This window comes from Saimiri boliviensis, chromosome 3, assembly GCF_048565385.1.
Source record: "Saimiri boliviensis isolate mSaiBol1 chromosome 3, mSaiBol1.pri, whole genome shotgun sequence".
NCBI classification, from domain to species: Eukaryota; Metazoa; Chordata; class Mammalia; order Primates; family Cebidae; genus Saimiri; species Saimiri boliviensis.
In genome coordinates, this window is record NC_133451.1 from 91,624,052 (window position 1) to 91,696,109 (window position 72,058).

The 72,058-nt window shown below is 38.9% G+C and overlaps 1 protein-coding gene across 5 annotated transcripts; it reads right to left on the minus strand.

The window, feature by feature from the left end:
* Window positions 1-6,360: 6,360 nt before the first annotated feature.
* On the minus strand, window positions 6,361-56,211 carry EIF4E (eukaryotic translation initiation factor 4E). 5 transcript variants are annotated; one of them, XM_074396489.1, is made up of 8 exons: window positions 56,147-56,154; window positions 45,386-45,410; window positions 35,412-35,518; window positions 22,996-23,091; window positions 21,062-21,125; window positions 20,270-20,383; window positions 17,792-17,931; window positions 6,361-13,731 (listed from the first exon to the last, which is right to left on the minus strand). In XM_074396489.1, exons 2-8 carry the CDS (start codon window positions 45,407-45,409, stop codon window positions 13,617-13,619), a joined length of 660 nt encoding a protein of 219 aa, XP_074252590.1. In that variant the 5' UTR covers window position 45,410; window positions 56,147-56,154; the 3' UTR covers window positions 6,361-13,616. The 5 variants fall into 5 exon arrangements, with proteins under 5 accessions (XP_074252590.1, XP_003929578.1, XP_074252591.1 ...); XM_003929529.4 differs by lacking the exon at window positions 45,386-45,410 and having other exon boundaries at window positions 56,147-56,211; XM_074396490.1 differs by lacking the exons at window positions 45,386-45,410; window positions 56,147-56,154 and adding an exon at window positions 55,947-56,105.
* Between the last annotated feature and the right edge of the window lie 15,847 nt (window positions 56,212-72,058).

Genomic DNA, 72,058 nt, shown 5'->3' on the forward strand with positions numbered 1-72,058 from the left:
TGAAAAAAATTCATTTAGAGGCAGAGGCAGGAAGATTGCTTGAGCCCAGGAGTTAGAGGCTGTCGTGAGCTATGATTGCACCACTGTACTCTAGCCTGGTGACAGAGCAAGACCCTATTTCCAAAAATTCGCGCACACACACACACACACACACAGAATTAAATTAATAATTTAATAATTGCTAGGAAGAAAGGAAGACAAAATTGAGAACGTTTCTTCAGAATGAAGATTTGAAAAGACAAGAAGAGACTAAAACAATGGAAGAATAGCTAAATATATAGATAATAGAATCAAAATAAGCCAAACTCCTGAAAAAGAGATTATTCAGGAATATTAAAAGGAATATTAACCAAAGATATGTTTTCATCACTCACCCAAACATTGCTGCTAAACACCTGCATAAGTGAAATAACGGTCATCTTTGATGTTTTGCACTGCGTCGTATACAAACCACAATGTTACACACCTTTCTTAATATTATTATAATAAAAAGTTATTTGCCAAGGTAAGAAGATAGAATATATTTTACGTTTGCTAGCTTGATTTGAATATTTTGTTTTATTTTTTATTCTCCCTTTGTTTTTCTTTGAGACAGTGTCTCATTCTGTCGCCCAGGCTGGAGTGCAGTGGCGCAATCACAGCTCACTGGAGCCTCAACCTATGGGGCTCATGTGATCTTTCCATATTAGCCTGCTTTGTAGCTGGGACTAGAGGCCTGTGCCACCACACCTGGCTGATTTTTTGCAGAGACAAGGTCTCACCTTGTTGCCCAAGCTGGTCTCAAACTCCTGGGCTCAAGCGATCCTCCTACCTCAGCCTCTTAAAGTGCTAGGATTATAGGTGTAGCCACTGTACAATGGCTACACTCAGCTGTACAATGGCTGTACACTCAATGGCTGTACAATCTCAGCCAATTCAAGTATTTTAAATAGTTAGACATATCATATGTCTATGAAATCCCAGCACTTTGGGAAGTCAAGGCGGGGGGATCATGAGGTCAAGATTGAGACTATCCTGGCCAACATAGTGAAACCCCGTCTCTACTAAAAATACAAAAATTAGCTGGGTGTGGTGGCGTGCGCCTGTAGTCCCAGCTACTCAGGAGGATCTTCATTTGAAATCTTGCCTTGGGCTCTACAGCTGCAAACATTAGTGAGTGGGCCTGACTGCAATTTTTAAATGCCAAGAATAACCAAGCTGTATCTATAAAGTTTTCAAAGAAAAACATTGCAACTGAAGAATGTTAAATTATTTGCACTTATTCAAGTTTCTTTTAACATGTAAGAGAAATGAAAGAACATTTCAGATATTCAAAAGCTGAAAAATATACCATCTATAAATCCTTCTTGGAAAAATTATATAAAGACCAAACAGCACAAACTACAGAGCTCAAGATTAGGAGATTTCAGGGAATACGGCCATATGAATGTGTTCCTGCCATTCACCTCTCTTTACTCCAGCCCAATACCAACTGCTTTCCCAAGTAGGCAGGTATGGAGTATGTAAGCTAACCCTTAGGTCTGCTTAGATCATTTCAAATAAAGGAAAGAGGACTTTGCCCTCCGTGCCAGATGAAGATGTGGGGATCTGTAAAAAGAACAAGAGCCTTGGGATGAGGATTGAAAAGTCACCAATATAAGACTGGCTGGCTCACGCCTGTAATCCCACCACTCAGGTGAGCTGGTTCATGTGCACAATGAATTTGAAAAGCACTGATCTATAGGACTGGTTCTCAATGGACATAGCACCAGTGAGCACTGCTGTACCAGTGAAAACTTATGGGACACTTTGGTTGGAACAGTTACTGGCGAAGTTCTTCTGGCACTACTACGTATCTAAGAGCTGGCATCTCAAATGGCATTCAAATATCTTGCCAGATATTTATGTAATTTTAAAATAATCTATTCATAATAGTGAACATTTGAACTGAACTCAATTTTCCAACATTATCTAGCACCAAGTACTTTTTGTGCACTTTTAATATATTCTGAATTTTCCAGGAAAACCATATGTAAATTGAGAAAAAGATGTATTTTTTGTCCAGAACTTAAGTGTTGCGCCCCATTTCAGAAAATGTTATTTAATAGCCTGCATTTAAAACTTGTCATGTGCACATTGATACTAGGTGGAGGTTCAATTATCAGACTACTTCATTATGTAGTTATGTGGGAACTAAAACAAATATTTTACTTAAAATGACTGCCCTCTTATTTCTCCTATTATCTCTATTATTCTCCAGTTAAGACATTTTTTTCTTCAAAAGTAGATAAGCAAGTTATATACACATGAATTTCACTTCAGGATAATAGTGTGCACTGATTTTACATATGAGGTGCTGGGTCTAACAGGCTTAACCACTGATTTAAAGATTTATGCACCTATTATCATCCCTGTAGATCAGGGGGCCTTAATCTGGGAATATCATACAAGGATCCTCAGCCAAGATTTCTATTGAGTGCAACTTCAGGAGATATATAAAGTCTTCGGTAGTATATAATTTGATGTATATGTATCAAATGATAATTAATCATCAAGGTGTAGCCATTGTGGGGTGAAGAACACGTAACTTTATCAGGATGTATTAGATGAAGAACCATACATTCCACCCTGAGACTGTATAAATTGGGCTGGACTACAAACTTGGGCCTCAAAATGTGGCTGATCCACCACTCAGTTACATTTACAGAATTGCATTTTGTATCATTTTATCAACCTGCAATGAAGACCTCTACAAAAAAAATAAATAAATAAGAGTTACATAGTCACTGCATTACTCACACTGCAGGTGTTTCTTCATGGAGACATAGGGAAGACTAACATCCATTAAATGTTTGCTACACACTAAAAAATACACTACATTCTGTATAGCTGGGAATTCATTTATAAAGTCTCACGACCACCCTCTGATACAGATATTACTCCTTGTTTCACAAATGAGGAAATTAGCTTAAAAAGCTCAATTAATATTGACTAAGTTTATACAGCTAATAGCAGAACTAGAATGTGAACTCGGGTTGTCTGCCTCCCAAACATGCATGCACTTTTCTGGAGAGGGTGGCTATTTTTTCTTTAGTCTTACCGTAAAATATCTATTGGATCTTGTCTTCCATTGGCACAACAGCCTGCCAGATTTCTTTTTTTCTTTTTTTTTTTTTTTTTTTTTTTTTTTTTTGAGATGGAGTTTTGCTCTTGTTGCCCAGGCTGGAGTGCAGTGGCACAACCTTGGCTCACTGCAACCTCTGCCTCCGTGGTTCAAGCGATGCTCCTGCCTTAGCCTCCTCAGTAGCTGCAATTATAGGTGCACACCACGACACCCAGCTAACTTTTTGTATTTTTAGTAGAGACAGGGTTTCATCATGTTGGCCAGGCTGGTCTTGAACTACTGACCTAAGGTGATCCACCTGCCTCGGCCTCCCAAAGTGCAGGGATTACAGGCATGAGCCATCATGCCCGGCCAGCCTGCTAGATTTCTTAGGGCAAACACTGTATCCCATAAATGACAGTTGCCCAAGCATGACATCAGCATCTTTGAGTAAACTACTTCACTTAGAGTGGTCACTTAGAACGGGCTTTATGGAATGCATTTGGCATGCTAAGCTTACTTTTGGTTTAATCTTTTTTCACATTCTCCTTTTTCTTCATTTTAAAATTTACTTCCTGCAATAAGACAATAAACAAATAAATGCAGACCACATGCTGCTTTAGATAATCCAGGAAGTACTAAGATAGTTCTACAGAGTGTAGGACTATCTTTGTAAATTTACTTCCTGCAATAAGACAATGAACAAATAAATGCACACCACATGCTGCTTTAGATAATCCAGGAAGTACTAAGATAGTCCTATGGCTTTATTGGATGATTCAGAAACCACCTAGAATCGTTTTTATAATTCAAAACACCAACTATCATTATGATAACAGTACTTAAGTTTCAGTATATTCTACTTTGAGAGAACCCTGGTTTCCTTGGTTGCTTTCTAAAGAGTAGAAAAACAACACCTAACAGGCAAAACAACAATGAGCACATTTAAGGGCACAGGCAAAATAGGGAGATCAGCTGTCATGTCATTTAGGATAACTGAGACAGGGACAATCAGAAGACAAATAGAAACTGCAGTGGACTGGGAAACACTGCCTGCGTGGAAGGTGAGAGGAAGTAGAGCCATGCAAACCAAGCTTAGTTGACTGTGGACAAAGTCATCAATGGTGTTAGGAGTTTGTAGGAAGTAAAAGGGAAATTGAAAGAGAGTAAGCTGTTTGTTTTTTTCCAACACCACCATCACTACAAAACATTTAAAGCAAGGTGGTCAGCAAATTTATTTCATAAAGAACCAGTTAGTAAGCATCTCAGGCTTTGCAGCCAGATAGTCTCTGTCTACTTTAAGACAACTCTGCCACTGTGGCACAAAAACAGCCATGGACATATGTAAACAAATGGGTAAGACCATGTTTCAATAAAACTTTATTTACAAAATAGATGTGAGCAGTCAGAATGGCTATGATTAAAAAGTCAAAAATAACAGATGCTGGCAAGGTTGTGGAGAAAAATGAACCTTATACACTGTTGGTGGGAGTGTAAATTAGCTCAACCATTGTGGAAGACTGTGTGGCAATTCATCAAAGACCTAAAGAAATAGCATTCAACCCAGCAATCCCATAACTGAGTATACACCCAAAGGAATATAAATTATGCTATTATAAAAAGACATGCATATGTATGTTCATTGCAGCACTGTTCACAATAGCAAAAACATGGAATCAACCTAAATGCCTATTAATGATAGACTGGATACAGAAAATGTGGTATACATACACTACAGAATACTATGCAGCATAGAAAAGTACACGATCACGTCCTTTACAGGGATATGGATGGAGCTTGAGGCCATTATCCTTAGCAAACTAACACAGGAACAGAAAACCAAACACCACATTCTCACTTATAAGTGGGAGCTAAATGATAAGAACACATGGACACATAGAGGGGAACAGGACACAATGAGGCCTTTCAGAGAGTGGAGAATGGGAGGAGGGAGAGGATAAAAAAAAAAAAAAAAAAAAAAAAAAAAACCACAACTAGTGCATACTAGGCTTAATACATGGGTGATGAAATAATCTGTACATGGGGTTCTATGACACAAGTTTACCTACGTAACAAACCTGCATTTGCACCCCTGAACTTAAAAGTTAAAAAAAAAAAAGTGATTGGCACAAAGTGACAGAATGGATAACCCAAGGGCAGTAAAAATGGAAGACGCGAACATTTGAAGACAACCTTCATTAAGTACTACTTACAAAACAGCATGCAGAAGAGGAAAATAGTGGTTTCCTGAAAGGAGAAAAAAATGTGTTTAATATCACTTACCATTCTGACTCAGTTTCAAAACCTGTGTGTGGAGACCTGCAAGACATTGTGAATAGGTAACCATGATAATAAACCTAAAAGGCAGAGCTAGAACACAAAGTCCCAATAGCTTATCTAATAGGCTTAACACCTTGACGTAAACGATACAAAACAAGGTTCAAGTTGGGACAAATCTTATGCCTCACATGTCCTATGGCATATCCTATACATCAAAACATGATGTCGGGCATCATGCACAAATCATTCACCCAACATTGAGTCAAATATTGAAGTCACAAAATAAAGCAGAAAAATAATGCTCTTAAAAGCAAATTAGGCCAGACACAGTGGCTTGGCGCAGTGACTCGTGCCTATAATCCCAGCACTTTGGAAGGCCAAGGCTGGCAAATCACCTGAGATCAGGAGTTCCAAGACCAGCCTGACCAACATAGAGAAACTCTGCCCCTACTAAAAATACAAAATTAGCTAGGCGTGGTGGTGGATGCCTGTAATCCCAGCTATTCGGGAGGCTGAGGCAAGAGAATCACTTGAACCCAAGAGGCGGTGGTTGTGGTGAGCTGAGATAGTGCCATTGCACTCCAGCCTGGGCAACAAGAGCAAAACTCTGTCTCAAACAAACAAACAAACAAAAAAACAATCAAATGCCAAGGGAAACTGGTTACAACCATAAAGATGTGTTTGGGAAATACTCTCATTTAGATAATTGTGAAGTTAAATTTATTATAAGGCATAACAATAAAACTAGGTCCAATATCAGTGCCTTTGATTCAGTTTTATCAATATTTACAGGTAAATAGGTAAAATGAAAGTAGATAATAGTTCATAGCCGATCTTTGGGAAAGAGTACAATCTAGCAAATAAATTATGTGCATAACAATGTTGGCTCATTAGAAGAAAATACATTAAAATCAATCTGAAAAAATATCATGAAGACCAAAACTGTATAACTTGCAAAGCTGCATTATAGAACACAATGACCAAACAGATGATCTGTATACATGGATTAGAATGGGTTGGCATATGAAAAAAAAAAGCTCGTCATCACTGATCCTAAGAAAAATGCAAATCAAAACCACAATGAAATACCACCTCACACCAGTTAGAATGGTGATCATTAAACAGTCAGGAAACAAGAGATGCTGGAGAGGATGTGGAGAAATAGGAATACTTTTACACTGTTGGTGGGAGTTTAAATCAGTTCAACCATTCTGGAGGACAGTGTGGCGATTCCTCAAGAATCTAGAACCAGAAATACCATTTGACCCAGCAATACCATTACTGGGTATATACCCAAAGGATTACAAATCATTCTACTATAAAGACACATGCACGCACATGTTTATTGTGGCACTGTTCACAATAGCAAACACTTGGAACTAACCCAAATGCCCATCAATGATAGATTGGATAAAGAAAATGTAGCACATATACACCACGGAATATTATGCAGCCAGAAAAAAGGATGAGTTCATGTCCTTTGCGGCGACATGGATGAAGCTCGAAACCATCATTCTCAGCAAACTGGCACAAGAACAGAAAACCAAACACCACATGTTCTCACTCGTAAGTGGGAACTGACAGTGAGAACACATGGACACAAGGAAGGGGACATCACACACCAGGGCCTGAAAGGCAGTAGGGAGCAGGGGAGAGATAGCATTAGGAAAAATCCTAATGTAGATGATGGGTTGATGGGTGCAGCAAACCACCATGGCGCGTATGTACCTATATAACAAACCTGCACGTTCTGCATATGTATCCCAGACTTTAGGTATATTTTTAAAAAAAAAGAAAGAAAAAAAGAAAAAGAATGGTTTGAGTGTTGAAGGGGTAGATGGTAAGTGCCATTTGGTATTGCTGAAGAAAATCAATCTGTCTTTTTTATGCTTAGTGTAAAAAGATACAGACACAACTTGACGGTCTGTGAAGGCAAAAATTCAACCAACAGGAGATACATGTGTACAATGGAACACCAGACACTAAAAATAATGCATTCTATCTACATGCACCATGACAAGTAAAAATAAGAAAACAATGCTAACAGAATTTTGTGTCCAAAGAAAAAAGTTACACATGTTGTACATCTGTTTTTTGTTTTTGTTTGAGACAGAATCTGGCTCTGTTGCCCAGGCTGGAAAGCAGTGGTGCAATCTCGGCTCACTGCAGCCTCTGCCACCTGGGTTGAAGTGATTCCTGTGCCTCAGCCTCCTGAGTAGCTGTGATTACAGGCGTGTACCACCATACCTAGCTAATTTTTTTAATTTAGTAAAGATGAGGTTTCATCATGTTGGCCAGGCTGGTCTTAAACTCCTGACCTCAGGTGTTCCAGCCACCTTGGCTTCCCAAAATGCTGGGATTACAGGCATGAGCCACCGTGCCCAGCCACAGTGTACATCTAGCGTATGCCTAAGTTTCTAGACATTTACAAGAAATTTAAGCGGCACCTTGAAAAACAACAGTGGGGGCCGGGCATGGTGGCTCACGCCTGTAATCCCAGCACTTTGGGAGGACAAGGCAGGTGGATCACAAGGTCAGGAATTCAAAACCAGCCTGGCCAACATGGCAAAACTCCGTCTCTACTAAAAATACAAATTAGCTGGGCGTGGTGGTGGGCACCTATAATTCCAGCTACTTGGGAGGCTGAGGCAGGAGAATCACTTGAACCTGGGAGGCAGAAGTTGCAGTCAGCCAAGAGTATGCCATGTACTCCAGCCTGGGTGACAGAGCAAGACTATCTCAAAACAAAAACAAAAAAAGCATTTATTATGTTTGGTCAAACATTAAAGAAAACAATCACAGATCAGTATTTTGGAAAGGTGTCTGGAGAAACCTCTAAAGCCACACCAGTGCAGACACAATTGCATTTAAAATACTACACTATGCTAAAAAAATGTTTGTTAACTGAATGGTGAAAAAACTTTAAAGTACAATCACATACTCAAAAAAGAGCCACAAAATTTTACTTGGACAATCATATAGAGTTCAGTAATATAAAAGTAGCAACGGTCTCGCAAAAGCTATAATTTGCTTATGCTGGTTTGCCAGGGTCCTCCTGGAATGTTATTTGTTTATGATCAATGGAGCTGGAAGAGTATTTAGAACAAACCAGGGCTGGACGTGGCTCACGCCTGTAATCCCAACACGTTCGGAGGCCGAGGCGGGAGGATCACAAGTTCAAGAGATCGAGACCATCCTGGCCAACACGGTGAAACTGTCTCTACTAAAAATACAAAAATTAGCTGGACGTGGTTGCACGTGCCTATAGTCCCAGCTACCTGGGAGGCTGAGGCTGAATTGCTTGAACCTCAGAGGCGGAGGTTGCAGTGAGCCAAGATTGTGCTGCTGCACTCCAGTCTGGTGACAAAGCAAGACTCTGTCTTAAAAAAAAAAAAAAAAAAACCACCAGACTTCATTTTATATTTACCTCTAGACTATAATCCCCAGTAATAAAATCCTAGTTTCAATAAGAAAAACTATTTGTAGAACCTCACAGACAGATGCATGGTTTTTAAGATGGCGTGTTGCCAGCACCCAGGATGGAGTGCAGTGGCGCAATCTTGGCTCACCGCAACCTCCGCCTCCTGGGTTTAAGTGATTCCTGTCTCCCAAGTAGCTGTGATTACAGGTGCATGCCACCATGCCTGGCTAATTTTTGTATTTTTAGTAGAGACAGGGTTTCACCATGTTGGCCAGGCTGGTCTCCAACTGCTGACTTCATGTGATCAACCAACTTCAGCCTCCTAAAGTGCTGGGATTACAGGCATAAGCCACTGCTACCGGCCAGACTCATGCATTTTAATATGTCTGCTTCTAAAACTTCTTTGGAGCAGAGTCCCAGACCATTCTGTTCTTGCTCTATGCTCAGCGCATGAAACATAGTAAATAGAGGTGCTCAATACATATGTATGTGTATACATACATATTTTTTTTTCCAGAAAAGGTAGGGAAGTGAGTTCTATGCACAACTATGAGAAATCACAATGTATGAAATACAGAAAAAGCTGCAAGATTTAAATATTAGTTCCCCTGAATTGGAAAAGACAGCAACATAGGCACATGTGATCACATGCCTACAATTTCACTTTTTGCTTCTACCAGTGGAACAGTCATAATAGCGAACTCTCAAACCATCTAAGGTAGTAGGAAGGCTACCTAATGACTACTTTGGAATTCATTAGTAAAGCAGGACACAACAGTTTAAGATGCCACAGAACAGGACTAAAGTTTTGACATCCAATCCATTAACTGTATGAAGATAAAAACTGCATACCTAACAGACCTGGTTGCTTTAGGGAATGATGGGCAAATGAGATGCCCAGGGCTAAGGGGGAAAGCAACCTGTGAGCAGTTTCTCACACCGTATGTGAGGGACCAGTTTCACCCTTAAATTGCACTCTGCCAGACATACTTTATATATATATGTGTGTGCCGATGTGTGTGTGTCATATATACACACACACATTCGAACTTTTTGTAGAGATGGGGTCTCACTTTGCTGCCCAGGCTGGTGTTGAAGTCCTGGACTTAACCCAGTCCTGCTATCTCGGCCTCCCAAAGTGCTGGGATTACAGGTATAAGCCACTATGCCTAGCCTTTAAGATATATTGTTTTAAAAACATTACTAGAAAAGTGATGACATGTTAATGTCACAGTAATATAAAATTGCTATAGAAGTTTCCAGACACACACAATTTCTACACTGACCTTGAGAGATACGCTGAAGTTTTGTTAATGTCAATCTGGCCTAAACCCTTGAATCCGTGTAAAAAGGATCTGACATTTATTATTTTACTACTCAATAATAAAAGACATACTGTAAGAAACAATTAGAGGTAAAAGGTGCATAGACTTGTCATTAATTTTAAAATTTAACACTTGCTTTGTTACAATGCCTAAAATTATCCTTTTGAAACTTTAGCATTTAAGAATCTCAATTATCAATTTGAACAATTTTGCCTTCTTTTGCCTCTTAGATTAGAATACAGAAGCTTAAAAATGTATATGAAAACATGACCATGCATTGCTTAATGGTGGGGATACGTTTTGAGAAATGGGTCATTAGGGGATTTCATTGTGTACTTACACAAACCTGGATGGTATAACCTACTATAAATGCAGGCTTCATGGAACAGTCTTACAGCTCCTAGGCTAGAAACCTGTACAGCGTATTACCATATTGAATACTCCACATGGTATTTGTGTATCTAAACATAACAAAACATAGAAAAGGTACAGTAAAAAATACAGCGTTATGTTACTGGCCCACCATCCTACATGTGGTCTGTTGCTGACCAAAACTTCCTTATATAGCATGTGACTGTATTTACTTACACTACACGCCTGTAAACTCCTGTACCTTTGCCTCCAAACTTCCCCAACTAACACAGTGAATCTAGGGAAAATTTCCATTTTTTATTAGACTCATTACCAAGGGGAGTAAAACAGAGACATGTTTGTATGCCCAACATATAACAAGCTGAGGTCATTTACTATATTAGGCTATATCCTGTGGAAAAAGTGTTATCTAATTATTATCTCTGGAACCCAATTTCCAGAATTCAAATCCACTCTTTGCAACTTACAAGCAAAAGTTACTTAAATTCTCAGTTACAGCACCTACATCTCAAAAGATTATTGTGCAAGTTAATGTGCATGTAAAGTGACTGGAATACTGCCTGGCACATAAATTATTACTATGTGTTATAATTATTTAATTACATAATACTCATTAAATCCTTCTGTAGAATTGGGATAGTCAACATTAAATTCATTAAATGAAATATGTCACATTCCTACAATAAAAGCATCCACTAAAATCCGATTTCAGTTCTCTATTATGAAAATACATCTATTTATAGTATCTTGTTAAACAGAGAGAAAAAAGTTGGAAAATAACATATAACCTAATTTTACATTTAGAGAAGATGCTAATAAAGTTATAAAAGTTGCTTAGTCACTGTACTATTTAAGTGGCAACTGCCCAAAGTGATTCAGAGTAATCTATCATCCTTTCTTGTCCCCAGAAAAAAGGTTTAAAATAAAATCATGATTCTAAAATGGCAATAACAATAATCAAATGCTACAAACTAGTTACTTCAAACACTTAGAACTGTATACATTTAATGTATTATTCCTCCTTCCCCCCTATGAGCTGATGCTTCTTAAAACTGAACTTCATCTTAGAATTCAGGAAATACATTAATTTCTAATAGATACACTACTTCAGTCCCACCCATTGCCAACATACCACTAACATCATCACTTTTAAGCAAGTTCTTCAAGTGCTCAGAACTATACATATCAACACAGACAGTAAGTCAGCTTAACCAATTACCCAAGTTTAACCAGCAGATATTATGTACAGTATGCTGAGATTATAATAAAAACAAAAGCTTCAGTATTTCCAGAATACTGAACCAGAGATGTTTGTGGCACTGAGAAGAGTACTGTGATAACCTGTGGTACCCTTTAAACTATTTTAAAATTCTACAATGAAATCAGTGCTATTAATTTCATGTTTATTTCATACATGGTGTTTGTCAAGTTTATCAGTTTTAAAATGATTAAGTCATAGTCAACATTCAAAGACAAATTTTCCTCTCAAACTAGTAATTTCCATTCTGCTACCTAGAGCTTGGCTTATCCTTTGGTCTGATAGCCATACTTCATTTCACAGGACTATACAAGTATGTACTATGTACAAAATACTTTCAAGTTTGTTTTCCAATGATACCTACAAAGAGTAGATCAAGTTTTCAAGTTTACAGAATACCATACTACAACAATTTATCACTATAAATGTCTTAATACCTGTTTATTCCATTCGATTTAGATTGCAACACTAACAAAATTCTTAATGCATACATCCCCACCACCTGTCCTTTCCCTATACTATCATTTTGACACTTACATACAAACAACTCAATTCAGCAACCAAGTTTTACAACCACTGTTGCTACTAATCAAATGGTGATGCGTCAGATCCCAATTCTCATGAGTATTAACATATTAAGAGAGTACATTATTTACCTAAGACTGAAGGACTGTGCCTTACTTTATAAAAAAACAAAGATAGCCACATCAATTTAATTCCATATATATGATACTACCTATTCAATTTATTAAAAATTGTAATAAACATAAGCAAACTAGTGCTCCAAACTTATGCTGTTCACATGGAAGACACCACAAAAGAAGACACAATACAGAGACTGCCCTGCAATAAGTACAAATTCCTTCTATAGAGATGGAGAAATAAAAGGACAAATCTAGTTGTCTAAAAGACAATTCACTGTACACATTTTATTTACAGTTTTGTACACTGTCTTAATATGAATGGGACTGCTTTTCTACTTGAGCCATTTTTAACCAAAGCAAAATAACCTAAGTAATACAAAGTGTTAAAATACAGCATAAAGATACAAAAACAGACATACTAATTCTAGTTAGGAATGTAATTATGATGTTACATTTTTTATAATCCACAATTATGTTTAGGAAATCACACAAACATAGATCACTGATTTGAATGAAATGCATAAATTTGTAGCAAAGCTTTGTAGTTACAAAAAAAAACAAAAAAATTACCAAAGAATGCACAAAATTAATGTTTATTCCACCTTTGTGTCATATTCCTGGATCCTTCACCAATGTTACATGAGGAAAAAAAACAAAAGCAAAACAAATGAAAAGCTGAAATCAGAATCACTAATATTATCAAGTAGGGAAACAAATAAATTAAAATCTAGCAGCCATCAGCAAGAGTACAGCAAAGACAATGCTGTAAAAAGAAACAAAGAAAATTGCTAGAAAACTGTATGCATCATAATCTTTCAAACCAGCAAAATATGCTCCTGCATACAACAGAACATCAACAGAATTTTTTTCCTGTAAAGTAGAGAAATGCCAAGTTGTTTTTTGAATATTGTGGATAGGTAAAATGTGTATGTAATTAATGGTAATTCTACTGAACTATTACAGAGTGGGCCAGGAACACACTTATGGATTCTGGGGATGTGCACTGTAATTCTTTGATTGGGATAGTGGACACTCTAGCCAAAAAAATATATATATATATGAACACAGAAGTACAAGACAAAGGCAAATGAGACTTCTCTTATATCTCAGCAACATTTAGATGGAAATCAAATTTAAATGCAGTCCACTCTGCTTTTGGAAGAGGCTTTGGTTCAGCTCCCAAATCTCGATTGCTTGACGCAGTCTCCTATGAGAATATTCAGAAGGTGTCTTCTTAAACAACAAACCTATTTTTAGTGGTGGAGCCGCTCTTAGTAGCTGTGTCTGCGTGGGACTGATAACCAATCACTATCTTTGGAGGAAGTCCTAACCTTTCCTTGTATACCCTCCTAGAAGAAAAAAAAAGAAGTCGCCATTAATTTTTATTCACAAGAAGTAAATAAATTTAAAAATTTAGTGTTATTAGTCTTTGTTATAAAATACAGACTTAAGAGTACAACAGGAAATTATACAGCCTTTTCCTTTTAGCACAATTTAATCTTCCATTTTTGCAATATTCTTGGTTAATTATATTGATTGATTGATTGATTGATTTTTGCTCTTGTTACCCAGACTGGAATGCAATGGCACGATCTCAGCTCACTACAACCTCCACCTCCAGGTTCAAGCGATTCTCCTGCCTCAGCCTCCCGAGTACCTGGAATTACAAGCACCCGCCACCACACCCGGCTAGTATTTTGCATTTTTAGTAGAGTCAGGGTTTCACTATGTTGACCAAGCTGGTCTCAAACTCCTGACCTCAGGCAATACACCCACCTTGGCCTCCCAAAGTGCTGAGATTACAGGTGTGAGCCACTGCGCCCAGCTATTAATTACTTTTAAAATATTTGAGAGCCAATCAGGTATGTTATTACTAAATTATAGTAGCATTACTATATGATTATACTGTTATTTATTCTGGTACTATGATAATTATTACTAAATCAATAGTGAACAAAGCCAGGACAGTCCCTGGGCTCACTGCATTTACAGTCTAATAAAAAAAAAAACACAAATAATCACAAATACCTATGACGGACCTGTATCACATGCATACTTAAACAGAAATCTGTAACACAAACATGTTTGTTTTCATTCTTTCATCTAAAATGTTACATTTCACATCTGAACCCTAGCACATATTGTATATTACTACACAAATTACATTTACCATACCTGTTACAAGGCTGCACAAACAAAAACTAAACACTTAGAGGGAGATTAACTTAAGAACATACATAATTTCTAACTTACTAACTTTCAAATCTAATTTTTAAATAAGATGTGACTCAAGCATACGTTTCCAAGAACAAAATGGCACTTGTCACAAGTGCCAAAGAGTAAATATAGGGGCTGTGATACTGTAAAACAAGGAGATTCTAATCTCATCTACAAAATTAGAGAAGTCTTCCCTTTAAATATCACAAGGTCAAAAGGATAATGTTAAGAGAATGAGCACATCTGAAAGCTGAGAAATAAAAATTAAACTGTGTGGCTATGGCTCATAAGTGAAGTGAATATGAGATAAGGCTGACAAGTTTTCAGAGGAAGAGAGCTTCATAGGTCACCTTAAAAATTTGAATCTTTAAGAAAAAAATAAGGCCGGCACAGTGGCTCATACCTATAATCCCAGCACTTTGGAAGGCCGAGGCAGGCGGATCACAAGGTCAGGAGATTGAGATGGTGAAACCCCAACTCTACTAAAAAAAAAAAAACTTACCTGGGTGTGGTAGCATGTGCCTGTAGTCCCAGCTACTTGGGAGGCTGAGGAAGGAGAATCGCTTGAACCCAGGAGGAAGAGGTTGCAGTGAACTGAGATAGCACCACTGCACTCCAGTCTGGGCAACAGAGTGAGACTCTGTCTCAAAAAAAAAAAAAAAAAGAAAGAAAGAAAAATATAGCAAAAATTCAAAAATAAGCAAAATCAGATATAAATAAAGGAATAGCCAGGCATGGTGACTCACACCTGTAATCCCAGCACTTTGGGAGGTGGAGGTGGGCAGATTAGCTGAGGTTGGGAATTCAATACCAGCCTGACCAACATGAAGAAATCTTGTCTCTACTAAAAATGCAAAATTAGCTGGGCATGGTGGTGCATGCCTTTAATCCCAGCTACTCTAGAGGCTGAGGCAGAAGAATCACTTGAACCAGACAGATGGAGGTCGCAGTGAGCCTAGATTGCATCATTGCACTCCAGCCTGGACCATCAAGAATGAAACTCTGTATCAATCAATCAGTGAATCAATAAAGGAACAAACATATTAATGGAGTTAAATCCTCCAACACAATACTAGGATAGTTTTTTCATACCTTCCAAAAAGATTTATCACCTTCCCGCTAAAATAAAGTATTTAAAAGAAATTTTATGATAAAGTGATAATTATCAAATTTGCATTAAATACAATGCATTCCTTTCAATTACACTTAATTATTAAAAATGCCAGAAAGCAAGACCAATGCAAATTGGAAGGGTTAAAAAAAATCTTTCTTTGAAAATCTGAAGTCTATATAGACTCAAAAGCATTTAATATTGAGAAATATGCAAAACTTCCGTAGGAAAAAAATCTTAATTTCTCTAACTCTTGTTTAAAATAAAGTAAAACCTCCACAATCAGGTTTTGATGCTGGCAGAAACATTAAAATATGATGACAAATCAACTCCTTTCTCTTAATGAACCCTATACAGCATGAAATGTAGAAAATCCCTATACCTTTTGATCTAGAAATAAATTATGTTCACAGAAAAATACATGGCCGAGAGCCTGAAATCCCAGCAATTTGGGAGGCTGAGACAGGCAGATCACTTGAGGCCAGGAGTTCAACACCAGCTTGGCCAACATAGCAAAATCCTTGTCTCTACAAAAAATGCTGTAGTGGCTCAGGCCTGTGACCCCAGCTATTCAGGAGGCTGAGGCAAGAGAGTCACTTAAACCCAAGAGGTGGACGTTGCAGTGAGCCAAGATCGCACTACTGCACTCCAACCTGGGCAACAGTGTAACTGTCTCAAAAAATTAATTTTAAAAAGAAAAATTAATAATATTTGAAAAAAAATCACAACGGGGCAAACCAAACATTTCATGACCACTGACTGACCAGCACTTAGTTTTAACATAAAATTGTGAGTCGAATATTACTAGTATAATTGAGGTAAAAAGAAATCTTAGAAAAAAATGCCAGCTGGTTTAGCATGGTAGCTCACGCCTGTAATCTCAGCACTTTGAAAGGCTGAATGAAGTGGCTTGATCAAATCCAGGAGTTCATGACCAGTCTGGGCAACATGGCAAAATCTCTTCTCTACAAAATGTACAAAAAAAAATTAGCCAGACGTGGTGGTACGCGCCTGTAGTTAGTTCCAACTACTCTGGTGGCTGAGGTGGGAGGATCAACAGGAGGTTTAGGCTACAGTGAGCCATGACTGCACCACTGCATTCCTACCTGAATAACACAGTAAGACCCTGTCTCAAAAAAACAAAACAAAACAAAACAAAAACAACAACAAAAACCACCATTTTTGCACAGAATAAAATTTTCAAAACCGGTCAAAACCCCCCCACATATGTGGGTTTTAAATATGGATAAAAACCAGATATATCATATAAATTTAATGAAAATTCTATGTTTTATGTAATATAAATTTAATGAAAATTCACATGCTTTAAATGCACATATACTATTTGTCAATACTCACTGAATTATTTTTATTACGAGCATACATTAGCTCTTTTCAAAGTAGTACTTTTTTCAAACAGTACTTTCAAAGTAGGAAATAATATTCTCATTTGGTGAATGAATTTTAAAAAAATACTACATGCCAAAGGAGTGCTCTAGTGGTTATATACTGCTAAGAAAAAACAATTTTACAGAAATAAAAAACATATGAACAAGGCTGGGTGCAGTGGCTCACGCCTGTAATATCAGCACTTTGGGAGGCCAAGGTGGATGAATCACTTGAGGCCAGGAGTAAACACCAGCCTGGTCAACATGGCAAAACCTGGTCTCTACTAAATATACAAAAATTAACCGAGCATGGTGGCATGCACCAGTATTCCCAGCTACTTGAGGATGAGACATGAAAACTGCTGGAACCCGAGAGGCGGAGGTTGCAGTGAGCCTAGATCATGCCACTGTACTACACAGCCTGAGGAACAGAGACTCTCTCTCAAAATAAATAAATAAATAAATGAAATAGTGGTGTAAAAAAACAAAATCAAAAACAAAAACCACAAATATATATATGAACAAGACAGTGAGCACCAACAGAGCCATTCAAACTTATAAAAATGTTCATGAAAACAATACAAGGAAAACAGGATTTACAAACCAAAGTATATCTAAAGCTACAAATAAAATAACTTCTGATTCTAGTCATTTTAATACTGTAAAAATAAGTAGACGAAGAGGAAAACTTACCCTATATGTGTAACAGCTTCTCTGTTTTCACATTCAGTAGTCCATATTGCTATCTTATCTCCTTTAGCTCTAACATTAACAACAGCGCCACATACATCGTCACTGTAGTCATCAAAAGATTCTCCAATAAGGCACAGCAGCTTAAAAAAAAAATCCCAAATTACATTTAATAAACAAGCTATTACACTGCAAATGTCTCTTCTATATTCATATAGACACAAAACTAAAGACAGCTTTTAAATCAAGAGTTACCTTTTTAAATGTCTAAATTTTATTTGCATACACAGATCTGTCCTGACTTTTAAATATTCATTCATTTACTTATTACCAAAAACATTAACAGTTGTCCTCACCTTTTTCAGCAAATTTGGCAGCTAATATCATGGCAGATATAAAAGCTGATTTTATAATACTCATTTGCTCTGCTGCTGCTTCTATTTACAAGCAAACAACAGAATAACAGAAATACTTATTCATGGTTAAATTAACTGCCTCATTCTTATTTTTTATGAATAGTTAATTGTTTGAGTTTTTTTTTTTTGGTTTTTGAGAAAGGGTCTTGCTCTGTCACCCTGGCTGGAGTGCAGTAACACCATCACAGCTCACTGCAGCCTCAACCTCCCGGACTTAAGTGATCCTCCCACCTCAGCCTCCTGAGTAGCTGGGCCTACATACAGGCACATGTCACCACACCTAGTTAATTTTTGTATTTTTTGTAGAGGCAGGCTTTTCCCATGTTGCCCAAGCTGGTCTTGAACTTGTGAGTTTCACTGAGTGAAATACCTGGCTTGGCCTCCTGAAGTGAAAGATTACAAGTGTGAGCCTGGCCCTACTGGGTTTCTTAAAACATCAATAACAAAATTTACCATTTTAACCATTTCTAAGTGTACAGTTCAGTGGCATTAAGGACATTCAAAATTGTTGTACAACCATCACTACTACCATCCATCTCCACAACATTTTTTTAAACTGAAACATGGAAATGTCCTGACTTTTTAATATGGAATTCCAAAATGATACTTGCTGATGATCTTCCCCCTCAAAACCAGAATTCAATTACTTCTTAAAAAGCCATTCATTCAGCCGGGCGCGGTGGCTCAAGCCTGTAATCCCAGCACGTTGGGAGGCTGAGGCGGGTGGATCACGAGGTCGAGAGATCGAGATCATCCCGGTCAACATGGTGAAACCCCGTCTCTACTAAAGATACAAAAAATTAGCTGGGCATGATGGCACGTGCCTGTAATCCCAGCTACTCAGGAGGCTGAGGCAGGAGAATTGCCTGAGCCCAGGAGGCGGAGGTTGCGGTGAGCCGAGATCGCGCCATTGCACTCCAGCCTGGGTAACAAGAGCGAAACTCCGTCTCAAAAAAAAAAAAAAAAAAAGCCATTCATTCATAGCTGGGTGACTGACATGCACCTGTAGTCCCAACTACTTGACAGGCTAATGCAGGATGACTGCTTGAGCCCAGGAGGCTACAGTGAGCTATGATGGCCCCACTGCACTCCAGCTTGGGTGACAGACAGAGCAAGACCCTGTCTTTAAAGGAAAAAAAAAAAAAAAAAAAGTCACTTATCCCAACATTTTAAGTAATTAACTTAGTTAGTGCTAACTATAAACCAGGCACTCTTTCAAGTGCTAGGGATACAAAAGAGAATACAAATCCTATTCCTAAAATTTGGGGTTTGGAACTGCTGTCTACAGAAAATGCCTATTATCTCATATTTAAGTTGTCTTGTGAAGGCAAAAGTTCCAGTTCTATCACAACATGTAGGTTGAATTAACAGTACACAACAATTTTATTGTTTGCTTCACTGATCTAAAAAGTTTAGTAGGACAGGCACAGTGACTCACATCAGTAATTCCAGCACTTTGAGAGGCTCAAGTGGGAGGATCACTTGAGGCCAGGAGTTTGAGACTAACCTGGACAGCATATCAAGATCCCATTTCTACAAAAAGATTTTAAAAATTAGCTGGGCATGGTGGCATGCACATGCAGTCCAAGCTACTTAAGAGGCTGAGGTGGGAGGGTTGCTTGAACCCAAAGAGTGAGGCTGAAGAGAGCCGTATAAATAAATATCTGCACTCCAGCCTGGGTAACAGAGCAAGACCCCAGCTCTAAAAACATAAATATTTATAATTTTAGTATATGTATAGCAATGCTGTAAGTGAGTTGCAAAAACTTCAATCATACAAAATGCAAGGTTCTGTAATATTGGGGTTAATGAAATGGCCACAAAATTGGTGGTGAGAGTTAACTGCCAATCACTCAAATATCTGACTTACAATATGGTAGAATGTTTCACTGTACTATAAACAGAAGTCACATGACAGAACAAAAGTAATTACTGACCCTGATTTTCTAGTGCTGGGCATGCTTCTCTCCTCTTAAATCAAGTAACAAATGTAAAATGTAACATATATTAAGTTTCAGTATTCCAAAACTACCTCTAAAGCTGCTTTATACTTTGAAAACCTTACTGTCTCTAGCCAAAAGCGATCGAGGTCACTTCGTCTCTGCTGTTTGTTCAATGTAATTAGCCATCGTCCTCCCCGTTTGTTTTTCTCATCTTCCCACATAGGCTCAATACCATCCTACGGGGTTAGAAGACAACAGTATTACACAATATTGTTACCTTGACTTTGAGAGATAATCATTAGAAACAATGAGCAACAACACTGTTAACTTCTTAGTTTATTCTCCATTAAACTGTCACTGACGTAGTTTTTAAAAAGCACATAAAACTTAACACCAGAGGCATGACACTGCAGAATTACAGTCCTGACTTTGTCACTTATTATAGTAAATCTTGAGTTTCATTTAATTTGAAGGTTCTTTTTCTAAACAGAAAACATATTTTAGAAGCTCTGTACACTTCTATACCTAGAAAATACATGCAAAAACTATTCAATTTCAGTTAATGAATGTCCTGTCCCCACACCTGACAAAGCCCAATAAGTATTCCAAGAGCCTATGCTCCTAAGGTTAAGAATGCCTGGTAAACTCAGTCTGCTCAAGTATATAAAGGAAGGAGCAGACTGGATAATCAAAGCTCTCATCAAAATCAATCTCAGTATGGTATCTATAGTGATACCAATTTTTATAAACAAAAAGAGTAAGATACATTTATACTAAAGCATACTAAAGCCAATTACATTATCAACCTGCTCACCATACTATCAAATACTCCTAAGTTTATGGCAAGATTTCTTAATGAATACCAAATGGCCCAGTCCTATAATAAATATATAAAAATCACCAATTACACATACCTTAAAAAGTGAGTAGTCACAGCCAGGCATTAAATTACTAGACAACTGGATATGGTTGTACAGACTAGGTAAAAGAAAATGACAATTAAAAACACAGAATATGTAATACAGAGTTTAGGTGCTTACATATATATAAGCACCTACCACATTTAGAAAATATGAAAAATAAACAGATAAAAGTTCATGTCTACTTGTTTCTAAGAAGTCAATTTCTTAAATGGACAAAACAGATCTTAAAAGCAGTTCAATAATCAACTTCAGACGACAGGTATAATTTTCAAAAAAATTTCTACTGATTAAGCTGACAAAAATATATTTTTATATGTCAGTTAACTCAGTGCATACATATGTGTGTATATAAGAAACTGAGAAGAGAGGTATATGGTGGCTTTAAGTAAATGAAATAATTTCTGAAGTTAACGAACAGTTTTGTTTTTTCACAAACACATTAGGAGAAAAAAAAAAAAACACAGAAAAGATGAACTTCCTGACCATCGGGATTGTGTGGCTGAAATAGTCAACATTATTATCCTCGAGGGTATCCAAGAGAAAAATAGACCAATGGTTCGCAAACACCACTAACTGTTGCTGGTCAGTCAACACAATAATCATTTTTAAAATGATTTTAGAAAAATATAGTTCCAAGCACTACCTCCTGGGATTATAATCACCTGAATATGAAATGATACTCTGGAATCTGTATTTCTACACTATTTCCCAAATATCAAAATAGCAAAATAACATTTGCAGTGACTCAGTCGCTTTCCTGAAGGCAAAAGGCTTAGATCATTTGATCTCCTGTAGTCACTTACAGCAAAACTGACTTTTAAAAATTCGTCAACTCTTAAGAATCTTTTCCTCTGCAGGAGCTTTTTTTTTTTTTTTTTTTTTTTTGTGCAGAAGGCTGGAGTTATTTTAAAGTTCTAAATAAACATAATTATAGAAGAAAAACTACTTGTTTTTAATGACTGGCAAAGAAGAATAACCCTAGTTTAACTAGACAACTGGAACTATAAATTATTAGGACTTAAATGTAGTTATTATTAGGTTTCAATGCATTTATGCTTATTAAAGACTTTTGTCTTTCATGGTCTCAAATAGTTCCTCTCTACTCATTCTCCAAGTAAATTAGACACACTGGATTAACTTCATTTTTAAGAGAATCAATTATCAAAACTTCTTAACTTAGACTTTACAATTTTTATATTTTCTAGAGAAACAGGAACTCATGTTGACCAGGCTGGTCTTGAACTACGGGATGCAAATCATCTTCCTGCCTCAGCCTCCCAAAGTATTAGTGCTACAGTCATGAGCCACTAAGCCCAGTCTTAAATTCTGTTTTGAAGTCATGCAAAAGTTGATGATCCCAATTCTTAGCTTTTTGCTATATCAGAAACAAAATTTCAAAAATATTTCAAATATTCTTCTTGATACTGGTCAAAGTATAATGAAATGAATAAAGTATCATGATACTGGCATTCCCTTGACAAACCCTGAATTCTGAACATTTTAGCCTTTGATATCTTAAAATCTGTGGTACACGAAATTCCAGATGTTCCACTAAAAACAGTTTGCAAAAATGAGGACCCAACAATGCACTGGAATACCTGGTTATGAGGCAAACGTATCTTGTCAACCAAGAGAAGAACAAGTTCCAACTAATTGTCAAAAGTTCTAAGGGCAATAAAGGATTCCTGAGCAAAGGATATCTCAGGACAAGAAACAGAATAATCAGGGCTGAAAGATGACAAGATTTAAGTTTTGTAGAACTAATAAAGCATAATCACCAATTCAAACATTTGTGAGGAGATAAGAAAATAGATGAACATTCATTAACTGTTCACCTCACAATTCATTTTGTGAATTCAACTTAAAAATAAAAAGACCACACAGCTAATAAAACAACAAACATTCTAAAACAAATGGTTACTTACGCCCAAAAGTCTTCAACGGTATCAAACTTAGAGATCAGCCGTAGGTTTGCTTGCCAAGTTTTGCTTTTATCATTTTTAAAAAACCAGAGTGCCCATCTAAAAATAAAGGGTCCATGTCAAAAAATGATAGTTGCACCCCCATGTTAAAAGCAACATTATTTACAACAGTCAAAAGGTAGAAACAACCCAACTGTCCATCCACAGATAAATGAAAAAAAAGTACATATATATATACATGATGAAATATTTAAAAACTCTGATGAAAGAAATTCTAACACTTGATATAACATGAGGAGAAGCTAGGAACATTACATTAATAAGTCAGCCCCCCTGCTCCAAAAAAATCCAAATACTGTATGATTCCACTTATATGAGGTATAAGAAATCAAATTCATAGAAACAAAAAGAATGGTGGTTGTCACTAGTTAAGAAGGGGTAATGGGGAGTTTAATGGGTTATAGAGTTTACAAAGTTTTGAAAGATGAACAGGAGTTCTGGAGATTAGTTGCACAGTAATTGGTTGCACAAAGTACTTAACATTAACTGAACTGTACACCTAAAAATAATTAAGATGGTAAATTTTATGTTTACCCCCAAAATTTAGAAAAAAAAATGTAAAATGCTAGTTGCTATTACAGTGGCAAATAATGAGAGCTCTCCAATGCTTTCATTTAAAAAATAGGTTATCCTATGCTTACTACGTAACAGATTCTTTGCTATACCTAGAGACCCAAGACACTGAAAACTCATCACTAAACAGAATTCACAGAAATTAGGCAGAGAGACAACTATAGTGTGCTAAGTGCTATGACAGATATAAGCAAGCAGAGTTATTTAAGAGAAACACAGAAGAAACACTTAACTATAAAAGAAGGCGAAGGGGCCAGGCATAGTGGCTCACACCTGTAATTCTAGCACTTTGGGAGGCTGAAGCAGGTAGACTGCTAGAATCCAGCAGTTCAAGACCAGCCTGGGCAATATGGTGAAACCCCGTCTCTACTAAAATGGAAAAAATCAGCTGAGTGTGGTGGTGTGCACCTGTAGTCTCAGCTACTTGAGAGGCTGAAGCAGGAGAATCACTTGAACTCAGGAGAGGGAGGGAGGTTTCAGTGAGCCAAGATCATGCCACTGCACTCCAGCCTAGGAGACAGAGCAAGACTCGGTCTCAAAAAAATAAAAAATAAAAAAAAATAAAAGGCTAGGTGGCTCAAGCCTGTAATCCCAACACTTTGGGAGGCTGAGGGGGTTGCAGATCACGTGAGGTCAGGAGTTCAAGACCAGCCTGGCCAACGTGGTGAAACCCAATCTCTACTAAAAATACAAAACAATTATTTAGCCAGGCATGGTGGTATGTGCCTGTAATTCCAGCTACTCGGGAAGCTGAGGCACGAGAATCACTTGAATCCAAGAGTCGGAGGTTTCCATTAGCCAAGATTGTGCCACTGCACTCCAGCCTGGGTGACAGAGGGAAAATCTCAAAAAAAAAAAGAAGGCAAGGAACAGGATGACTGATTTTTCAGAGGAACAAATCAGTCAAGAAGAAATCAGAGTGCTGTGCTAGGAGTGGGGAAAATGATTAAATGTGATTCTGCATTTAATCAAACACCTAACTGGGAAAATAATAAAGATTAAGTAATGCTGCATAGATATGTTCTGAAATAATGTGTACCAGTTTTAATAATCTGTATATACTTACTTCTGTTAAAATAGTTTTATTGCTAGATAATATATAATAGCTTATACATACCTGACATATTATATAAAAAGGCACACTTTGGATATATTGTAAGTTCAGTTCTAAGTGAGTATCACAAAAAAGGGACTATCTTTAAGGAGAGTCAAACAAATTTTCTGGTTTCCCAGTGCATATAAAAGTTATGTTTACACTACACTGTAGTCTATCTTATGTCTAAAATAGCATTATATCTTAAAAAAAAAAAAATGCACATACCTTAATTTAAAAGTCTATTGCTTTAAATGAGTTTCCAGGTTAAAAAAAAAAAATTAGGCCGGGCGCAGTGGCTGACGCCTGTAATCCCAGCACTTTGGGAGGCCGAGGCGGGTGGATCATGAGGTCAAGAGATCGAGACCATCCTGGTCAACATGGTGAAACCCCGTCTCTACTAAAAATACAAAAAAAATTAGCTGGGCATGGTGGGGCATGCCTGTAATCCCAGCTACTCAGGAGGCTGAGGCAGGAGAATTGCCTGAACCCAGGAGGCAGAGGTTGCAGTGAGCCGAGATTGTGCCATTGCACTCCAGCCTGGGTAACAAGAGCCAAACTCTGTTAAAAAAAAATTCTATTGCTAAAAATGCTAACAATCATCTGAGCCTACAGAGAGTGGTAATCTTACTGACAGAAGGCCTTGCCCAGATGTTCACAGCTGCTGACTGATTAGAGTAGTGGTTGCTAAAGACTGGGGTGGCTGTGGCAATTTCTTAACATAAGACAAAAACGAAATTTGTCACACTGACTGAATCTTCATTTCACAAAAGATTTCTCTATAACACGCAATGCTGTGTGTAAGCATTTTACAGAATTTCTTTCAAAATTGGAGTCTATCCTCCCAAACCCTGGGGTTGCTTTATCAATTCAAGTTTATGTAATATTCTTAATCCTTGTTGTAATTTCAACAATGTTCACAGCATCTTCACCAGGAGTAGACTCCATCTCAAGAAACTTTTTTTTTTTTTTTGCTCACCCATAAGAAGCAACTCCTTATCCATTCAGGTTTTATCATGAGACTGCAACAATTCAGTAACATCTTCAGGTTGCATTTCTTACTATAGATCTCTTGCTCTCTATCTGCAGTAACTCCTCCCACTAACGTCTTGAACCCTTCAAAGTCATCAATACAGGCTGGAATCAGATTCTTCCTAACTCGTATTCTGACCTCCCATGAATCGTGAATGTTCTTAATGACATCCAGAATGCTGAATCCTTTCCAGAAGGTTTTCAATTTACTTTGTCCAGATCCATCAAAGGAATCACTATCTACAGCACCTATAGCCTTATGAAATATAGTTCTTATTAATAAATAATAAGACTTGAAAGTCGAAATTCTTCTTTGTTGCTCCACAGGCTGCAGAAAGTACGCTGTGTTAAGAGGCATGAAAACAATTCATCTCCATCAGAGCTCTTGGGCATCAACAATGATCACCTATTTTGAAAGGAAACTTTTCTTCTGGGCAGTGGGGTTTCAACAGTAGGCTTTAAGTATTCAGTAAACCATGCCATAAATCAATATACTGTCATAGAGGCTTTGTTGCTCCATTCCTAGAGCATGGGCAGAGTAGATTTAGCATCATCCTTAAGGACTCTTAAGATTTTGGGAATGGCAAATGAGCACTGGCTTCAACTTAAAGTCATCAACTGCAACATCCCCTAACAAGAGTCAGCCTGTCCTTTGTAGCCTTGAAGGTAGGCACTGACTTCTCCTCTAGCTAGCAAAGTCCTAGACGGCATCTTCTTCCAGTAGAAGGCTGTTTTGTTTACATTGAAAATCTGTTGTTTAGTGTAACCTCCTTAATCAATTACCTTAGCTAGATGCTCTGAATAGTTTGGTACAATTTCTACATCTGCACTTGCTGCTCCACCTTGTACTTCTATGGAAGTGGCTTCTTTCCTTAAACCTCATAACTGACATCTGCTAGCTTTCAACTTTTGAGACACAGTCTTGCTCTGTCGCCCAGGCTGGAGTGCTTACGGAGGTGGCTTCTTTCCTTAAACCTCATAACCGACCTCTTGTGGGTTTCAATTTTTTTTTTTTTTTTTTGAGATGGAGTCTTTTACCAGGTTGGAGTGCAGTGGCACAATCTTGGCTCACTGCAACCTCTGCCTCCCGGGTTCAAGCAATTTTTCTGCCTCAGCTTCCTGAGTAGCTGGCACTACAGGCGAGCACCACCACGCCTGGCTAATTTTTTTAGTAGAGACAGGGTTTCACCATATTGGCCAGGCTGGTCTCAAACTCCTGACCTCGTGATGCGCCCACCTCAGCCTCCCAGTGTTGGGATTACAAGCATAAGCCACAGCGCCCGGCCCACTTTCACCTTTTATTCTACAGTATCCCCACCTCTCTAAGCCTTCATAACACTGAACACGGTTAGGGCCTTACTAAGGATTAGGCTTTGTCTTAAGGGAATGTTGTAGCTGGTTTTATTTGCTACCCAGACCACTTGAACTTTCTCTGTATCAGCAATAAGGCTGCTTTGTTTTCTCATCATTCATGTGTTTGCTGAAGCAGGACTTTTCATTTATTTCAAGAACTTTTCCTTTGCTTTCACAACCTGGCTAACTTGTTTGGTGCAAGAGACCTAGCTTTCGGCCTGTGTTGGCTTTTGACATGTCTTCCTCATAAGCTTAGTAATTTCTAGCTTTTGATTTAAAGTGAGAGACATGCAACTCTTCCTTTCACTAGAACATGTAGAGGCCAATGTAGGGCTATCAACTGGCTTAATTTCAATATTGTTGTGTCTTAGGGAATAGGTAGACCCAAGAACAAGAAGATAGGAATGGCCAGTCAGTGGAGCAGTCAGAACACATACATTTATCAATTGAGTTTGCCGTCTTATATGGCCAACATTCATGGCACCCCAAAACAATTATAATAGCAACATCAAAGAGCACTGATCACAGATCATAACAGATATAATAATCAGAAAGTTTGAAATATTGTGAGAATTACCAAGTAAGCACGTGCCACTGTAAAAACGGCATCAACAGAATTGTCTGACACAGAATTTCCACAAACTTTCAATTTACAGAAAAGGCATCATTTGTAAAGCACAGTAAAATGAGGCATACCTGTATAATATTTTCTCTAATACCTTGCAGATAAACTCGGGGAACATTAAAGTTACCCTTAAACATTATTATCCCAAGATGATTCTCCTTTAGAAAAATTAAACTGAATATTCTCTGAATTACAATACCAAGGAAAAGTCAAAGGGAAATTCCATTTTCTCATCAATACAAATGCTGTATGAAGAGCCTTCCAAATTGCGTATTTCATAATCCTATAATTAATGCTTGGTAACCTTACCTAGGCAGAAAAATGAGACACATTTCAACATGTACTTGGTATTTTGTCAGCAACTGCCACCCCATTATCAATAGAAAAGAAAAAGATAAGGAAAGAAAACCCCCAACAAGGTCAAGTGCTACACTCTGGATTTTTAAAAATAATTAAATCGGCTAGGCGCAGCGGCTCATGCCTATAATCCCAACACTTCGGGAGGCCAAGGCAGGCGGATCCAGAGGTTAGGATATTGAGATCATCCTGGCTAACATGGTGAAACACTACCTCTACTAAAATTATAAAAAATTAGCTAGGCATGACGGCACATGCCTGTAGTCCTAGCTACTCGGGAGGCTGAGGCAGGAGAATTGCTTGAACCCGGGAGGTGGAGGTTACAATGAGCCAAGATTCCGCCACTGCTTTCGAGGCTGGGTGACAGAATGAGACTCCGTCTCAAAAAAAAAAAAAAAAAAAAATCTTTTTTCAAAACAACAATTAAAAAAACACTACACCCAGCCAGTTAAACATATAAAGAACTATGGGACCAGGCAAGATGGCTCACACCTGCAATAACAGCACTTTAGAAGCCTGAGGCAGGAGAATCACTTGAGCCCAGGAGCTCAAGACCAGCCTGAGCAACATAGTGAGACCTTGTTCCTACTAGACATTTAAAAAATTACTAAGGAATGGGCCAGGCATGGTGGGTCACACCTGTAATCCCAGCACTTTGGGACGCCAAGGCAGGTGGATCACCTGAGATCGACACCATTCTGCTAACACAGTGAAACTCTGTCTCTACTAAAAATACAAAAATTAGCTGGCCACGTGTGGTGGCGCTTGCCTGTAGTCCCAGCCACTCGAGAAGCTGAGGAGAATCACTTGAACCTGGGAGGCAGAGGTTCCAGTGAGCCGAGATTGCCCCACTGCACTGTAGCCTGGCAACAGAGCAAAACACCATTTAAAAATAAAAATTAAAAAATGTAACCATGTATGGTGGCATGTCTGTAGTCCCTGTACCCAGGAAGCCAAGGTGGGAGGATTGCTTGAGCCCAAGAGTTTGAGGTTGCAGTGAGCTATGATCATGCCACTGCATTCCAACGTGAGTGACAGAGCAAGACCCTGTCAAGAAACAGGACTGGGACAGGGGCAGGGAAGGGAAAGGCCAGAGGACTGCTTGAGGTCAGGAGTTTACAAACAGCCTGAACAACATAGCAAGACCTCAGATCTCTTAAAAAAAAAAAAAAAAAAAAAACATAGCCAGGCATTGTGGTGCATACTTGTAGACCTAGCTACTTAGAAGGCTGAGGCAGAGAGATCATTTGAGCCCAGAAGTTTGAGGCTATAGTGACTTATGATCATACAACCATACCCCAGTCTGGGTGACAGAGTAGGACCATGTCTCTTAAAAAAAAGAACAAAAAAAAGCCAGGCATGGTGGCTCATGCCCGTAATCCCAGCACCAGCACTTTGGGAGGTTGAGGTGGATGGATTGCTTTAGTCTAGCAGTTCAAGGCTAGCCTGGGAAACAAAACTCCAATCCTAGAAAAAATGCTAAAATGGTGGTGGTGCATGCCTAGGACCCCAGATGGGGTGGAAAGATGGCTTGAGCATGAGAGGTCAAAGCTGCAGTGAGCTGAGACTGCACACTCCAGCCTGGGCGACAGAGCGAGACCCTGTCTCCGAAAACAAACAAATCATGTTTTTAGTTTTAGAAATTTTGAAAACTTACTAACTGCTTATCAACAAGCAATTACCTAAATCAGCTGTTCTCAAAATGTGGTTTGCAGATCGGCAGGAGGCCCTAACATACTTTTTCATATGCTAAGATGTCACTTTGCTTTTCAGTGTTTACATTTGTACTAATGGTACAAAAGCAATAGTAGTTAAATCTCCTTGTGCCTTAGCAAGAATCAAGACACTGACACCAAACTGTGAGTAGTCACTGTATCCTTTATTACTACCAACTCTCACAATACTATTAATATGAGTTTCATATAAGTATGCCTTTGGGCTGGGCGAGGTGGCTCACAACTGTAATCCTAGCACTTTGGGAGGCTGAAGTGGGCAGATCACCTGAGGTCAAGAGTTCGAGACCAGACTGGCCAACACGGTGACACCCTATCTCTACTAAAAATACAAAAATTAGCTGAGTGTGGTAGAAGGTGCCTGTAATCCCAGCTACTTGGGAGGCTGACACATGAGAATCACTTGAAGCTGGGAGGCAGAGGTTGCAGTGAGCCAAGATCGCGCCTCCAGCCTGGGCAACAGAGTAAAACTCCATCTCCAAGAAAAAAAAAAAAAAGAATGCCTTTGATGAGGCAATAAACATGACCCATTTCATTAAATTTCAATCCATTTCTATATTTTTCTCATAATCTACACAAAAATTACTTCCAGTACAGTGCAACAAAACATTACAGTATCTAAGCAATTGTCTGAATTTTGCTGTAAGAATGTTGCTTACAATTTGAGCATTCAAGTATAAAAATCAGAGTTTTGAAAGATTTCATCTGCCACTGTAAGCCTGACAACTTCCTAAAAATCCAACATGCTTAATAAGTTTAGAGGTAACATTAAGGAATTATTATTGCTTGATGCTATATAAAAAAATGTGTCAACATTTAGAAGATATGCATAACTTACTGAACCAATATTTTCCACATGAGAAATGTATGATGTTAAAAAATCTTACATTGTTAAGAGAGATCCATTCTATGTTTGAGACAGACCAACAGATTTTAATATGACAAAGTAGAAAAAAATTCTTGGATTTTAGATTCCACATTGCAACTAACCTCTAAGAAACCTAGTATCTCTTTAAGCATGTATCCTAGGGAAAAAAAAAGGGAGCTGGCGGCTCATGCCTGTAATCCCAGCACTTTGGGAGGCTGCAGCGGGTGGATCACCTGAGGTCAGTTCGAGACTAACCTGGTCAACATGGTGAAATCCCATGTCTACTAAAAATCAGCTGGGCATGGTGGCTCATGCCTGTAATCGGAGCCACTTGGGAGGCTGAGGCTGGAGAATCACTTGAATTCAGGAGGCGGAGGTTGCAGCGAGCTGAGATCATGCCATTGTACTCCAGCCTGGGCAACAAGAGCAAAATTCCATCTCAAAAAAAAAAAAAAAACCCGGGGCAGGGGGGCATTGCGAGGAAAAAACCTAGTAGTATCAAAGGAGAGTATCAACGATTTTATTTTTTTTATTTTATTTTATTTCTGAGATGGAGTCTCACACTCTGCTGTCCAGGCTGGAGTGCAATGGCACACAGTCTTGGCTCACTGCAACCTACACTTCTCAGGTTAAATCAATTCTCCTGCCTCAGCCTCCCAAGCAACTGAGATTACAGGCACCTGCTACCACACCCAGCTAACTTCTGTATTTTTAGTAGAGAGAGACAGGGTTTCACCATGTTGGCCAGGCTGGTCTCAAACTCCAGACCTTAGGTGATCTGCCTGCCTCAGCCTCCCAAAGTGCTGGGATTATAGATGTGAGCCACCACACCCAGCTCAACAATTATTTTTAAAAACTATCCTCCCTTTTCCAACTTCTTATACTTCCAATGAAACATCTTAACTTCGCAGACTGAATGCAAAAACAGCTATGAAAATCCAGTTGACTTCTATTAAGTCAGGAACTTAAACAGTGCAAAAATAATAGCAAAAATGCTATTCTTCCCATTATGTATTTTTTATTTCAAATAATTATTTTCATCATAAAATGTCATTTATGTTAACGTGATGAATTTTCTAAACAAATATTAATTTTACATTTCTCAAGTTTTTCAGGTGAAATTATATATTGTGTTTTTTTTTTTTTTTTTTTGAGACTTTAGTAGATGGGGTTTCACCATGTTGGCCAGGATGGTCTTGATCTCTTGACCTCGTGATCCTCCCTCCTCAGCCTCCCAAAGTGCTGGGAATACAGGCATGAGCCACCATACCTGGCCAATACATTCATTTTTAAATGTGAAAAATAACATTTTAGCATTATTTACGTAAAAATATAGTAAACAGTAATAGATAAAAACTCACATAAAATTCTGTGGAGTCCTCAAAAATTTTTAAGTGTCAAGAGATTGTGAGACCAAATACTTGAGAACTGCTGATTTAAAAGAAAATATACATCCATGCAAGTGACTACTATGCAACTACTAAAAAGTTTGAAAACCAAAAGGTTAAACAAAAAAAGTTTAATTGTGCAGTGAAGTTTTCCTAAAACTGATATGGAACGCAGAAGCTACCGAGGAAAAGCAATATTTGCCTACATGAAAATTAAAGATCTCTTAAAAACAAAACAAAACAAAAACACCACATAATTCCACAGACAATGTTAGAAGAAAAATGATTTGGACAACTTGTTTCTGACTTAATATTCCTCCAGCTTCTCTTCCTTGGGTGAGCTAGGACGCTAATATAAAATGCTTGGAAATAAACTTGAAAAGTTTATCCGTAACTTCTTAGCTTGAAAGTAGGGGAAAAAAAGATAATCCGAAAGAAAAAAATATAAGAACTGAACAATCTGCCCTTAGATAAAAGCCACAAATCATCAATATAATATGAAAATATTTTAAAACTTCAATTTTAAAATGCAAATTGAAAATACTGAAATTGTTTTCCCAAATTAGACTGGGACTGATCTGACTGGTAACAACTTAAAAGACTGATCGCAGGCCGGGCGCGGTGGCTCAAGCCTGTAATCCCAGCACTTTGGGAGGCCGAGGCGGGTGGATCACGAGGTCAAGAGATCAAGACCAACCTGGTCAACATGGTGAAACCCCGTCTCTACTAAAAATACAGAAAATTAGCTGGGCATGGTGGCACATGCCTGTAATCCCAGCTACTCAGGAGGCCGAGGCAGGAGAATTGCCTGAACTCAGAAGGTGCAGGTTGCGGTGAGCCAAGATTGCGCCATTGCACTCCAGCCTGGGTAACGAGCGAAACTCCATCTCAAAAAAAAAAAAAAAAAGACTGATCGCAGCAGTTGGCAAGGATATAGAAACCAGGAACTCTCAATCTATGAAGTCTAAGCCAATAAAACAGAATAATGTGGCAGTTTCTACGCAAAAGTTATTAAAAGGTAATCTCTGTTCTAGGAGATCTGAAATTCACACAAGTGCACAAGTATATAAGGATGTAAATTATAGCACTGTGTGTAAACAGAAAAATCTATACAGTCATTAATGTAAGCCTAATAAAATACACAGCTGTATATTAATATAATACAAGACAATGGTTTAAAACAGAGGTAGAATCTGCACATACAAACAAAAAAGTCAATTATATGGACATTTATATTAAAAAGTATAGATATATTCATTTAATACTTCTGGAAGAATATAAACCAAATTTAACACTGACTACTCTGGAAAGTGGAGAGAAGTAAAATGCAAGAAGTAAATAATGAGAAAACTGCCAAAATTTGAGCCATGAAACATGGTATTTTTCCAAAGGATATTTGCTATTTTACATTAAAAGTAGAATTTGTAGAGAAACTGAAGTCCCCAGAGACTTCATTTTAGGATTTAAACATTTTTTTTTAACTGATGAGGACACTTAAGAATCCCTTCCTAAATTTCATTCAAGCTGTGAGGGATATACGCCTTGTTTACTTCTCCAATAAACGTTTGACACCAAGAACTGGGCTCACAGACAGCTAGAAGATACCAAAGTTTGTTTTATATCACTGAAAGATAGAAAAAAAAAAGTAAGGGTATTGGTGCTACTATTAGGTTCAACTATATAAAACTGCCACTAACGAATTCTTCAACCTGGCACATGTGGTACATTGCTTTCCTGAGGATTTTATCCTTTATAGACTGACTTATAATGTCCCCACTAGCTGACAATCTCCACTGTCTAAAAAACTGATTTGTTCCTCACTGGAGGATATGCTGAACCAAAGGGTCTCCTATGAGAAAACTACAAACAGTATATTTGAACTATTTATTTCAGTAGCTCTTCCATGATGAATAAAGTAAACATTTTTTAAAAATTAAGATCATAAAATTTGTTTTTAATAAAAGAAACTATATAATAAATAGACTTGTGGACTCTTTTAAGTACACAATGAATGGTCTGCCCTGACAAAAAGTAAATAAAAACAAAAAAAGGCAAAGGAAAGGAATTGAAATACTTTAAAAACCTCAGAAGTTAATTCCAATTTACTTTCCTCTAGACTGTTACAATGTTTCCAAGCTGCCTTTTTCTTCCCGCTATCAGTACTCGGTGAACTCAAGTTAATTCTCATTATATAACCCAGAAAATAAGTAAAAACAAACCTACTGGAAAGGAGTGGGAAGAGTTGGGAAAAGCCATATAATTAACTAATACTCAATTTCCTACTACACTGTTAACTATGAAACTTAACTAATTTTAATCTTTCCCTTTTTCCTCTCCTTGCCTCTTTCTCAGTTACAAACCAATCAGCCTTCAAACTCCACATTCCCTGGCTCTCATTTCTCATTCTCAGTCTAACTTCAAGTCAACTTTTCTTATTCTATACATCTGTATATCTCCTATTCACTCCTCAAACTAATCTCTTTGTCCATGTTTTATGGAACTATTCTATGGAACTTATTATACTCTATTAAAAAAAACTTTTTCCTAAGTCAGTAGGGACTTTTTTTTAAGTGTTCAATCCAATGGATATTTTGACACCTTGCTTTATTTGGCCTTTTTAGGATGCTGTTAATCACCCTATCCTTAGCGCTAACAAACCACCTTCTTGGTTTCCATGCCCACCACTGTCCTTTTTTTTTTTTTTTTTTTTGAGACAGAGTTTCACTCTTATTGCCCAGGCTGGAGTGCAGTGGCATGATCTCAATTCACTGCAACCTCCACCTCCTGGGTTCAAGCAATTATCTCGTCTCAGCCCCCACAAGTGGCTGGGATTACAAGCACCCGGCACCATGCCCAGATAATTTTTGTATTTTTAGTAGAGAAGACATTTCACCATGTTAGCCAAGCTCGTCTCAAACTCCCGACCCTCAGGTGATTAGCCTGCCTTGGCCTCCCAAAGTGCTGGGATTACAGGTGTGAGCCACCATATCCAGCGACCACCACCGTCTTAAGTTTGCATGTCCATCCTTCATGGTATCCCAGGTCTTTGTTCTGAGTCAAGTTCACTTCTCCATAAAGGAACTTATTTAATAATGTGGCTTCCATTAAGACTAATATACTGAAGAATTTCAAACTAATCTCTCACCTAGTTTGTTTTGAGCTCAAGACTCACACATAAAACTGTCTGATAGTCATGGATCATCCAAGTGAAAAGAACAGAACCCTCAACCTTAGCAAATCTAAAACTAGCCTCATAATCTAACTTTCCCTTCAAACTTGCCCGATTCACCATTTACCTGTAGCCTAATTCAGAAAACCTAGGTGTCAGAAAGCTTACCTGTTCTGCAGAGGATGTTTAATATAGTGTTCTGGATTAGCGACCTCCTGATTAGATTCTGGTTTTTCCTCTTCTGTAGCCGGGGGATTAGGAGTAGGAGTGGTTTCCTAGTAGAAAATGTAAAACATTATTTTAAATTTCTTAACACACCTATGACAGCAATATTCTAATTAAACCTGAACTGACATGCTGACAATATTTTTTAAGAAGTAATTAGAGCAGATTGCTTCATAAAACAGACCATAGACCAGCCTCTAAAGAAACATTCTCTATTCTTTTATCTCTTCATTAAGAGCAAACGGTTTCTCAAACTGGAAAATATAATAGTATCTATGGTTATCCTTCCACTTGTACTTTTTTTTGTAATATCAGGAAGACTGTCACAGATTATGCAACAAAGTTAGGAAAATCTGTTATCTTTCTTAACATACCATCTCATTAATATACTGTATATGGTATTGAAGGGGGTATCAGGATGGATAGAGGATTAAAACTAAAGTTTCAAGAGTATAATAACTATATCACTGGGCACTGTGGTGCATGCCTATAATCCCAGCTACTTAGGAGACTGAAATAGGAGGATTGCTTGAGCCCAGAAGTTTGATACCAGCCTGAGCAACACAGCAAGACCCTGTCTCAAAAACAAACAAACAAAACAAAACTATATTATGATGACAAAATAAGCTTTGTAGAGTGATCAAGCCAATGATATGCTGGTCTTGTCTTCATGGCATACTGTTTACCCTATGTTAACCTAAAAGTTCGGCAACTTAACATTTTCAATGGACTCCAAGATGATGGACATTGGTCTGAACTTAAATCTTCTTTTAGGCTAGGCATAATTAACGTTGTCATCTAAAAATATCAGGAAGAAAAGGAGAATAGTAATTTAAAATAGGTGTTCACCACATTCTTCCATGTAGCTCTTCACACTACAATAAATTGTTGTCACCAGAACAAGACAGCCATAGAAAGACATTAGGACAAAGACTGATACAAAAAAAAGGTGGGGGAGGGGGGCAATGCAACAAGTGTCTGGATATCAGATTTACTGAAGCAGCAAACAAAAGTTAGAGATATATGTTAACATAACAAGATATGTAGTCAAATATTTATTATCCAAAAGACCTCAGAGTAGATAGGTAAATTCTCTTAAATTTACTCATAAGCTCAAAATCCTTACTATAAACCATACTTTTGCAACACTTATTTAAAACTTCTACCTCAGCAGCACATAGTGAATTACAATATGATTAATTACAAGTTTCATGGAGTCCAAAACATCATTTTAAAACTAATTTAGTTCTTTCTCTTTTCTATTATTCCATTATTTTCATTCTTGGGAAAATGATGGAATACTAACATGGTATCAAATCTTTGGACATACAGAAACTAAAAGTAAATAATCACTCAGGAAAAATATTCAGTTCCTAGAATTTTAAAAGTGTTATTTTGGCGGGGTGCGGTGGCTCAAGCCTGTAATCCCAGCACTTTGGGAGGCCGAGGCAGGCAGATCATGAGGTCAAGAGATTGAGACCATCCTGGTCAACATGGTGAAACCCCGTCTCTACTAAAAATACAAAAAATTAGCTGGGCATGGTGGCGCGTGCCTGTAATCCCAACTACTCAGGAGGCTGAGGCAGGAGAACTGCCTGAACCCAGGAGGCGGAGGTTGCGGTGAGCCGAGATCGCGCCATTGCATTCCAGCCTGGGTAACAAGAGTGAAACTCCATCTCAAAAAAAAGTGTTATTTTGAATTAAAAGTCCCACTTTAAGTAATTAATACTATAGTCTTCATATTAAGAACACATTATTTTGTACTCTTCCAACAACTTTAAAAAGCTACACATTTTTAAATGTGTGTATGTACAAATCCATAAGTATACTAATTTAAAATCTCTAATCTTCACTTATATAGATTATGAAACAAATGATCTGTAACACCATAAAAATTTTTAATGGCTACAGTCATCTTTTCATATCATCTATTTGGGAACTAAAAAATATTTCAAGAAACAAGTTCTATTTTAAGATGTATAACCTTATTTTAAGGTTGCTTCCTATAGACACTTAAAAAGTTTTAAGTTTACATTCAGTGTAATAACAAAACTCAGCTGGGGGAGGCGACTCACACCTGTAATCCCAGTACTTTCGGAGGTCCAGTACACTTGCTCATGCCTGTAATCCCAGCACTTTGGGAGGCCGAGGTGGGTGGGTGGCTTGAGGTTAGGAGATCAAGACCAGACTGGTGAACCTGCTGAAACCCCATCTCTACTAAAAATAAAAACATTAGCCAGGCATGGTGGCAGGCAACTGTAATCCCAGCTACTCAGGAGGCTGAGGCAGGAGAATCGCTTGAATCCAGGAGGCAAAGGTTGCAGTGAGCCAAGATCAAGCCATTGCACTTCAGCCTGGGGGACAAGAGCAAGACTTACATCTCAAAAATAAAATAAAATAAAAATACTGCAAAATCCTACCATATTCCCCTCTCTGCTCTCTCAGGCTGGTATTATCTCAATGAGAAAATTTCACTGGAAATTACATCCTAAATAACCAACCTCAGGTTCTACTGGGGAATTAAAAAAAAAAAAAAAAAAAAAAAAGGAAAAAAAATTACATGACCAATGTTTCTAGGTTTATAAACTACCTGGACCAAAAAGTAAAGGCTAATTTAGCAGATTATGGCTAACTCAAAGTAATCAAACACACTTTTAAACTAAAATAGACAATCTTCCCTTGAAAAGGCATTGTGTAACATACTTTAGGTGAGTAGAACAGGGTGTAAGAGTGAGGCCATGGATGGTGCTGTGTTCATCCAGATAGTAACCAGTGTGGCTGAAAGACAAAGTTTATGAAAGGGAAGAGCTAGAATGGTAAGTTGGAGTGAGATCATTAAAGGCCTCAGAGGTCAGGCTAAAAGTGTACCTTTCATCTTGGGAGGTCAAAGAGATTAAATCCAAATGGCAAGAGAACAAAAGATCACCAATTTAGGAGCAAAGTATTAAACCTGGTTTTAGATTTGCTAAGTTTATCAGCTTCAAATAAATATGTTCAGTATTAAAATTTAGCAAACCCAGGGCTGAATAAACTGTCATAGGAATAAAAGAAAGTTGAAAGGGAAGAAAAAAGACAAGCAAGGGCGAAAAAACTCTAACAATTAGCTGCCAAGAATGTCAGGTAGCTTTTTACTACATTCTGCAAAATTAGCACAGGTATATTATTAATCTTATGGGACAATCCTAATATTATAGAGGCAAGTATTTCCCAGGTCTAGCATCATTCTGTGGTGTTTTCAATAAATCTGACTAAATTTTAGATTCTCCTCACCATGTTCAAATCTACATTGCTTAAATTCCAAAACCGTGATGTGCTTTTCCACGGCTTTGAACATTTTAAGATTTCTTAGCAACTCTCAATCCAAATACACATTAAAAACCATCTATTTACTCACAGGAATTTCTAAAAAATTTTTTCCAGGTTAAATCACCCGACACCTTATTTGAAGTATGCAATAATCATTATTCCCCCTGGGCACTAATAATGGTTTGAACCAGTAACTCAAAGTATAGTCCACAAACTATCCACAGACTACTACACTGCTGGTCTACAAACTGGTCATGGTTGACAGTGAGGTTAAGTATAGACATGCAAAGTAAACACTTAGAAAATTTGTAGCAATTTGACAGTTTCATATCTGCTGAAACTAATCAAAATCAGGCTTATATTTTGTATGCATGTCTTCATGTTTATCATTTTACAAAAGTATTATATTAGAAATTTTTTTAAAGGGCCAGGCATGGTGGCTCATCCCTGTAATCCCAACACCTTGGGAGGCCAAAGCAGGAGGATCTCTTGAGCCCAGGAGGCCAAAACAGAAAAATCACTTGAGCCCAGAAGTTCAAAGGCTGCAGTGAGCTATGATAGCACCACTGCACTCCAGCCTGGGCAAACAGTAAGACAATGTCTCTAAAAAATTAAATTAAAATTAAAAAACAAACACAAACCAGTTTTTCACCATAATATGAGATGCACTAATTCAAATTACACCCTCTAGAACCATCATGTTGGAATCCCAGCTCTGCCATTCACAGTTGTAAAATTCAGAGCAAGTAACTTCTGCGGCCTCAATTTCCTCATCTTAAAATGGGCACTGTGACATTTATCTCCTAGGATCACTAGGGATTAAATGAATTAAAAAATAAATGCATTTAAACTGTCTGGTACATGGGAAATGCAAAATAATAATTGATTTTTTAAAAGTAGCTAAAAATTTTAAGTGTATGGTTACCTGGCTTTCCATTCATTCATTCACAGCAAACTGTATGGCCAGACACTATGCTGAGTTGTGTTATATGATTTTAGAAGGAAAATTTTTTAATTATATTTATCACTTTCTTCCTTCTTAAATTCTTTCTGATATATGTAGATATAGATATTCCTCCCAGAACAATAATGATTTATGACAATGTAAAGTCATTTTAAAGTAACATTCAAGTGAGGAAACCTACTTTTCCTACCTTTAAAGGTACTCCCAGATACCGTATTTCCCCTTTTCTGTACTGAAGGCGTATCTTTGGCCTCATTCCCCATACTCTTGGCCTCCGTGAATTAATGAATGGCTAGAATATACCATTGAGCTGAACTATTTATTACCAAGCAATAGCATAAAGGACATTGAAATCAAGTATGAAAATAAGGCACAAAAAAGGGGCTAGAGGAAGAAAGAAATTCTACATCAGCACATTTATTCACATACCATCCTTCGTGCTTCCAAATGCTGCTGCAACTGACAGTCTGTATAAACCAGGCTGGGGCTTCACTACTACAGTTTTTCTCTGATAATAGTAAGAGCAATCCCAGGTTTACTAATCTCTGATGCACTAGGAGGCAATACTACAAAATGGGTAAAAGCCAAAGCTCAACAACACAGCCTGGATCCACCTCTAATCCCTGTTTGATGAGTCCTTTAAATCTAAAGTGAGAGGAGAAAATTTTCAGAGAATAGGGATTGTTTAAGTGATCCTTAGGGTAAGTCCTTAAAAGCCCTGTAAGGAGCAGTTTCTTCACTTGTAAAAAGTGCTGTGTGGGTTTTCATCAACAATCCAAGAGTTTGGCACTTAAGTGATCAATAACTGTCAGCTACCATTAGCAATCAGTACTTGAGATTATTTTAATTTAAAAGTTTACTGGCCAGGCGTGGTGGCTCACGCCTGTAATCCAAGCACTTTAAGAGGCCAAGGCAGGCGGATCACCTGAGATCGGGAGTTCAAGACCAGCCTGAACAACATGGTGAAATCCTGTCTTTATAATAATAATAATAATAATTTATTTAAAAAAAGAAAAAGTTGCTGGGCGTGGTGGCTCATGCCTGTAATCCCAGCACTCTGGGAGGCCGAGGCAGGTGGATCATAAGGTCAAGAGATCGAGACCATCCTGGTCAACAAGGTGAAACCCCATCTCTACTAAAAATACAAAAATTAACTGAGCATGGTGGTACATGCCTGTAGTCCCAGCTACTCGGGAGGCTGAGGCAGGAGAATTGCTTGAACCCAGTAGGCGGAGATTGCGGTGAGCCAAGATTGCGCCATTGCACTCCAGCCTGGGTAATAAGAGTGAAACTCCATCTCAAAAAAAAAAAAAAAGGAAAAGTTTACTAAGACCTGAGTAAATGTGGCATACTGAACCAGACTTCAAACTCTGGAGGAGGTTTGGCTAGCCCTTTAAATTTTAAGATGAAGAAAACATTTTAAGAACAGTAGAAGATAAATCACCAACATTCATATCCTAGTAATATACTAAAGTGTGAGTGGTAACCTAAACTACCTAGAGTATGTTCTCTAAATTACTGTCCTGGCTCATTAACTTCTATCTACCCTCAAATCCTTGCACCAGACCTTCCCCACCTTGACCCCACCCCCAATCATACACACAGTAAGCAGGGATATGAAAAGAAAAAGAACTGGTGATTAACTTAGAAATAACTACCCAGATGACTGTTATCATACCCAAATAATTGTGATACCAACATTCTCCCCCTTCCTGATGACACAAAATAAATGTGTACAGTCAAGGCTACAGCACCAAATAATGAATAACAATATGATTGGTAACCCATATCTAGTAGCACTTCCTTATAATTCCCCCTTCCTTGCTTCACTTTCTGTAGCTGAATTGGAAAGACCATCTGTGTCCATATTAGAAATGTAAATGCTACATATGGCAAAGACAGCTGCAATTATTTCTACAAGGTACTAACACAATATTCCAGTAAATTGAAGGCACTATATTAAATAAAGGTATGAAACAATGGGCAGGATAGACATAGTAAGAACAGAAAAGGGGGGGTGCTTTATGATTTTGACAAGCTCACACCTATGAGTTTTTACTTGATAGGGAGCATTTACCAAGCACTGACTACCAGGCCATGCACTACGTATTTTCATACGTATTATCTCAATATATCATAAATCATCTCAATACAGTCAATCTTCACAATCCCTGTGAAACAACTATTATTGTCTCCACTCTTCAGATAAAACCAAGCCCCAGAAAAATAAACATGTCATTTAAATCCAGACTATCAGGGTTTACAGCTACAAATACCACATGTCCTAATTCTACCTGTTTGCTATGTCAGTATAATTGTTACTAGAACTCGCATTCACTCTCAAAGGTGACCAGGACTGAATAAATTATATGGTTACAAAGCTTCTTTCTAGGCAACATAACCCTATAATATATATTGTGCTCTGCTCTACAGCTTCAGGCTCAATACTTTTGCTCATCCTGCCAATGCCATGTCACTGCCAATAAACGAGTAAAAAAGGCATGAATGGTACACCTCACCTTTCCTCCCAAACACACAAAAAATTCCACTACCAGAAAAAAAAAGCAACTACATATTGAGTTTGTATTATGCAAAACAGGACACTAAATACCTCTTGGTCAAATATCTCACACACACACAGGTTAAGTGTAAGTAAAAACCTCTTTTATGTGTACAAATAACTTTAATGAGAACATTATTTAATACAAATATGTAAACAAACTTCATACTTTTCTGTTCCTTCTAGTATCCACTCAGTTTCTCAGTTTTGTCATTTATTTGACATATTAAATTAGGCAAAGAAATATATACAACCACATAAAAAGAATCACATTCTCCCACCTGAACACACAGCAATGGTCAAAAATAATTAAATGTAAACTGGACCCCAGGATTTAACGCAAAAAACATCCTGTACAGAAAAGTTTCAGGCTTCTAACTTTACTGAATCCAGTACTAAGTATTCTTTATATTCCTCAGCTTCTTCCAAGTCTTTTTCACTTTCTAACATCTGCCAAAGAATGGTATATGTAGCTTCTAACCTGTGCTGGCAATCAAGCTTACCACCTGGGATTCTTGCAGGATTTCTGCCTGCTTTTTAATGGCATCATTTTCATCATCTTCAGCTCTCATTTATTCTTTTCTTCTTGTTGTTTTCCTTCTTTTTCATACATCAGTTTTTCTTTTTCTTTTTGCTTTCTTTTAGACAAGAGTCTCGCTCTGCTGCCAGGCTAGAGTGCAGTGGCAGCACCTTGGCTTACTGCAACCTCTGTCTCCTGAGTTCAAGTGATTCTCCTGCCTGAGCCTCCAGAGTAGCTGGGACTACAGGCGCACCCCACCATGCCAAGCTAATTTTTGTATTTTTAGTAGAGACAGGGTTTCACCATGCTGACCAGGCTGGTCTTGAACTCCTGAGCTCGTGATCTGCCCACCTCAGCCTCCCAAAGTGCTAGGATTAGAGGTGTGAGCCACATCACTTTTTCCTTGACCAATTGCTTTACCACAGGAGTCTTAATCTGTCTCAGGCCAGGATCAGCTATGGTCCCACAAGCGCCATGAGAAGGGAGGGACAGAGAGCCAGGGTAACCATGAAGACGGCAGCTGCTAGTCCTCAGTTCTTTTCAACAAACCATGTATTTCCTCACAGCAACCTCCTAAAGCACCCTTTACAATATGTAAAGTAGTGTAATTAATTAACTAGTACACAAGAACAAATATAGTCTCACCACTTGTCTTGTAAAGAATAAAAAATTTGGTGAAAACATTGAAAAACTGCCTCAGATAATTAAACTGTTTTGGTTTTTAGTTTTCAAATATATATTTATAGTAAAAAAAAAAAATACCAGCTAATATGGCATCACCCATGGAAGTGTGGCTGTGGATTTTGCAGGTCTTCTTCCTTATCTGTAATAAAGGATCAACACTATGACTTTGGTACACCTCCCTTAACCTAGAAAGTTGAGGCAGAAAAGTAACACACGGAGATTTAGCAAAATACAAATCTTTCAACATTAAAACATTGCTCACATGGGAAATTTTTTTCATGTAAAAGAACCTGAGACATCATATATCAATTATGATTCAAAAGACAGTACTTCTTAATGTGCTTTTCAATTAATATAAAATGGCATCTAATCAATAATAAAAAATCACTATTAGCTGGGTGACTAAAGGAAAGAGTTATGATGATGTGTACAAATTGTGCAGTGTCCAAAATAGTGTAAAAATTCAACAGCTGTTTGCTCTATTTAAATAATCTAATTATACAATCAAAATTATTAAGTAGCACTAAAGTCATGAGTGAATAGAGCTGATTAAGTTTGTAGGGCTATAGCTAAAGATTTATATTTCTGAATACTCAGCAAGCTATACTTAAACATATTTTATTAATTTTAAAAAATCCCAAGAGTCCACACTTTCATTCTGATCTTCAAATAAACAATTTTAAAACTTGGATGCATTCTTTTTGAGACAGATTCTCACTCTGTCACACAGGTTGGGGTGCAGTGGCCCAATCTCAGCTCGCTGCAACCTCTGCCTCTTGGGTTCAAGCCATTCTCCTGCCTCAGCATCTTGAGTGGCTGGAACTGCAATGCCTGGCTAATTTTTTTGTATTTTTAGTAGATGTGGGTTTGACACGTTAGCCAGGTTGGTCTTGAACTCCTGACCTCAAGTGATCCACCCACATCAGCTTCCTAAAGTGAGTGAGCCACCCCACCTGCCTCTTTTAGATACCAAGGTTTTAAAATCACCTTTCAAAAGAAAATATTTTGAAGAAATACATTTCTTTAAAAAAGTGTACAAAACCAGGTATAGTCAGCTTCATATGTCCCCAAAACTAGAGTATGTAATCTTCTATTTACCTAGTTTAAGTTAATAAACTATCGAACTTCCAAACGTAAAAGTATCTACTGAGTTTCAAGTTAAAGCTAAATGAGAAAATAGAAAAATAATAAAATTAAAATAAAAAGATCTACATTATTTAACCCAGTAATTAGACTTCTAAGAAACAATATATCCATCAACAGATATAACCAAAAGGTAACAGATAAACCACAGCATTTATGATGCAAGCACTAAACATGTTTGTAAAAATTACTTTAAAACTAATATAAGTGTGAGCCAGGCACAGTGGCTCATGCCTGTAATCCCAGCATTTTGGGAGGCAGAGGTGAGCAAATCACCTGAGGTCAGGAGTTCAAGATCAGCCTGGCCAATATGGGGAAACCCTGTCTCTACTAAATATACAAAAAGTTAGCCAGGCGTGGTGGTGGGTGCCCGTAATTCCAGGTACTTGGGAGGCTGAGGCATAAGAATCACTTGAACCCGGGAGGCGGAGGTTGCAGTGAGCCAAGATGGCGCCATTGCACTCCAGCCTAGGCAACAAGAGCGAAACTCCGCCTCAAAAAACAAACGAACAAAAAACCCACTAATATAAATTTGAAGAAAAGCAGATTATAGAACCATATAAAAAATGCGCACTTTTTTTTTGCTTTTGACCTATTTTAAGAAGTCCTAAATAAACTCTAGTGCATCCAGACAATGAAACATTACTGAGAGCTAAAATAAAGTAAGCCATAAAGAGACACAGAAGGAACTTAAATGCATGTAACTAAGTGAAAAAAGCGAAACTGAAAAGGCTACATACTGTATGATCCCAACTCTGTGACATTCTAGAAAAGACAAAAAGATCAGTGGTTGATGGAGAAAATACAAACAAGCAGAACAGAGAGGATTTATTTTTAGGGCAGTAAAATCATTCTGTACGATATTATAACAGTAGACACATGTCATTATACATTTGACAAAACCCACAGAATATACAACATCAAGAGTGAACCCTAATGTCAAGTATAAACTTGGGTGACAATAATGTCAATTTAGGTTCATCAATTCTAACAAATGTGCCATTCTGCTGCAGGATGTTGATAGTGGGAAAGCTGTGCCTGCACCAGGGCAAAGAGTAAGTTATGGGAACTCTGTATTTTCTGCTCAATTTTTCTCTGAACCGTTTTAGCTCTAAGAAAATTAAGTAGGTAGGTAGTTTTTGAGACAGGGTCTTGCTCTGATGCCCAGGCTGGATCATGGGGACACAATCACAGCTCACTGCAGTCTGGACCTCCAGGGCTCAGTCAATCCTCCTGCCTCAGCCTCCTGAGTAGCTGGGACTACAGGTGCATGCCACCACACCCAGCTAGTTTCTTGTATTAATAATTTTAGTTAAAGACAGTGTTTCACCATGTTGCCTAGACTGGTCTTGAACTCCTGGGCCTGAGCAATTCACCCACCTCAGCTGGGAATTCAGGCATGAGCTACTGCACCCAGCAGAGAATTAAGTATTTAAAGGCAGGGTAGGGTGGGGGGTGGGTATGAAGAGAGATATGGTAAAAAAATTTTTTTAAAGTTCACAAACAAGTGAACCCAAATATCACCACAGAACACCTGGTTGTTGAGATTACAGTTTTCACACTGATCTATATGTTCCAAATGTAATATAACACAGTTATATTAAAGCCAAAATATACATCTGAAACTACTCCGGGACTGTTCAGTGTATTCCAATAATCTGCACATCCCCATCTGTGCCAATATCATATTTTTGCAAATTACTTTTTTTTTTTTTTTTTTTGAGACAGAGTCTTGCTCTGTCTCCCAGGCTGGAGTGCAATGGCACTATCTTGGCTCACTGCAACCTCTACCTCCTGGGTTCAAACAATTCTCCTGCCTCAGCCTCACAAGTAGCTGAGATTACAGGCACCCGCCACCACACTCATCTAATTTTTTGTATTTTTAGTGGAGATGAGGTTTCGTCATGTTGGCCAGGCTGGTATCGAACTCCTGACTTCAGGTGATCTACCTGCCTCAGCCTCCCAAAGTGCTGGGATTACAGACATGAGCCATTGTGCCCAGCTGTTACCGTTAATGTTTTTCCTCATGGTAGGGTAAGCTCCCCATTCACCTTTGCTCTTCCTTTTCAGAACTTTGCTTCTGCTCATGCCTGTAATCCCAGCACTTTGGGAGGCTGAGGTGAGCAGATCACATGAGGTCAGGAGTTCAAAACCAGCCTGGCCAACATGGCAAAACCCCCATCTCTACTAAAAACACAAAAAATACGCTGGTATAGTGTTGGGCACCTGTAATCCCAGCTACTCGGGAGGCTCAGGTGGGAGAATCGCTTGAACCCAGGAGGTAGAGGTTGCAGTGAGCCAAGATGATGCCACTACACTCCAGCGTGAGAAACAGAGTGAGGGTCTGTCTCCAAAACAAACAAACACACATCTATATATTTCCTCAAAGGAATAAGTTAAGATTTTGCATGTATATAACAATTATAGGAAGCCATAAAAGTGAATATTCATAGAACAAGGAAAAAAAAGGATGGAATGGAGAAAATAAATACCTGGAAATTCAAAATAAATGGAAATTTAAAGTGAAGGCTGAAAAATGAATGAAATTTCCCAGAGAACTAGTCCAAGAGATCTAATATCTGAGTAACTGTTTCAAAAGAGAGGAGAATCACCAATAAACCTGTGAGAAGTGATGGACATGAGTTGCCATATTAAAAAAGCCCAATGAGTAGCCAGTATAATGGATGAAAACAGACTTATACTAAGGTATATCACTGTGAAACAGGAACAAGAAAAACAGTCTACAAATTTCTAGGCAGTGAGGGTAAGAGAAGAACAGTTCACACTAAAACAATTTTTAGGCTGGGCATGGTGGCTCATGCCTGTAATCCTAGCACTTTGGGAGACCGAGGTGAGTGGATCACCTGAGGACAGGAGTTCAAGACCAGCCTGGCCATCGTGGTGAAACCCCATCTTTAAAAAAAAAAAAAAACAATTTTTAAAAAGCTATCAGAATAATTCCACACTCATCAACAGCTACAACAGAAGTCCACCGTGGAACATGACTTCAGAATCCTGAAGAATTCTATGTTCAGCCAAAGTACAGGCATGATGCTTAATATTCAAGGTCTCAAAAATTTTTTTACTATGTACTTTTTTCTCAAAAAACTGCTGGAGACAAGAAACCAAAGAAGAAGAAGATAAAGGGCACAGCAAATGGAGGGGTGGAACACAAAAGTCAATGAAAGAATCAGGAACATGGTAAAAAGAGATTCAGGGAAGACAAATACTTACCATATACAGGGCAACAGTCCATACTAGAGCAATGAGATTCAGGCGAATGTGATTGGAACAATGTGATTTAAAGGCTGTTATGATCAAAATGCCTATTATTCTACCTTTTCTTTACACCTTTTTTTTTTTTTGAGACAAAGTCTTGCTCTTGTTGCCCAGGCTGGAGTGCAATGACCCGATCCTCTCTCACTGCAACCTCTGCCTCCCAGGTTCAAGCTTCTCCTGCCTCAGCCTCCCAAGTAGCTGGGATTACAGGCACCCGCCACCACACCCCACTAATTTTTGTATTTTCAGTAGAGACGGGGTTTCACCGTGTTGGCAAGGCTGCTCCCAAACTCCCGATCTCGTGATCCGCCCGCCTCGGCCTCCCAAAGTGCTGGGATTATAGCCGTGAATCACTGCACCCAGCCTTATTCTACCTTTTCTAAACACACACATACGTAAAACCCAAATGCTCAAGTGTCCAGTCCAAACTTTTATCTCTACTTAACTCTGCTTGACCACGTGTTCATTAAGTTCCTCTTCTCTCCTTTATACCCTGCTAACTGTATTAGATAATTTCAAACCAAAAGAGTTCAGCTTTAATCTAATCTTAAAACAAGATACAAACCAGCATATTCCCAAAGACCACTCTCTTACTGAAGATTCTTTGCCTGGTCCACAAAGCAGCCTCACAACTGTAAGTCCTATGTTTCCCAGGACATGTTCATGATCATGCCCACTGATTTCCTCAAGGCTCTAGTAGAAATTACAGGAAGCTGAAGCCAAACTATCAACGAGAAACAATTTTTTTAAGCCTTCATCCAACAGTTGCAATACCGTCTTTCCCCTTACACACCATCTAGCTTTTTAGCTTTTTCAAAATTAAACATAGCTGAAAGATATATACACAGGAGAATATTGTAGAAAAAAATAAAAAGCAAGGAAATGATTAATTCGAAAGTCAGAAAAGAAGATGGAGAAGGGGCCAAACACACGAGAATGCAATCATGGAATACTAAAAAAGCTGAAATGCTGCTATGATGTCCCAGGTCATGGTACATGGCTCTTCAGTTTACTACTCTAAAACCTGGCCAGGTGTGATGGCTCACACCTGTAATCACGGCACTCTGGAAGCCCAAGGCGGGAGGACTGCTTGTGCCCAGGAGTTTGAGACCACCCTGACCAGTTGTGGTAAAACTCCATCTTTACTAAAAATACAAAAATTAGCTGGCGTGGTAACATGCACCTGTAGTCCCAGCTACTTGGGAGGCTGAGGCACACACCTGTAGTCGTAGCTACTAGGGGATTGAGGCACGAGGATCACGTGAACCCAGGAGTCGGGGGTTGCAGTGAGATCACACCACTGCACTCCAGTCTGGGCAACAGTGAGATTCTGTCTCAAAATTTAAAAAAAAAAAAAAAAAATTAAGATTAAAAAAAACTTCTAGCACAGAAAAGTGACATAAAAAAAAGATTAAAAAAAACTTAGTGCATATTTTATACTTTTTTACACATAAACATTTTGTCATTTTGAAAAAGGGAAGAGCACTAAAAAAAAAAAACTGTAGCCTGAAAGCCAATTATAGTCGCAAAAGTGTTTTATTTGACCAACAGAATTTAAAATTTTTCCATTTGTTGTCAAAACATCTATTTTACAATATATTATCTCATATATGGAATGATACAGAGAAAAGTTTATTCTAAAGTTTCTTGTTAAGTCCAGGAATACTGGTACTTAACCCAATCCCAGTACTGTTTCAAATAGCAAATGGTTGGAAATGACCTAAATACTGATTAACATTGAAATAATTACGTTAAACCATATAGTATAACATATACCATCAAAAAAACAAGAAGTGAAAGCTTTATATGCTGATATGTAATGCTCTACAAGACACATTAAGTGAAAAACACAATGTGCCAGAAAACTGCACATAGCTAGCTACCATTTTCTTTTTATAAATATATATATATTTGCTTGTATATGCACAAATCTCTAAGTTAAACAAATGACAATGCTGGCTGCCCCTAGGTCATCTGCCTGAATACACGTCAGTATGAGGAGACTGTGTACTCTTTTGCATAAAACTTGAGTTCTAAACAGTGTAAAGTACTGCCTATTTACATATGCATTTAAAAAACTAGCAAAAAGGTGGGCGCAGTGGCTCACGCCAGTAATCCCAGCACTTTGGGAGGCCAAAGATGGGCAGATCATGAGATCGAGAGCATCCTACCCAACATGGTGAAACCCCATATCTACGAAAAATATAAAAATTAGCCGGGCGTGGTAACATGCACCTGTAGTCCCAGCTACTTGGGAGGCTGAGGCAGAATAGTTTGAATCCAGAGGGTGGAGACTGCGGTGAGCAGAGATAGCGCCTGGGCGAAAGAGTAAGACTCCATCTCAAAAATAATAAATAAAAATAAATAAATAAAAATCCAGCCAGGCGCGCTGGCTCACACCTGTAATCCCAGCACTTTGGGAGGCCAAGGTGGGCGGATCACGAGGTCAAGAGATCCAGATCACCCTGGTCAACATGGTGAAACCCCATCTCCACTAAAAAATACAAAAATTAGCTGGGCTTGGTGGTGAGCGCCTGTAGTCCCAGCTACTGGGGGAGCTGAGGCAAGAGAATTGCTTGAAGCCAGGAGGCAGAGACTGCAGCAAGCCAAGATTGCGCCACTGCCCTCCAGCCTGGTACCTGGCGACAGAGAAAGACTCTGTCTCAAAAATAAGTAAGTAAATAAAATAAAAATCCTTTTTCTTTTTTTGGTTAGATAGGGTCTCTTTCTGTCACCCAGGCTGGAGTGTAGTGATGTGATCACAGCTCACTGCAGCTTTGACCTTCCAGGCTCAACCGATCCTCCCATCTCAGCCGCCCCAGTGGCTGGGACACAGGTGCCCACCACCACATCTAGTTCATTTTCTGGGGGTCTCGCCATGTTACCCAGGCTGGTCTCAAACTCCTGGGCTCAAGTGATCCTCCTTCGTCTCCCAAAGCCTCAGATTACATGTATGAGCCACCAAGTTCAGTCCCTTTCTTTTCCTGCAGCTATGATTAAGGACTTATGAAGGAACACTAGTGATTTTTATGGTAGGGATAGGAGAGCATCTGAAGATTGTGAGTCACAGGCTTTGCATTTCTTGCTAATGGTTAAGGACTGATAATTAAAAAGCAGCGATGTGAAATTCCTAGAAAAGAAGAAAAATGATATGTAAACGCATGGATATATTTGAGTATAAAACATTCATAGAACGTCAACTTTATCTAGTTCCTTATAGTTTACAAACTGTTATCTTTGAATATGGCATTTAAAATCACTGTAAGATATTTTATTCCAGCTTCCAGCTGGACTAAGAAATTTCAGTCTTCAAGATAACTCAGATTTTAAAATAAGACTATAACCCATGCTCATTTTTACTTCTCACAAAAGTCTCTGACTAAAATGGTGCAACTCACTGGTACTAATAGATTAAGGACATTTCCAATGGTAGCAGAGGAGGCAAAGTAGAAATTACCATTGCTAGAACATTTCACAGGTTCCTTGTTACGCCCAGGGATACTGGTACTTATATCATATTCCTAACTTTATGTAAATTAAACAATATTTTACTTAAATGTTTTTTTCCTACAGTTTTCTGTCCAAATGAGAGTAAGCTTACATAATTCATTTTGCATATTATCCCTTCTGCAACTTCTGTGTGTAAACTGAATGTCTACATTGAATTTCTCTAAGTCTAATAATCATGCACAGTAACTCTGATTATAAAATGAAGTGTGAAATTTGGTATATATATATATATATATATATATATATATATATTTTTTTTTTTATAAGAGTTTCACTCTGTCGCCCAGGCTGGAGTACAGTGGCGCGATCTCACCTCACTGCAACCTCCACCTCCAGGTACAAGCAATTCTCCTGCCTTGGCCTCCCCAGTAGCTGGGATTACAGACACCTAACACCACGCCTAGCTAATTTTTGTATTTTTAGTAGAGATGGGGTTTCACCATATTGGCCAGGCTGGTCTCGAACATCTGACCTCAAGTGATTTGGCCTCCCAAAATGCTGAGATATGAAGCACCACACCAGGCTGGTATATTTTTTCTTTTAACTGAAGAAATTTGGAACAGGAACACCAGAACCAAATTTATGTGGATTATCGAAGAACTCCGATATAGTGGGTTCTTCCATTAAGGAAAAAAAAAAAAAAAAAAAAAAAAAAAACATTAATTTGCAGTCTGCCTGGCATTCAATAGTTCATTAATTTGAATTAAATACCACAACACATATTTGTCAATATGTATTTAAGCCTTATTTACTCTTATTAATAAGCTGCATAGCACAAAGCATGTTTCCAAAGCATAAAAAAGGAAGCATTAGATCAGCTGACTGTCCAAGTTGATTTACTTATGAAATTAATATACTTTTAAAAATTCCAAGAGCTAAAAATTATATACCTTCAGTTAAGCTAAAGAAACCAAAATTAATCTCTTACCTCAAAAGGAACTGCAAAAAAACGTTTAATTCTAATAGTGAAGGATGAAGGATGTAGAATAACAATGAAGCTACAAAGAAACAAGACCCACTAGAGGTAAGATGACCTAAGGAAATTGCCTTGTCATTTTCACACACTAGTATTAAACCTAATTTTGACCTAGTCACAATTCAAATGCCAATAGAATAACAGCAGAGTATTGTTTGTCCTTATGTTTAAATTTTTGCCAAATTATCTGTTAGGAGGTAAAATGTTTTTCCCTTTCAAGCTTCTCAACAAATTTAATATCTGTGGGCCACATCTTCCGTAACTGAACTCATAGAAAGGGAAGAACACACAACAATATCAAGCTGAAAATACTTTATGTCACGTCCATGGAAAAAAAATCATCCGGATACCTACAAATAATGGGATAGGGAGGAAAAACCCATGGCTCCTTTTAAGTGTTTACGATTACGCACAGCAGAAAAGCATTATGGAAGCTCACATGCTAGCTGAAGTAACAAAAAACATGACTTTTGCAGGCTTCAGCAGGGGTACCTCAAGTACAATCCAGTTCTTACCAGTTGCTTCAAAAATAAATCTAGGTCAGGCTTGGTGGCTCACACGTGTAATCCCAACACTTTGAGAGGCCAAGGTGGGAGAATCACTTTAGTTCAGGAGTTTGAGACCAGCCGGGGTAACCATCACGAGATTCCATCTCCACAAAAAATTTAAAAATTATCCGAGAGGCCGGGGGCGGTGGCTCAAGCCTGTAATCCCAGCACTTTGGGAGGCCGAGGCGGGTGGATCACGAGGTCAAGAGATCGAGACCATCCTGGTCAACATGGTGAAACCCCGTCTCTACTAAAAACACAAAAAATTAGCTGGGCATGGTGGCGCGTGCTTGTAATCTCAGCTACTCAGGAGGCTGAGGCAGGAGAATTGCCTGAACCCAGGAGGCGGAGGTTGCGGTGAGCCGAGATCGCGCCATTGCACTCCAGCCTGGGTAACAAGAGAGAAACTCCATCTCAAAAAAAAAAAAAAGAGAGTGGTGGCCTGGGCTTGGTGGCCAACGCCTGTAGTTCTTGCTACACAAGAGGCTGAGATGGGAGCATCTCTTGAGCCCAGGATCACACCACTGCACTCCAGCCCCAGTAACAGAGAAAGATCCTGCACCCCCCCACACACACAAAATCCAACTATTTAAAACTGCCAAAAATAATTCTACATAACCAGCCTGTGGACAAGGGTACATTAAAAGTACTAAAAATTTTCATTTTCCACTAAAAATAAACATTTTGATACTATTTTATATACATTCTCAAAATACTTTAGTTTCCACCTTCGCACACTGTTTTTAGGTTCCCCTATCCTATTCCCCAAATTTAAACGTACCATCCAAATCTCCCAGTCTGCACCAGAACAAATACTGTATCACTGACCACATCCCTAGGAATTAAGCTCCTTAAGAATTTACATTCGGCTGGGCGCGGTGGCTCACGCCTATAATCCCAGCACTTTGGGAGGCTGAGATGGGTGGATCACGAGGTCAAGAGATCGAGACCATCCTGGTCAACATGGTGAAACCTCGTCTCTACTAAAAATACAAAAAAAAAATTAGCTGGGCATGGTGGCGCACGCTGTAGTCCCAGCTTCTCGGGGGGCTGAGGCAGGAGAATTGCTTGAACCCGGGAGGCGGAGGTTGTGGTGAGCTGAGATCGCGCCATTGCACTCCGGCCTGGGTAACAAGAGTGAAACTCCGTATCAGAAAAAAAAAAAAAAAATTTACATTCAACAAGGTATAGAGTCACATCTCATATCACTTCGTATCCTAAAGAACACTTGGTACAAGACCTTGGATATATCAGGAGCTTTTAATATTTACTAGCTCAAAATAGTCCTTCATCACTTTGTAGTTCTGTTCTGTGCTGCTGAAACAAAACTGCGAAAACTGCAAAATCCAAAGGACCTCAATGTGATAGAAACTTAACAGAATTTATTACTGTTTTGTAGTTTACAGACCTGTAGCCTTGCCCCTATTACCAGATGTAATGCTTTGTACTGACACCAGTATAGTGGGGTAGGAAGAGATCTAGTCAAAAGTGGACATCAGAACCTGTCAAAAGGGTTTAACATTTATGTTTTACACACTTATCCTTCATTAGTGTTATGTAGCATTAATGTCCTAAAGTCAGTTAACTATATCAACAACTTAAAGAGTTCTTCAGTCAATCTAATTCCCAGGAACATAAATGAAAACTGGTGCCAATAAAAAAAAAAAAGTAAGCAAGCAGAAAAGCTGCCTTGAATTCTGACAAGGTAAGCAGAGTTTACAGCAACACAATGAAAAATAAGCCTCTGTGTAGTCTATAAGAGTTTTTGAAATCGTTTTATAAGTCTTTAAAAGTCAAAGCAAACTGGTAAACCATTAGCAAAACCACAGGCTACCATTAAAAGACACACAAAAGTATCTGGCAACCAAGTTCTAGCTGGTTCCAGAGTGTGAAAGGTTTTCTGATCACTAATAAACTCCATTATGCACCCAAGACACTGTCACTTAGCTGCGTCATTTCTAAAAAGGCAACAGGGGCCCAGAAGTTTCAGTGAGCCAGTACTAGCAAACCAAAATAAGAAAAAAACACTCTGCTTTAAGAGTAACTACAAACCTTCCACCCTGGGACCAACTTCCTTCAGTTAAGTTTAAAACGGTGCCTAAATTCAAAGGAAAGCCTGTAGCATGGATAAAAAGAAAAAAAAAAATCAAATGGAAAGTAAATTTAAAAGTTTCTATTTCCAATAAACTGCGTCTCAGAAATCTTCCAGGCGATAAAGACTCGAAGAACAGAGGGCTCTAGACCCATTTGCATTCTCTGAGGCGTGCGCACTGCGCGGAAAGGATGAATGAATGGAAGACCAGCGCGTGTGAAACGAAGCAGGTCCGGCCGGCTAGCCGACCGGCTAAAGCGATCAGTAGGCCTCGCTCCACCCCCTTCCCTCCTCCATGACAGCCCAGTCCCAAGCATGGAGGGGCGAGGACAATATGATACCCCTTCTCACCACCACCATCCCTAATTTTACTTGGAGAGCTTGACCGTGAGACAGGAGTCTTCCTCCCCACCCCAAACCTTTCTCGCCTCCACTGGCGCAAACCCCTCTAACTCTCCAGCACGCTGGATTAACAGGCGTTCGCTCCTCTCAACTCCCCGAGGCGAGGTCGAAGCTCCAGTGCGCGTGCAACGGCACCACTCCCGCCTAACCCATCCTCCGGCAACACTCGCCCACCGGCTCCCCAGTCCACCCGCCTAAGGAAGACGTGCGCGCGCCCCACACCCGAGCGCCGGGGCTGGAGCTCTGGAGGAAGGGAAAGGCTGCCCCGGAGCTCCCTCCTCCAACTCACTCCAGGCCGGCTGACCGCCCACCCTGCCTGCGGATCCCAGGGCTGGCTGGGAGCCGGCCCCGCGCCCTCCGATCACGAAGACACCATCCCCACACACCTAGCACAGAGCCCCGGCTACCCTCCACCCTGTAGATACCTCGCGGCTCCACGGGAGGCGCCACGCCGCCCCTCCCCCACACCGCTCCCCCAGCTCTCGGGCCCCCACCAGAAAGTGTGCGCTACACGCCGCCTCGGCCAGCCTCCGGGACCTCCCCACTTGTCCGCGGGAGTTCAGGTCCAACATGAGGGGGAGGGGGCGGCAAGGGGTAGAGTGCGCGCCGGGAACGCAGTCCCGTGGACTCTCCCAGTCGGAAGAGAGACGGAGCGCGGGGACCCGTGGGGGTGGGGGCTAAAGGCAATACTCACCGGTTCGACAGTCGCCATCTTAGATCGATCTGATCGCACAACCGCTCCAGAAGGGGGGGTGAGAGAGGAAAAAAATGAGATTCAAACCGGATTGGCCAGCTACTGGCCACGTGACGGACGTGTCCGTTTGGCCCTGGCGGCGCCTGCGCAACACTGCGGCTGCGTGGGTAACGAGAGGCTTCTGGGAAGTGGAGTCTCTCCCCCACCCTTTTTTTTTTTTTAGGCAAAGAAGTTTTTTTTAAAAAGGACTGGTCACGTGGTCGATCGGTAGGGTTCGCGGTTCTCAGCGCGGCGGACACTCGCGTGCTGGAGGATAGTTGCAGTCCTCAGCTCTTCCGCCTGAATAGCTGCGGTCACGTTTACTGCCAGCCATGCCTTCTGTGGCCCATGTCGCCCTGTCTGCCCATCTTCCCCGAAAGGTTGGGAACTGCAGGCTCAGGACACACAATAAGGCTTCATTTGCTTAGTCAAGGTCCCAGGACAAGTTTCCTGTGTGTTTACTTAGTTTTCTTTTGACCTCCCACCATTTTCTCTTAGTTTCAAAAAGAGGCAGCGATGCAGAGTCGTTTAGGCAATAATGAACCCTCCCCCGTCCCCTGGCTCCGCTAATGCTGGTGGTCACTCGCTGCCATCTCTGCGAAAAGGGATGGGCAGAACCGCCCGCTGTACCCGCTTGCCACCGGCCTGGGGCGAGGTGGAGGGGAGGACAGCTTTTCCTATCCCGAATCCTGAGATTAGGACCTCAGGGCTAAATCTTGCGTGGCAGTAAAAATTATTTGGAAGTTCTGTGCAACCGTTCCAATATTCTGCTTTAACGTGCACGGAAGTAGCCTAAGTCCAGGTGCCAGCCAGGGAAGCCACTCCGGGCCCCGCTGACTAAGCCCTGGACTGCTGGTCTGGAGTCGTTAGGCTGGGTCAACTATGACTCTTGACGTTGACTCATTCTCCTTAGGCGAGTGACTTAATCACTCGGCGCCTCAGCTTTTCCATTTATGAACCAAAGGTGATGATACACTTACCTCACAAGGGTGTGCTTTGGTAATGACTGTAACCAGCTTTGAAAATGCATCGGACTCTAGAAATGCTTCAGAATAAGCAACCTCGTGCCTTCTTAAAGACCAGCTGTTTCTCCTGTTTGTTTTTTTAACGAAGTTTAAATTTTTTTCTTATGTTTATTTTATTTAATTACGATGTACACCAGTGTAGTTTTAAAGTTTCATTTTTTTTTCCTTTACAACTGCAGCTGCCCTCAGTAGAGGATTTCATGTTCACGAAATTATTGTTAAGCTCACAATCACTGGCAATCAGAAATTTGTCCCCACATTGGCATCTTACATTTTCTTTCCCTCTAAGATACTGTGCTATCATTTCTCAAGACCGTGTTTTTTGCACAATCTGGCTATTACAAATAGAGATGTAGAAATCTAGGAGATTCCCAAGGTTCTAATGAAGAAGACACTGTCTCATTACTATTTCTCATGCTTCTTAATAATGTTGACCCCGGGAAAAGGAGTGTATGCAGGCTGCCGGTGCCTGTCTGCTTATGTTACTGAGGTCCAGAGCTGTGTCATACCTATTATTGAGTACATAATGGATGCTTGAGTTGACTAACACATAATTGAGGCTGTATAAGAACCCAAAGCTATTGCCTGTTCATATGTTTTGGTTTACCTGAATATCAGAAGTGATTAATGAAAGCTTTTGTCTAGCTTTCGTTAGAGCTTAGCTCTACTAGGTTTTAAAGTAGGTAGAATTATAAAAGATAAACAGGTTAGTGAATTTCTACTTACAAAGACTATCTACAGTTACTTAGACTATCCAAAGTAATTTCAGTTGATGGCATTGGTATTTTCTTTCTTTTTTTTTTTTTTTTTTTTTTTGAGACGGAGTTTCTCTCTTGTTACCCAGGCTGGAGTGCAATGGCGCGATCTTGGCTCACTGCAACCTCCGCCCCCTGGGTTCAGGCAATTCTCCTGCCTCAGCCTCCTGAGTAGCTGGGATTACAGGCATGCGCCACCATGCCCAAATAATTTTTAGTAGAGGCGGGGTTTCACCATGTTGACCAGGATGGTCTCGATCCCTTGACCTTGTGATCCGCCTGCCTCGGCCTCCCAAAGTGCTGGGATTACAGGCTTGAGCCACCGTGCCAGGCCAGCATTGGTATTTTCTGTTGCTGGTGTCGGGTTACCTTCTTTGAAGAGACAAAGAGACAGCATAGATTTCCTATTTTCTTCCTATCTTCTTTCCTTCCTTCCTTTCTTCTTCTTCTTTTTTTTTTTTTTTTTTTTTTTGAGACAGAGTCTTGCTCTGTCACCAGTCACCAGGCTGGAGTGCAGTGGCACAATCTCAGTTCACTGCAACCTCTGCCTCCTGGGTTCAAGCAATTCTCCTGCCTCAACCTCCCGGGTAGCTGGGACTACAGGCTCACACCACCACTCCCAGCTAAAATTTTTTTTTGTATTTTTAGTAGAGACAGGGTTTTACCATGTTGGCCAGGATGGTCTTGATCTCTTGACCTCATGATCCACCCACCTCGACCTCCCAAAGTGCTGGGATTACAGGCTTGAGCCACTTCACCCAGCCCCTTTCTTCTTTCTCTTTTTCTCTCTCTCTCTCTCTTTCTTCTTTCTTTCTTTCTTTCTTTCTTTCTTTCTTTCTTTCTTTCTTTCTTTCTTTTTCAAGGTATCACTCTGTTACCCACGATGGAGTGCAGTGACATGATTATGGCTTACTGCAGCCTTGACCTGAGTTCACAGGATCTTCCCACCTCAGCTTCCCAAGTAATTAGGACTACAGGCATGGGCCACTATGCCTGGCTAATTTTTTTATGTTTTGCAGAGATGGGGGGAGGTGGGGGAAGCCAACTGTGTTCCCCAGGCTGGTCTCAAAGTCCTGGCTCAAGCAGTCCCCCTGCCTGGGCCTGCCAAAGTGCTGGGATTGCAGGCATGAGCCACCATTCCAAATGTCCTATTTTCTTTCTTTCTTCCTTCCCTCCCTCCGTCCCTCCCTTCCTTCCTTCCTTCCTTCCTTCCTACCCTCCTTCCTTCCTTCCTTTCTTTTGAGATGGAGTCTCACTCTGCCACCCAGACTGGAGTACAGTGGCACAATCTTGGCTCACTGCAACTTCTGTCTCCTGGTTCAACTGATTTTTGTACCTCAGCCTCCTGAATAGCTGGGATTACAGGTGCATACCACCATGCCTGGCTAATTTTCATATTTTTAGTAGAGATGGGTTTTCACCGTGTTGGCCAGGCTGGTCTCAAACTCCTGACTTTGTGATCCACCCACCTTGGCCTCCCAAAGTGCTGGGATTACAGGCATAAGTTACTGCACCAGCCTCAGATGTCCTATTTTCATGAAGCTGTTACATAACAGCAAAAAATCTATGAACTTGGCAAGGAAACACTTACATGGGACTGAAAACCAGTGATGTTCCTAAAATCTTTTTTTTTTTTTTTTTTGAGATGGAGTCTTGCTCTGTCACCCAGACTGTAGTGCAGTGTCGCGATCTCGGCTCACTGCAACCTCCTCCCAGGTTCAAGCTATTCTCCTGCCTCACCCTCCCCTGTAGCTGGGATTACAGGCAGGTGCCGCCACACCCGCCTAAATTTTTGTATTTTTTTTTAGTAGAGACAGGGTTTCACCGTGTTAGCTAGGATGGTCTCCATCTCCTGACCTCGTGATCCACCCACCTCGGCCTCCCAAAGTGCTGGGATTATAGGCATGAGCCACCGCACCCAGCTTAAGACTTTTTTTTTTTTTTTTTTTTTTTTTTTTTTTTGAGATGGAGTTTCGCTCTTGTTACCCAGGCTGGAGTGCAATGGCGTGATCTCGGCTCACCGCAACCTCCGCCTCCTGGGTTCAGGCTGGGATTATAGGCACGCGCCACCATGCCCAGCTAATTTTTTGTATTTTTAGTAGTGACGGGGTTTCACCATGTTGACCAGGATGGTCTCGATCTCTCGACCTTGTGATCCACCCGCCTCGGCCTCCCAAAGTGCTGGGATTACAGGCTTGAGCCACTGCGCCCGGCCAAAACTTTTTTTAAACAGTTTTTATTTTCATTAAGTTTTCTCTTGATCAGTCAAATAAGACTTACACTTTTACAATACTTATGGATGCTCTATTCTTTACGAATTAGTTTCTTTCCATTTTAAAAATAGTTTTCAACATTTTTCTTTATTTTTTTTTCCAAGCACAGAGTTTCAGGAAAATCTCTGTTTTTGTATATGCTTTGTTGTGTGTGTTTTATGACCGTTCATCTGTCTTTGCCTATTTGAGATTCTACCTTGTCAAAGATTTAATGATTAGGTTTTTATGGATGTGTGTATGTGGTTTTTATGGACGTGTGTATGTGGTTGTTTTGATTCTGCCAATCTTAAATATACAGAGCTGAAATTTTATGTTTTATTTTTCTATCCTTTTTCTCTGTTTATTCTCTATTATTCTTTATTGCTCTTCAAAGGACTTAAAATTCCAAGTTCATTTACCAAACCTGAAACCATTCAACAAGTACTAAGTTAGTAATGGGAACTATGTAATCAGTGGAGGATATTTAAAGGACACAGGAAGTACAGGCACTTCCTTCCCTGACTGTAAAATCTGGTTGGCATACTAAGTCATAGAAATATAAATAGTTCGGTACCCATATAAAGAAGTGTGACTAAGAACCAAAAGGATGCAGTTAACAAGCACCATAACTAGCACACATTCCCATAATGAATGAGAGAGTCACATACTTCCTTTCCTCATTTCATTCAGGACTCTGTTCCAAAGTCATCTCCTGAAAGACAGCTTCCTTGATCACCCTATCTGAATTGCCATTCCCGTTACTCATTATCCCCTTACTCTGCTTTGGTTTTCTTTTTTTTTTTTTTAAGTTAATTATTTATTGATTTATTGATTTATTGATTTACTTAGAGGCAGGCAGGCTTGCATTTATTTATTTTCTTCTTATTATTTTTATTCTTATTATTTTGAGACGGAGTCTTGCTCTGTCACCAGGCTGGAGTGTAGTGGTGCAATCTCGGCCCACCGCAACCTCCGCTTCCTGAGTTCAAGCGATTCTCCCGCCTCAGCCTCCAGAGTAGCTGGGACCACAGGCGCGTGCCACCATGCTTGGCTAATTTGTTTGTGTTTTTAGTAGAGTTGGGGTTTCACCTTGTTGGCCTCGATCTCTTGACCTTGTGATCCGCCTGCTTCGGCCTCCCAAAGTGCTGGGATTACAGGTGTGAGCCACCATGCCCGGCCTTCTTTCATTTTCTTTAGGCCACTTCGTATAACCCTAACTCTAAACTTGCTGTTATGTTAAACATAACCCTTAACCAGTTCCCAGTGGTTACATGTTTAGGTAATTTCCAGTCTTGTATTATAATGTTCTAATGCATACATTTATGAGAAATGTGTTTTCCTATTTAGATAATTCCCTTAGGAAAATTTTTCATCAGTAGAATTAAATAGTTTATAGGATAGAAACATAGTTTTGACTGTTTATACAAATTGGAATTAATGTTGCTCTCCAAAAAGTGTGATATCAACATGTCACAACAACCTTACCAGCGTTGAGTAGTAAAGGAATTAAAGGAATATATTGTTAATAATTCTTATTGCCGGGTGCGGTGGCTCATGCCTGTAATCCCAGCACTTTGGGAGGCCGAGGCGGGTGGATCACACGGTCAAGAGATCGAGACCATCCTAGTCAACATGGTGAAACCCCATCTCTACTAAAAATACAAAAAATTAGCTGGGCATGGTGGCGCGTGCCTGTAATCCCAGCTACTCAGGAGGCTGAGGCAGGAGAATTGCCAGAACCCAGGAGGTGGAGGTTGCGGTGAGCCGAGATCACGCCATTGCACTCCAGCCTGGGTAACAAGAGTGAAACTCCGTCTCAAAAAATAATAATAATAATAATAATAATTCTTATTGCTAGCTTCAATATTTATTCATAGCCTTTACCTTTGTTCCATTACCTGTTATTTTGGAAATGTTGAAATCTACAAAAAATTTGAAACAATACAACGAAAACTTATAAACCCTTCACCTAGATTCTCTAGTTGTTAATCTTTGAATCGATAAGGATTAATAAGGGCGGGTGCAGTGGCTTAAACCTGTAATCCCAGCACTTGGCAAGGCCAAGGTGGGTGTATCATCTGAGCTCAGGAGTTCCAGACTAGCCGGCCAACATGGAGAAACCCCGTCTCTACTAAAAATATAAAAATTAGCCAGGCATGGTGGCGTGCACCTATAGTCCCAGCTATTCAGGAAACTGAGGCAGGAGAATCACTTGAACCCGGGAGGCAGAGGTTGCAGTGAACCGAGATCAAGCCACTGTATTCTAGCCTGGGCAACAAAGTGAGACTGTCTCAAAACAGACAAACAAACAAATAAGGATTGATAAGAATACTGATGTAATTTTGAAAAGTATGTAGTAGCCAGTGGGCCTGTCCCTTATGGAAGAGTTATGGAAATGGTTAACAGAACATGGAGTCTCTAGGTGCAATATAGGTGGGCAGCCAAAGAAAAGTACTATTCAATTTGTACTATCAAAAAAAAAAAAAAAAAATCGGGGCTGCACAAAGTGACTCACGCCTATAATCCCAGCACTTTGGGAGGCCAAAGCAGGAAGATTGTCTGAGCCCATCAGCCTGGGCAACATGGTGAGCCCTGGTCTCTTAAAAAAATAATAAAAATATTGCTCATGCATGGCTAAGAAAAAAATTAATAATAATAATAATAATAATAATAATAAACGATGGCCGGGCACGGTGGCTCACAACTGTAATCCCAATACTTTGGGAGGCCAAGGCTGGCAGATCACCTCAGGTTGGCAGTTTGAGACCAGCTTGACCAATGTGGAGAAACACCATCTCTACTAAAAAGACAAAAAATTAACCAGTTGTGGTGGCACATACCTATAATCCCAGTTACTCGGGAGGCTGAGGCAGGAGATCACATCAACCTGGGAGCTGAGATGGTGACAGCCTGGGCAACAAGAGTGAAACGTTGTCTCAAAAATAAATAAATAAATAATAAAAATAAAAATAAATGATGGATGTTAAGGAGACCATAGGCAGTTATACCAATAAAACATCACAATCTCCTGCCAAGTTCCTGGACCTGAGCCAATTTTTAGACCCAAAATCCATTGACTGAAGAAGTTATGTGACAGGAGAAAGGAACTGTGGCAAGCAATAGGGTTAATGATTCCCCTGTTCTTTCCCAAAAATGATTTATGGCCGTTTATTTGTGTAGTTGTGTACTTTGAAAAGGGGAACACCCAAGCATTTCTAATATTGCTGGACTCAGGTTTGACTTGACATCGATACCCAGAGCCTGAAGTACTATCCTAGCCCTCCTGTTTGAGTGAGGGCATATGGGGTTCAGGTAATACATGAAAAGCAAATAAAAATGGAAGATCCAAAATTCCTTAAAAGTATTTTAAGCAACATTAATAAGAGAATATTACATACAGTTTACCATTGAACAACATGTGTTTGAACTGTGTGGGTATATTTCTACCTGGACTCTTAGAATGTATATATAGCGCAAATTTTTTTTGGAGATTTGGAACAATTTGAAAAAACTCACAAACTGAATAGCCTAGAAATGTTCAAAAATTAAGGAAAATATATGAATGAATAAAATATATGTGTTAACAGATAGACTACTATGTTATTGGTAAGGCTTCTGGTCAACAGTAGACTATCAATAGTTAAGTTTTAGGGGAGTCAAAAGTTATATGTGAAGTTTCAGCTGGGCATGGGGGCTCATGCCTGTAATCCCAGAACTTTGGGAGGCCAAAGCAGGTGGAGCACTTGAGGCCAGGAGTTGGACACAGCCTGGTCAACATGGTGAAACCCTGTCTCTACTAAAAATACAAACATTAGCCATGCATGGTGTTGGGAACTCATTAATCCCAGCTACTCAGGAGCCTGAGGCACGAGAATCGCTTGAATCCAGGAGGTGGAGGTTGCAGTGAGCTGAGATCATGCCACTGCATTCCAGCTTGGGTGACAAAGCAAGACCCTGTCTCAAAAAAAAAAAAGGAGGGTGTTTTAAAATTTCAAAATATTAAATTAAGGCCAGACGTGGTGGCTCACGCCTGTAATCCCAGCACTTTGGGAGGCTGAGGTGGGTGGATCACGAGGTCAGGAGTTCAAGACCAGCCTGGCCAAGATGGAGAAACTCCCGTCTCTACTAAAAATACAAAAATTAGCTGGACGTGGTGGTGGATGCCCGTTAATTCCAGCTACATGGGAGGGTGAGGCAGAGAATTTGAACCTGGGAGGCGGAAGTTTCTGTGAGCCAATATCATGCCACTGCACTCCAGCCTGGGCAACACAGCAAGACTATGGCTCAAAAAAAAAAAAAGTTATATGTGAATTTTCATCTGCTTGAGGGCTCAGCACCCCTAAATCACACATTGTTCAAGGGTCAACTCTACTGGGAAACCAACAGATGTACCTTCTGTAATGAAAACCACACAGAATCTGTAGAATGTATATATTAGATGTGTCCACATCTATATATATGTCTATATATTAGATGTGTCCAAATCTATATATATGTCTATATGTATATAGATGTGTCTATATATGTGGACACATCTAATATATATATAGATGTGGACACATCTAATATAATATAGATGTGGACACATCTAATATAATATAGATGTGGACACATCTAATATAATATAGATGTGGACACATCTAATATAATATAGATGTGGACACATCTAATAATACAATATAGATGTGGACACATCTAATAATATAATATAGATGTGGACACATCTAATAATACAATATAGATGTGGACACATCTAATATAATACGGATGTGGACACATCTAATAATACAATATAGATGTGGACACACTTAATATACGGATGTGGACACATCTAATAATACAATATAGATGTGGACACATCTAATATAATACGGATGTGGACACATCTAATAATACAATATAGATGTGGACACATCTAATATAATACGGATGTGGACACATCCAATAATACAATACAGATGTGGACACATCTAATATAATACGGACGTGGACACATCCAATAATACAATACAGATGTGGACACATCTAATATAATACGGACGTGGACACATCCAATAATACAATACAGATGTGGACACATCTAATATAATACGGACGTGGACACATCCAATAATACAATACAGATGTGGACATATCTAATATAATACGGACGTGGACACATCCAATAATACAATACAGAAGTGGACACATCTAATATAATACGGACGTGGACACATCCAATAATACAATACAGATGTGGACACATCTAATATAATATGGACGTGGACACATCTAATAATACAATACAGATGTGGACACATCTAATATAATATGGACGTGGACACATCTAATAATACAATACAGATGTGGACACATCTAATATAATATGGATGTGGACACATCTAATAATACAATACAGATGTGGACACATCTAATATAATATGGATGTGGACACATCTAATAATACAATACAGATGTGGACACATCTAATATAATATGGACGTGGACACATCTAATAAAACAATACAGATGTGGACACAGCTAATATAATATGGACGTGGACACATCTAATAATACAATACAGATGTGGACACATCTAATATAATATGGACGTGGACACATCTAATAATACAATACAGATGTGGACACATCTAATATAATATGGACGTGGACACATCTAATAATACAATACAGATGTGGACACATCTAATATAATATGGACGTGGACACATCTAATAATACAATACAGATGTGGACACATCTAATATAATATGGACGTGGACACACCTAATACTACAATACAGATGTGGACACATCTAATATAATATGGATGTGGACACACCTAATACTACAATACAGATGTGGACACATCTAATATAATATGGATGTGGACACACCTAATACTACAATACAGATGTGGACACATCTAATATAATATGGATGTGGACACACCTAATACTAAAATACAGATGTGGACACATCTAATATAATATGGATGTGGACACACCTAATACTAAAATACAGATGTGGACACATCTAATATAATATGGATGTGGACACACCTAATACTACAATACAGATGTGGACACATCTAATAATATAGATGTGGACACATCTAATAATATAAATGTGGACACATCTAATATATAGACATATATATAGATGTCGACACATCTAATAATATATATGTGGACACATCTAATATATAGACATATGTATAGATGTGGACACATCTAATAATATAGATGTGGACACATCTAATATATAGACATATATATAGATGTGGACACATCTAATAATATAGATGTAAACACATCTAATATAGATGTGGACACATCTAATAATATAGATGTGGACACATCTAATATATAGACATATATATAGATGTGGACACATCTAATAATATAGATGTGGACACATCTAATATATAGACATACATATAGCTGTGGAGACATCTAATAATATAGATGTGCACACATCTAATATATAGATATATATATATAGATGTGGACGCATCTAATATACATGTGGACACATCTAATATATAGACACATATATAGATGTGGATACATCTAATATAGATGTTGACACATCTAATATATAGACATATATGTAGATGTGGACACATCTAATATATAGACATATATGTAGATGTGGACACATCTAATATATAGACATATATGTAGATGTGGAGACATCTAATATATAGACATATATGTAGATGTGGACACATCTAATATATAGACATATATATAGATGTTGACACATCTAATATATAGACATATATATAGATGTGGACACATCTAATATATAGACATATATATAGATGTTGACACATCTAATATATAGACATATATATAGATGTGGACACATCTAATATAGATGTGGACCCATCTAACATATAGACCTATGTATAGGTGTGGACACGTCTGACATATAGACATATGTATAAGTGTGGAAACATCTAACATATAGACATATGTATAGGTGTGGACACATCTAACATACAGACATATGTATAGATGTGGACACATCTAACATACAGACATATGTATAGATGTGGACACATCTAACATATAGACATATGTATAGATGTGGACACATCTAACATGTAGCCAGATGTATAGATGTGGACACATCTAACATATAGACATATGTATAGTTGTGATATGTTAGATGTGTCCACATCTAACATATAGACATATGTATTGATGTGGACACATCTAACATATAGACATGTGTATAGATGTGGACACATCTAACATATAGACATGTGTATAGATGTGGACACATCTAACATATAGACATGTGTATAGATGTGGACACATCTAACATATAGACATGTGTATAGATGTGGACACATCTAACATATAGACATATGTGTAGATGTGGACACATCTAACATATAGACATATCAATAGATGTGGACACATCTAACATATAAACATGTCAATAGATGTGGACACATCTAACATATAGACATATCAATAGGTGTGGACACATCTAACATATAGTCATATGTATAGATGTGGACACATCTAACATACAGACATATCAATAGATGTGGACACATCTAACATATAGACATACGTATAGATGTGGACACATCTAACATATAGACATATCAATAGATGTGGACACATCTAACATATAGACATATGTATAGATGTGGACACATCTAACATACAGACATATGTATAAATGTGGACACATCTAACATACAGACATATCAATAGATGTGGGCACATCTAACATATAGACATATCAATAGATGTGGACACATCTAACATACAGACATATCAATAGATGTGGACACATCTAACATATAGACATATCAATAGATGTGGACACATCTAACATACAGACATTTCAATAGATGTGGACACATCTAACATATAGACATATCAATAGATGTGGACACATCTAACATACAGACATATCAATAGATGTGGACACATCTAACATACAGACATATCAATAGATGTGGCCACATCTAACATATAGACATATCAGTACATGTTGACACATCTAACGTACAGACATATCAATACATTTGGACACATCTAACATATAGACATATCAATAGATGTGGACACATCTAACATACAGACATATCAATACATGTGGACACATCTAACATATAGACATATCAATAGATGTGGACACATCTAACATACAGACATATCAATACATGTGGACACATCTAACATACAGACATATCAATACATGTGGACACATCTAACATACAGACATATCAATTCATGTGGACACATCTAACATATAGACATATCTATAGATGTGGACACATCTAACATATAGGCATATCAATAGATGTGGACACATCTAACATATAGACATATCTATAGATGTGGACACATCTAACATATAGACATATCTATAGATGTGGACACATCTAACATATAGACATATCTATAGATGTGGACACATCTAACATATAGACATATCTATAGATGTGGACACATCTAACATATAGACATATCTATAGATGTCGACACATCTAACATATAGACATATCTATAGATGTCGACACATCTAACATATAGACATATCTATAGATGTGGACACATCTAACATATAGACATATCTATAGATGTGGACACATCTAACATATAGACATATCTATAGATGTGGACACATCTAACATATAGACATATCTATAGATGTGGACACATCTAACATATAGACATATCAATAGATGTGGACACATCTAACATATAGACATATCTATAGATGTGGACACATCTTACATATAGACTTATATATAGATGTGGACTCATCTAATATAGATGTGGACACATCTAACATATAGACTTATATATAGATGTGGACACATCTAATATAGATGTGGACACATCTAATATATAGACATATATATAGATGTGGACACATCTAATATATAGACATATATATAGATGTGGACACATCTAACATATAGACATATATATAGATGTGGACACATCTATTATAGATGTGGACACATCTAATATATGGACATATATATAGATGTGGACACATCTAATATAGATGTGGACTCATCTAATGTATAGACATATATATAGGTGTGGACCCATCTAATGTATAGACATATATATAGGTGCGGACCCATCTAATGTATAGACATACATATAGGTGCGGACCCATCTAATGTATAGACATACATATAGGTGCGGACCCATCTAATGTATAGACATACATATAGGTGCGGACCCATCTAATGTATAGACATACATATAGGTGCGGACGCATCTAATGTATAGACATACATATAGGTGCGGACGCATCTAATGTATAGACATACATATAGGTGCGGACGCATCTAATGTATAGACATACATATAGGTGCGGACCCATCTAATGTATAGACATACATATAGGTGCGGACCCATCTATTGTATAGACATATATATATAGGTGCGGACCCATCTATTGTATAGACATAGGTGCGGACCCATCTATTGTATAGACATATATATATAGGTGCGGACCCATCTAATATGTAGACATGTATGTAGGTGCGGACCCATCTAATATGTAGACATGTATGTAGGTGCGGACCCAGCTAATATGTAGACATGTATGTAGGTGCGGACCCAGCTAATATGTAGACATGTATGTAGGTGCGGACCCAGCTAATATGTAGACATGTATGTAGGTGCAGACCCAGCTAATATGTAGACATGTATGTAGGTGCGGACCCAGCTAATATGTAGACATGTATGTAGGTGCGGACCCAGCTAATATGTAGACATGTATGTAGGTGCGGACCCAGCTAATATGTAGACATGTATGTAGGTGCGGACCCAGCTAATATGTAGACATGTATGTAGGTGCGGACCCAGCTAATATGTAGACATGTATGTAGGTGCGGACCCAGCTAATATGTAGACATGTATGTAGGTGCGGACCCAGCTAATATGTAGACATGTATGTAGGTGCGGACCCAGCTAATATGTAGACATGTATGTAGGTGCGGACCCAGCTAATATGTAGACATGTATGTAGGTGCGGACCCAGCTAATATGTAGACATGTATGTAGGTGCGGACCCAGCTAATATGTAGACATGTATGTAGGTGCGGACCCAGCTAATATGTAGACATGTATGTAGGTGCGGACCCAGCTAATATGTAGACATGTATGTAGGTGCGGACCCAGCTAATATGTAGACATGTATGTAGGTGCGGACCCAGCTAATATGTAGACATGTATGTAGGTGCGGACCCAGCTAATATGTAGACATGTATGTAGGTGCGGACCCAGCTAATATGTAGACATGTATGTAGGTGCGGACCCAGCTAATATGTAGACATGTATGTAGGTGCGGACCCAGCTAATATGTAGACATGTATGTAGGTGCGGACCCAGCTAATATGTAGACATGTATGTAGGTGCGGACCCAGCTAATATGTAGACATGTATGTAGGTGCGGACCCAGCTAATATGTAGACATGTATGTAGGTGCGGACCCAGCTAATATGTAGACATGTATGTAGGTGCGGACCCAGCTAATATGTAGACATGTATGTAGGTGCGGACCCAGCTAATATGTAGACATGTATGTAGGTGCGGACCCAGCTAATATATAGACATATATATAGATGTGTTCACATTTTGTATATATATATATAGATAGATGTACATATATATATGTAGATCTATATATATATAGATGTCCTATATATATGTCTATAGATTTGTCCTATCCTACAAAATAGGTCACCTATTTTGTAGATTTGAAATGAAGAGGGAATAACTGTTCTACTCTCTGAGAGAAGACTATATGTAAAAGAACATCCATACTGATGAAATTGTTAAGGTACTGACACGAGATTACAAAGTACGTTTTATTCTAAGTACATAAAAAAGAAAATAAGGTATTAGAGGAATCTGAGGCAAGAGAAAGTTGGCAGGGGATAGTTCAAATATTTTTTTCTTTGTCTTTCTTTCTTTCTTTCTTTTTTTCTTTTTTTTTTTTTTTTTTGAGATGGAGTTTTGCCCTGTTGCACAGGCTGTAGTGCAATGGCATGATCCCAGCTCACTGCAACTTCTATCTCCAGGTTCAAGTGTTTCTCCTGCCTCAGCCCATGCCCAGCTAATTTTTAAGTTCAAATATTTCTAAGGCCCAGCCCCTTGAGATAGAACTGTAGCCAATAATTTACACAATACTAATAAAAATGGCAAGGGAGTGAGTAAAATTAAGTGGTTCATATTGCTAAAAGCAAGGCAGGATGCAAAGTGTGAATGGAACGAAAAAGTGAAATGTGTTGCCTGGTTATACAGAACTTGGTATTTGTATTTTTCTGCTTTTTTTTTTTTTTTTTTTTTTTTTGAGACAGAATCTTGCTCTGTCGCCAGGCTGGAGTGCAGTGGTACAATCTCGGCTCACTGCAACCTCAGCCTCTTGGGTTCCACCGATTCTTCCGCCTCAGCCTCCTGAGTAGCTGGGACCACAGGGGCATGCCACCATGCCCGACTAATTTTTGTATTTTTAGTAGAGACGGGATTTTACCATGTTGTCCAGGATGGTCTCGATCTCTTGAGCTCGTGATCCGCCTGCCTCAGCCTCCCAAAGTGCTGGGATTACAGGTGTGAGCCACTGCGCCCAGCCTCTTTCTTTTCTTTTTTCTTTCTTCTCTTCTTTCTTTCTCTCTTTCTGTCTTTTTTCTCTTTCTTTTTTGAGACAGACTTTCGTTCTTGTTACCCAGGGTGGAGTGCAATGGTGCCGTCTCCACTCACTGCAACCTCTGCCTCCCTGGTTGAAGCGATTATCCTGCCTCAGCCTCTGAATGCCTCCAGCGGATATGCAAATTTTCATAAGCTGCAAGGAGCCTCCATGTGGAAA

Coding starts and splice junctions, on each gene's coding strand:
- EIF4E (XM_074396486.1), bottom strand. CDS start 37,701: ATGTTTTTATTTTTAGTAGAGATGGGGTTTCAGCAGGTTCACCAGTCT. Junction 21,126..22,995: donor ACCGTTGAAGACTTTTGGGC/GTAAGTAACCAT, acceptor TCTTTTACCTAG/TCTGTACAACCATATCCAGT. Junction 20,384..21,061: donor GTGACTACTCACTTTTTAAG/GTATGTGTAATT, acceptor CTAACCCCGTAG/GATGGTATTGAGCCTATGTG.